The following is a 64612-nucleotide window of genomic DNA, read 5'->3' as shown; positions in this document are numbered from 1 at the left end:
TGGTGAATTCTCTCACCCTCCCGCGCTTCTGACTGTACCCAGTGCATGTATAAATAAATAAATAAATAAATAAATAAATCTTTAAAAAAAAAAAAAAAAAAAAAAGAATTACAAGATTTCAGGACATTTACTTTCTTGGGTAGTGACTAATCAGAAATACTAGGTACTTTTCATTTTACATTGATGACACTTATTGACCAATTTGTCATGGATGTTCTTGTGGCTAAGTATTGATTTTACAATATTTTAGTGGATGCTTGTAAATTGTGTCAAATCAGCAAAGCGTTTAAACGTTTTCCCAGCATGTTCTAGGATTCACTCCTCTTCCCCAGTTGTGTTACCAAAATATCTATTCATTACTTCTATTTAAATGTATCTCTTCCTTTGATGAATTGTTATTTTGTTTGAACTGAAAAAATGTAGAGCATTTGCAGACAGCTTTTTTTTTTTTTCTCTGAGATTAAGGGAAGGCTCGTTCTGTGACTCCTCCGTGTCACCTGGGACTCCAGCACCAGAGGGTGAGGAGTGTTCAGGGAAGCCATTCCCTCACTCCAGCAGGAACAGCGCTGCATGGAAGTGATGGTGAACCAGATGAACATACCTCAGTAATTGCAAACCAGACTATCCCCAACTGAACAGTATGTGTGGCCTGGAAATGGTGATGGCAGAAGGTCATTGTGATCAAGTCCTGTCCCTATTGAATCCTGAACACTATCACAATAAATGGCACATAGTAAGTGCTTAAGAAGATTCGCTTTTAGTGGTTCTCAGCCCTGGCAGCAAATCATAATCACAACACGTGCCTAAAAATACCAAGACTCAGGTCTTAGTGGGGACCAAGTTAGAACTATTTGGACGTATGGCCCAATGATTCATATTTTTTAAAGCTGCTCAGAGAATTCTGATGTGCTGCCAGGGTTGAGACCATTGTGTTAGACACAGGAGGGAATGAATGAATGCCTAATCATATTAGTCTGATTTTCTTTTCTTTATATAAATGAAAACGTTTTTGAAAATATTGGCTATATTTCTCCCAATCACTGAAAATGCAGATAAGTCCTTCATAAAAAATATAATTGGGTACTTTTCAGAAGAGACTCAAAGTGATCTAGCAACTGTTCTAGTGTCACTAGGTGTCTCTGTGGAAAATACATGTGGACTGAATGGGGTGATGTTTAAGAAATACCAAAACTACAAAGTAAGAGGGCTTTCTTGTTTTTGAATTCAGGTTCCCCAACTGCCTCTGGTTTTTTGTACTATTGATAAATGACCATCAGAGGGCGACATGCTCCTGAAAGTGTTGCTTCCCTGGTCTCCTCTCAGACCAGGCAAGCATGAATCAGGTGTTTTCAACAACACAGGGGGGTTCCTGCTGCAAAGCCTCTGAAGGAGAAAGCCACAGAATATCAGACCAGGAGCATTTATTAATCTACACACCAGAGTTAGATACATTTTGGTTCCCCAACAGTTTCAAACATTGAAACCACCAGGAAAAAAAAAAAAAATACATGTACACTTGAATTTGCAAAACTGAAGGGCAAATTGGAAGCCTAGCAGAATAATATTTTCCTCCAGCAAACAGTACGATCAGAAATTAAACACTCAAGCAAAACTTTCAGAAATAGATCTCTTTCCCTCTGTTAATTGCAAAGTAAATGTCTTTAGGTCTCTTGGAATTTCTGCAGTTACTAAGATAACAGCTGGGACCCAGGGAAGAAGAAAAGAGCTTGGCTCATCACTGTAATACACATTTGTTGTTTTTCTTTGCACTTGCCCACACATGCCAGAACCACAGAGATTTTCACACATATTTTAGATGAAGTAATGTATGTGACAGGAACATATAGAGTGCTTAGCCCCAATTAACCCTCTCTTTTCAAATATTAAGTAACTAATCATTGGTAAGGGAATACCTATGCAAAGGCTTAAGCACATGCTTGCTTTGAAAAGCCTTTAGAGGTGACTGGTGAGATGCAGGGTTCAGTCAGGAAAGCAGAATGACTGGGTTATGGGATAATGAATTTATTACATGTGTTGCACCTCACAAATTGTGGAAGGAGTTCAAGAAGTGAAGGTTTGGGAAGGGGTGATGGAGAATGAGATATTCTGAGGGCCACACATGACTTGGGTCCCACTGAAGTGGAAGCGCTAATGGGGAGCTCATGGTGAAATGTGTGCAGGCTTCTGCTACTGCTTCTGTGAGTCTGTCCCTAAGGACCTGGTGGTGGGCCTGGGGCTCTGTTGATCTGCAGGACCAGCAGGCAACAAGAAGAGCTGGGTGTACAGTAGAAGGGGCAGGACAGACTAGAAACTACCAGGCACCTTGCATTTGCTTGTCACTGTATCCAACTGCAGAAAGTTCTTTAAAAGGTAATGCTGCTCCCTGACTCTGTCTCACAGCTCTCGTATAAGGTCTCCTCTGGGCTAAATTCTAAACTGGAACCAAATAGGAGAGGGTGACTCTGGGAAACATAGTTATATGTTGATAACCAGGTTAATAAAAGAAAAAAAATCCAGTATACTTCTGGGCTCTTACAACTATTATACAGACAAGAAGACTAGGGTTATATAGTTATGTCATTTGCTGAAATGCACATTGCTAAGTAGAGGCAAAAGAAAGCTTAGAATTCAAGTTGGAGAAGTCATCTTCCACTCCAATATCATGCCTCTCATCCTTTGTGAAACTGAAACACTCAGAAACATTTCAAGAAAATTATAGAAAAATGTCATGCTTCACTTCTGAGTTCCCTTTTTAGACTGAATCTAGGGGTAGACTTGCCATAGCATAAATCCAGCTATCTTATTCCGAAATTTCTGGGCAACTGGGTATCAGAGCCTCTTTGGTAAGAAGTTGTGGCTGAGTCGACCAGATCACATCCTGGAATAACAAGACAGGAGTTATCAGGCAGTTGAAAGTAGTATCGTACTTGAGATATAGATTACACAAGAACTTGGATTCCAAAGTGTCCAAGAGATGAGTCCCCAAAGAGCACTGCTGCACATCATCCAAAAAGTCAAAAAAAAAAAACTTGCAAAGTTCATAAGAAATAAAAATGCTCACGTTTGGTCATGCACTTTCTACTTCGAAACAAGCACTAGAAACTCTGAAAGTCAGTAGATTTATAAATTTATAAATTTTCTCAGAAGTTAGCAAGAAAAGACAAGAAGGGAGTTGAGAAAAGTCCCCAACCTAGGCAAACCTTGCCTTTTCCTCATTCTTTTTTGGCCCTAAGTTCCCTTTCTAGTCCTTTGCTATTCCTGTTCCTTACAGACAAGACAATTCAGGGATCACTAAATCTGGGCAAAGCAGAAGAAGCTAAGGAAGGGTTCGCGCTTATCCCAAAGGCCCAGGATGTCTGCTTGGTCCAGATAATGAGCAGCTTAGAAGATTCCAGTAATCAAACTAGTTTAAATGGTTTACTTTAACCCTAGAGTGGAGCTTACCTCACCCTAGGGGCTCAAATTGAACAGAAATTTCAGGCTTAGAGGAATTTTAACTCTCACATGCTAGTTTCAAACTCCTGGTGATTGTTCACATAGAAGCAAACTACTCCTTTCCAGTCTAGAAACAACTCCCTGAAGTGAACTTTATCAGAACTTGCCTCAATTCTGCTCTCTACCTCTCAAAACACTGATTGTGTGGCTTCATTTTCACCTTTACAAAAGACGTGATGCCAAAGTTAGGGTAAAGCCCCAGGCTATTCTGCTGCAGCTATTTTATACAAATACAACTGGACTAATACACCTTTTGAATTTATACTCTGACCAACAAGAAAGGAAACATTTGACAAAAGGGTGATTCAAAATACAAACTGCTCTTAGCCTGTGCCTTCGTTCTAAGGTGAACAGAATGAGGGGGGAAAAAAATTTCTATTTTTTTTAAACCTGAAAAGAAGGCATGTCCATCTTCTGAGTTCATAAGATACATTACAAACAAGTGGTTAGTTGCATTTGTGTGTGTCTTCGTTTTGTTAACTATCCAGGAATAAAAAAAATCCTTAGTAAGGTAATTTGTAATCAGGTAGTAAGGCTTGAGGATTTTTCTATAGTCTATCATTTCGACAATCTATCAGTCTATCTTCATTGTGAACCAGCTACATTTTAATTTGGAAAAATGAAAAGAGAAATGAGGAAATGAAGCAGGAAAACGGGGGAAACCATCTATGACACAATCCATAGTTAATTGCCACAGATTAATATTTACATACATCACTGATGGAAATCCAGTTCCCTGCAAGAATTTTAGGCTTAACCACTTTGAAATCTATTTGTCAATACCTAAAAATAAGCTCTAATAAACAACCCTCCCATGTTCTTCTCTGACATGGTGCTGTCCACGATCTGAGGAGTAGACCCTACTCTCCCCTCTATGCAGATGGGGTGGACCTGGACTGACACCTCTGGAAAACTTGATGCTCCACTGGCTATTGTTAAGCAAAATCTGGGAATAATCCATAGCTCCTTAACTTTTGAAAAGAGCTTTTCTCCAAGTGGTTGACTTTTGCAACATAGATGCTTAGAACTGTCATCTCTTATGTTTATCACTTTTGTTCTGCTGAAAATCAAATTCTGAACTTTTCTGAACTGGGACTCAAATGCAGATTTATATCAACTCATCCTCTGCACACAAGACCCCTTACAATGGGGAGGAGCTCCCCAGAAATTCTGCAGGGACCAGTTTCCAGCGAGAATAAAAACACCCATATGCAAGGCAAAGCCAATTCACATTCAGCAGTTTCAGCCTGCTGCTCCACATGCCTCCACCCCAAACAACTTCTGCACCACAAAACCCATCAAATACATGCTCTTGTGGACAGATGGAAAACCCATTAGGAAGCACAGCCAAGTCTGTGTTCCCACATTTCCGGGACAGAAACCACATTCAGTGCAGGAAGGGTGCAAAATCACGAGGGTCAATGCCTTTAAATCATCTGACTTTCTAACCTCTGCCAAGATGTTCCACAAGCCAAGCCCATATGAGTAGCTGAAGGCCTCCTACAGAAAGGCACATGTGCCCTGGTTAAACCAAAGACCCAAGCCAACTAATGTATCAAGTGCTTTTCTATTGCTCTAATTTCTTTTATCTAGAAAATTGTTATGCAAGCAGTATAGATTTCATAAGAACACAACAAATAGCTAGAATAAAGCAACTTATAAGTGATGTCCAATACTACCTTAATAACATAGGAGGAAAGTACAATTTCAAGGTTTAAAAAACATTTTACAGGGATTATTGGTTAGCCATACTTTTTCTTGGTTTTTTTTTTTTTTTTAAAGATCTATTTGTTTTTGCATACAAGAACTAGGGTATAGGCCAGAGGTGTGGAGGGTGAGAGGATTCACCAGAGACAGAGTGGGGAACAGAAAAGGCAGACTGACTGAAATACACTGCTGAGGGGAGCAGCGGACGAGTCAGGAGAGGTCTGCTGCGCCATGTGGGTTGCTCCCTGGCCAGATCAAACTCGTGCTGCAATGGCTGCGGATAGCTTCATAGGTTGTGTCTTAACCCCTTGCGCTACCAGGGAGGCCCTGGTTAGCCATACTTTTTCTTTTTTTTTTTTTTTTTTTTTTAAAGATTTATTTATTTATTTATACAAGCACTGTGTACAGTCAGAAGCGCGGGAGGGTGAGAGAATTCACCAGAGCCAGAGCAGGGAGCAGAGCAGGCAGAAGGACCGAAGCACACTGCTGAGGGAAGCAGCAGGCGGCAGAGGAAGTCTGGGCGCCATGTGGGACCCTCCTCCAGTGGCCGGAGTGCAGCCGGGGATCGAACCGGCGCTGCAGAGGCTGTGGGCAGCTTTGCAACCTAGCGCTCAATCGCTGCGCCACCGGGGAGGCCCTAGCCATACTTTTTCTAAGTTGACTCATTACATCTTCTTTTTGGGTGACAAGAATCAGCAAAATGTACCTAAATTTTCTTGACTTTTTCTTCTGGGATCACTGCTGACAGGAATGATACTATCTTAATGAAGGAGGAAAGTATTTTCTACTCTATTTCCTACAGTCCTGAGTCCACAGAGACACGTTTAGCCAGCCTGGTGGCTGAAAAGCATGCGAGGAAGTTGAGTTGCCTCGATGGCCAGGTCTTCTGCATTCTAGGATCACTGTGGCCACTATTTTCCCACAAAGGCTTGGGACCTATTTGATCATGTTGCTCAGATTCATTTTGAGTGTTAATGTAAGGTCATTTCTAACTCACATGTTATCATCAAGTTTGCTTCCCAGTTGTCCATGGGGAAATGTGCATGCTGTAAGTTTGGTTGTAAGTAAAAACCAAGACTGAGACTTGGGGCCTAACCACAATTTAATTGATGCTTCCCCTTTTTCTCAATATTATTCTTGTGAAAATTTGAAACTCAAATGTGTTTGCCTATGGGCAGCATGCTTATGCCAGTTATTTTAGGAGTATGAACAGCAGTTAAAGCACATAACACATGTCTAAAGTGGAGAGAAGTGAAGTTGCTGAATGTGTGTATATCAGGAGAAAATCTGGTTGCTGGGGACCATTTTGGCAGGTACAAGACTAAAGGATAAGCTGGTCAGTTCCAAAGTCATGCCAGACCCCTTAGGAGTCACTGGAAAGATTTCCACATGGCCTACCTTTACAAAGGCCATGCACTGTCTGATGTCTTCTGTGCAGGGAGGCGGTGATATTGGAAGGTCCTGTCCCAGAAGCATCCCCAAAGAGTTAAGTCTTCACCAGTGATGGGGGCTCACTGGCCCTCTTCTCTCCAGGCCTGCAGCTGGGGAGGCCACCTGGCAGTTGAAACTCAGACTTTTTATCCATGCTAAAGTATTTTGATCTAAAAGTGGTTCAAAACCTTGGTCTCCTTCTAGATAAATTTAGGCCCAGAAATCCCACAAGGCTAATGGCTCCTTCTCTCATCTAGCTACTGAGGAATGTGTCTTTTTAGAAAGATAAGAATTTTATTTTCTACTATCCCAGCCCCTTTATTCTCACTGCATATACTGTGAAAAATACATCAGGACTTGCATTTTTCATCTCATATTGATCTGAGTATCTTGGGGGTAAAAAACCTAGCAAATACAATGCTCTGCTTTTGTGAACCTCAAGGATCAAACCACTCTTATATTGCGGGGTTCTGCAATCATGAATGTATCTCTGTTCCCTCTTCGCCTTATCTCCTATCTCCTTCCCTTAAACCTGTAATAGTGCAGGTTTGTTCATTTTTCCCAAACACTGCAGTGTATTTCCCACCAGTGTCTATCCATACCTTTAACCTGTGTGCCACCATGTCTACCTCTGTTTGGTTCTATTTTTTCCTCAAAATTCCTTTTTCCCCATAATCTTCCTGATCAGCCCCCTCCCACCCCTGCTTCCCTTTGACACATTTGTCCACATTGCAGGAAATGCTGTCTAGGATTACTTGTTCTTACTTATGAAGTTGAAACATGAAATTAACAATATTCAACCATTATTGACCCATCAAATGTCACTTACACACATTTGAACCTAATAATCATCTTCTCATCCTCAATATAAATTCTCTTTGCATTCCAAGTATAGATATTTACCTGTAAAAAGAAATAAACCTTGACTGTTCTTAAATAGGCAAAATAGTAGAGAAGATCCCATTCTAACCTAAAAATGCACATTAATATACTCACCATGCATGAATTGGGATGTTTGTGATAATCCCCTGCAAAAATTTCTTATTGCAGTAAAAAAAAATACAAATATAAAATTTTATAGCACTAGAAATTATGGCTAGAGGCAATGATTTATATATATTATAAGGCTTTAATAGAGTCTATACTTCAAAAAGATCACAGAATTTTCATCAGCAAATTCTATATTCACTAAAATATATTTCACATTTATTATATAATTAGTTACACTAACCCAGTTAAAAAATAGCTTTAGAAAATTACACTTTATCTAAGCACATTGTAAGGATTCTTCTGCACCTCTCCATTAATGCAACCTTAATGCTATACACAGTTACATCCACTATCACGATAAACTGAAACTGGGTAAGGAATCATTTTGAAAAGATTAAATATTTTAAAACTAAGAGACTTATAAAGTATTCAACATCAAGTGCAAGGCCCATTGTTTACCAAAATAAAACTATTCAAAATGCATGATGATTATTGAACTGAATTCAGTATTTGAAGGATAGAATACAATTATATCAATGGAGCAACAGAGAACTAGGCAGTCTGTTACTTTGAGTACATCCACATTGGTAGGCTCAGAGTTATGTAAAGAAACAAGACAGCATTTTACCACTTCCCTGCTCCAGAACTGCAGTGGGCCAGTGAAGTTCAGAGCTCCTTGTCAATTATTCCATTTCTTAGAACCACATTTTTCTCAGCTGGTGAGTCATGTCTTCAGAACTCAACTCCAAACACATTTATATTGTTTTATTCTAAGCCTTTCAATCATGTAATATCAGGACATATAAAAGACCCATGAAACCAGGTAAATATGTATTTTAGGGGAAAAAAAATACTAAGCTCCAATTAAGTTGATTTGGATTTGCCACTTGTCTTTTATGACTCATTAAAACAAAACTGTATAACTCTGGTTTTTATATTTTTTAAATGAGTTTATAATTCAGTAGTCTTGATTAATACGATCCATCTTAATGTCCAAAAAAGAGAAGGGGTCAAACTTCTTTCATTGATGGTAGGAAGCCCACTTTCAACCCCCAAGGTCTTTCACCGTCAAGATAGCTATAAAAGGCTTTGTAAAGAGTGAGATTTTCTCTTCAAAGGTCTTCTTCTTTAATGTTTCCAAAAACACAGTCAATTTTGGTTATCTTAATCTTGCTTTTTCTTGATAGAAAATTAGAATAGTCTTTCTGCAGTAAACAGAGAATTCAGAAATGCATATGAAAGGAAATCCGTAATAATTAAAAGGTTAAAATAATAAGAGGCAACTGAAAGGTTTTGTTTGTTAGAACAATGGTTATTTTAAATGGTTTTATCCTACAGGAACTTTATTTGAGGGTAGGTGCACATCTACTAGGGCTGAGCTTGCCCCCTGCTGTTATGCTGAGGTAGTGATACCCAGAGGGCCTTTCCTGGCACCAGGATGTCACCCGAACTCTGCCTCTGTTTCCCAAGACTTTCAATTTTTAACTTCACTCAAAATCTTTAGTACATACCCCACTCAAATACAAAATTTTAACAAGTATTATAATTAATTCAAAACATTTTAAGAGGCTTTGGTTTCTAGAAACTTTTAGGAAGTAAATAATTTAGTTGTCTTTTAGTATTTATGAAATCTCAAGGACAGGACCATGGAGAATGGGCTTTGGACTTGATGAAATAAATGTGAGGCACTTCAACAGGAAGGTCAGATAAGGGTTTTTTTCACTCTGAGGGTTATATCTTGATAGACAATCCCCATGGCAAAATGGTTAAAGCAACCAATAAATTTTATTTGTAAAGTCACAAATAAAGACTATTTGGGATCGGAAACTGGCTCCATCATTTCTAGCTGTGTAACCTTGGACAATTTAACCTTTCTATGTTTCAGTTCCCTCAGCCATTATTATCCTAGGTTTACTATGGATGAATTGATTTACACTTGAACCAAGGATAATAGCCAGGCTGTTATGAGTATTAATGAGCTATATATGGAAGGCAGTTATAATGGTATCTGGTTCAGAACAAGCTCTATATAAAGGTTTGTTAAATAAGTTGGAATTCAAGATAGTTGGACACCAGTCCCCTTTCTGACAGGTTGGTCCTGCTCAGCATGAAGCAGGTTTGCCTTTTACTATTGCTGCTCACTGGAGGGGATGATTGAATGAGCATTAACACTGACCACGTGCTGTGTTGTCTGTTGTTCTAGGATAGTGGCTCTCAAACTTGAACATGTATCAGATTCATCTGCGGGGTTTGCTGATTGGGTTTGCAGATGACTGGTCCCCATCCCCAGAGTTTCTGGCCCAGTAGGCTTGTGACCTCAGGATTTGAATTTCTAATAAGTTCCCGAGAGATGCTGATGCTGCTGGTCCAGAGACCACACTTTGGCAATCACTGTTCTAGGAGAATGATTCCACTCCTGCCTGTACACGAGACCACCTGGGGAGATTTTTAAAATTTTGTTGCCGGGCCCTAGCCATTAGTTTTTAGAGCTCCCTTGATAATTCTAATGTACAGCCAAGGTTGAGAACCACAGCTCTGTGCTGTCACCACACTGCTGAAATGGATACATTTAAATGATGGGGTGATTACCACCTACATTGTGCAGAAGAAGAAAATGAAGCTTGGTACTGTTTGGTACAGTTTCCCTTTGGGATGCTTGCAATAAATTCTGATTTTTAGAGTCCTTACCCCAGATCTACTAAACCAATCTTTAGGGTGAGGCTCAGGAATTTACATATTTATAAGCACATCAGGGATCCTATACACTCATTTAGATTTTTTGTCTATTTGAAGAAACATAGTGATGGGGTTGTCATTTTCTATCTCTGATCTAAGCGTTCAGAAATGCTGTTATTCTGAAAAAAAAGAAAGCTTTACATTTTGCCTACTTAAATTTTTTTTCTGAGCTTAAGAAAACACCTTATATGCTTACAGATTTATAACTACTGTACTTATGTATTATTTATCTTTACATATACTGCAGATCCTGGCACAGGAGCTAGACCAATACTAAATTCCATCCCAATGCTACTTAGAGATCACCTTTATACCATCCACCTACACTAGGCTTTGAACCTAGAAAGGAAGAGTATGGAAAGGTAGTTAAGGGTAAAGCTCCAGAGTCAGGCTACCTGTTTCTTTCCCCCAATACTTACTGTGCAACCTGGGACAAATTACCTAACCTTGCTGTGCTCTACCTTCTTCAACTGATTTATATGGTCATTGTGAGGGGGAAAACCCTAGTCCACATAGAAGTGCTCAGAAGGGTGCTTGGTAACAATGGGTGCCTACTAACTCTTTTCATTATAATTTTTAATGTTATTCACACAATGGTTGAAATGCTATTTTCAACTAGTTTTTTGAACTTAAATTTGCTTTCTATGGAGTATATGGCAGAAAATCAATGAAACTAAAATATATAAACTACAGAGAGGGTTACCCCCCCCCAAATGCACATGGAGAAGAAAATTATTAAAGAATTTTGTATTCTTCTTGGAAATTTTCTACATAAAAATTAAGGAAAAGATTTTTTCTAGCCCTACTGGGTATTACAACAAAAAATAGGATACTCCTCTGTGGTTTTCCAAATGGTCCAACCTACATGCAGGAGCTTCTGGGAAAAAGAAATCTCACATCCTTAAAAGTACAATGGCTGTTACTTAAAGTGGAAAACAAGCAGACTTATCGAAATTGTAATGTATTGATTATATAATTTTACACACAGACCTGGCTTTGTTGAAAGTATTTTTTACTTCTGCCTTGTTCTGGAACTTCAATCTGCTAAATAGATTAGTAAAATGTCAGTGAGCACAGCCCAGAGAAGCAAGCACACAATGTATTTAACTAGCTCTCTTCCCACAATAGTCCCCGAGAGTAATGTGCCCAAAGGCTGCCAGTCAGTGGGCACACCTGCTTATTATCTGCACAGGCCCTCTTCCTTTGAAAAGTGTCCAAATATTACAGAAATTTAGTCCCCAAAAGTTAAGTGAAGCTTCTGTTTAACATTGGTGGTTACCGATGGGCTTTGTGATCTAACACAGCTTTTAAAAGGGCTTCACACAAAATGAAATGTCCTCCTAAATCCTGAAATAACCCACGGAGCTTCAGGCTTTACACTGAATCAAAGCCAAATCGGCCTTTGATGAATCCAAAGACACCATCAACCAAATGAAAATCAAACTGAAGCTCAAGACACTTGGATATACTTCATGTACTTAAGGTGAAACTTAATAGAACAGCCAGGGTCCCTGCAGAAAACAGATGGTGCACCCCTGGGGTAACTGAGGTTTTCAAAAGGCTATTTCATGGAAGAGTGGGCAGGATTAAGGTGAATCAATGAAGGCATGTTGGAACCCCCAAAGGCAAGAGTAAGGGGCTGGGAGGGTGCGATGGCCATTCTTATCACCTCTGGGCCTGAAAGGGCAAGGGGAGCAGCTGCTACTGAGACAAGGGCAGCTGCAGGTACAAAGAAGAGAAGCCCCCTGCTAAGGGCCATGACAACCATAGAAACCTAGCAGAGACAGAGTTAGAAAAATAAACCCAATCTCAATTTTCTCTCATCCTTCAATCTCACCAAGTATCCTCATGGGTGACCCCAGGCAGAGGTCAGAGGGCAAGTTCACAACACACAGAGGTCAGTCTCCAGGGCAAAGACCAGGGTAAAGGAAAGTGATCTGGAGGTGCACAGCCTGGCACAGTCAGTAAACATAATCTAACTGGATCTGGGAGAAGAGTTCTTTGACTCCTCTTATAGAAAAAGTAGAGCACTACTCCTAAACAGCTAGACATTATGTGCATGTCTCGATTTATCACTATAATTGTAAATGCCTTTTACTAATTGCCTTTCTCCTCCAACAAATGAGCTCCTTAACACTGGATCCTCGGCTTGTAGTCATTGCATGGTAAATACAGGGATTCATAAATGAAAGAATGAAAGGGTGAATTAGGTTGTTTATAATTCCTGAATAGTCCTGAGAGTACAGAGTGGGACATTTCAAAGTAAGGGAATAACTAATATGACACTGTATTAAAGCATTATCTCCTAACTTGAGTTAACTTAATTTGTCATAAAATATATACAGCTTTAAAGGATGCAAATCTATATATATGTATAGAATTTATAGGATCCTATAGGATTTATAGGATTTTCTAGGTTAGATTTCTTAAAATAAATAGTTCATATACTTGAAGACTCTCTCTCTTTCTCTCTCTCTCTCTATATATATATATATATAAATTTTAAAAATCAGGCAAGTCTTGATAAATGAGATACTAATGCTCTTTGTCCAATGTGCTTTGCTATTTTTTTAAATGACATTTCAATATAGTTTTTATGCAGTCTTTACAATGAAGTACAAAAGTTAGGGGAAAACTGGAAATTTTTCTCCTTCCCCACCCCTTCCCTATACAGAAATGAATAAAACAGAACCCACGATAAATGTTAAACAACTTCTTATACTATATGTTTGCTTGCCTTATTTTCAATAGGACTTTAAATATTTTATATACTAGAGACAATAAAATTAGGGGAAAAGCTAATCCCTTTTCATAATGCAGTATTTCTACACTCTCTCATCAGTGGAATAGTTTCTGTTACTTATATAACCACCTATTCCTGCACAGTAATTTCCCTCTGGCTCTCTAGAGTTCTGTCATCCTGCTCTGCTCAGACTATTCTCATGATGGATATGTTATGTCTGTACTTATTCTGTTTTCTAGACTGGATCAGCTATTCAAAAGCTGGCATTCCCAGGACATCAGAGAGCACTGCCCTTGGTGTGTCTCCTCAGCACATAATAGAAACACACTTCAAAGCATCCATCTCTGAGTCCAGTGGCATTTTACATAGTCTGATCTTGTCCAGAATGAAAGAGGAGCAGAGTGTGAATCTATATCCCCAAATCATACACAGTGTGGTTAACTCAATGAAAAATTATACAAGAAAAAGAAATAATGAGAATGTTTTAGTAAGAAAAATGAACACATATTAAAGCAGCTGATTAAAACTGGAAAAAAAAAGAGGTGTGGAAAGAAAGATTTATGGGGAGAGGGAGTTGGGGACAGGGGCGATAGCTATGAGGTAGACTGGGATGAGAGGGTGTCTTGTTGACCATTTTTCAGAAAAACAAATTAGAAATTTGGGCCCACTTTTAAGTAAACCTAAGGGAAAAACAAACCAATGAATAAAATAATAATTTTTTGACATTAAAATATAAACGTTTTCAATTCATTAAATTAAACACTAGCAAATTCCTGATATCTCTTCATGTGTTCAGATAATGGTTCAACAAAGTGGTGATTATACACTTTCAGAAACTCCTTAAGTGTACATCTACTGCATGCAACACATCTGCATTCTTTTCTTGGTGTCTTTCAATTTTTTTACATGGCAGAGATTGCTGGTATACTACTTCATTATCCATTCTGCTTTCTTTCCTAGTAATAACACCCAATTTTATTTAGAGAGATAACATACCCTGCAAGAAACTAAATTTATCAAAATCCCTTGCAGGTAGGTGTGGGCCTGTGGTATAACTCTTGGTTGATGAATTGTCAGCATAAATTCTTTCTGAAACTTGAGACTCCTCCTTGAAGAGAAGAGAAAAATGAATTCCATCTTTACAGTTTTTCTCTCTCTTTCCCTAGAATGTAGATGCAACAACTTGCACTCTGGCAGCCATCTTGGGGAAAAGCCACGAAGAAGATTGGCAGAAGAGAGTTCTCTGAGGTCACAATGCAGCTGCCCTCCCAGCCCTGGCCTGTCTGCCCGTGGGCTTCTTTGAGATGAGAGAAAAACTTTAAGACACTTGTTTTGTCTTTTGTTATATGCTGCCAAATCTACTAATACATTTTACTTTCAAATTAAATATTCCATTCAATTGTGTTCTAATTAAAATTAGCAAATATTAACAAAACTGACTCAGGCATTTGTATAGGTGCACCGCTCTAAGAAAGGTACACTTCCCCTCTGGTTTGCAGCTGATACCGCCTTGAGAATTTAACATGATTTTGTTGCTGTTGTGTGTTCACATTTTTCTTTAGTGAATTTGTTTGAACTCCAGGTTTAATTATCTCTTTATAAATGGTTTAAGCTTTACTTTGAAAGTATTGCCTAAAGCCAACTTAGCTCATTAACTTTTAAGTTAGCACTAAATTTATTTTTATTCTTTTACTCCTTTCTCAACAGGATAAAACAATACTATTTAATCTGCTTTCAGGGAGTATCTGTTTTATTTATGGGGCTCATTTGGTTAGTGTTTTCAGTCTCTCTTTCCCTCCCCAGATTCTTTAAATTATCAAAATCTTAGAATCTGTTCTGTCTTGCAAAACAGAGACCTTTGTATCTTAGTCCAAATAAGCCACTATAAGCGATGAGTTCAGACTTCATATGTCTATCTAGAAAATTAGTGAATGTCACAGTCACACATTGATATGGCTACTTTCAGCTCCAAATAATGACTTGTTGTAGTCATCTGCACTTTAAGAAAAGGCCCAGAGCTCAGTGTAAGTTCAAACAGCTGATCTGTCGATATTTTTTTCCACCAATTTTAATAATATCCAGGGATATGTAGATAAAATTCCAGACTAAAATGGATGGTCCCTCTAGCATCCTCTTGAAAATTCAGTTTTCCAAACAAAGAGTATTATCTTTTCTTTCAGGAACCTAAGTAAGTAAAGAAAAAAAGAGTTTGTGGAAATAAATTTGTCGATATTCGATTAAAGCAATATAAATATTGACTGATGTACTTATGTTGCTATCAGCCACAGGGATAAAGTATAGATTTCAATTTGTGTGTAAATCTAAGGAATGTAGTAGTATCATTTTTCTTGAAAGCTTTAAATAGGTCACTACCTTCTCTGATTGAGTTAACACTGCAGCTATTCACTGCGCAAGTATGTCCTATACCTATAGCTTATATTCTATTCAACCATACTTGAGAGAACTTCTTTGTGTTAATGGGGCCACTTTAGTTAATAACTTTATAGATATATACAAAAAAATGGAGCTTAAGTTGCACTCATCCTGTCTAAGAGGTTGGATTTTATCGCTCTTTTGAAAAAGCATCCTGAATCTTCATTGCTTTGATTTGCTACTCTCTAGTACACTTTGAATTGTTTGAATACCAAGGGACAGTGAATTCTGTTTTCCCTGGGAAAATATTTTCAGTTCTAGAGGAAAGAGAAAAAAGTATAAAATGCAAGTATTTTCACAGGAAAAAGAAGCTACAAAGTTAAGCAAAGATTAATGTTAAACTAAATCTGTTATCTATCTTTTCATAAAGGACTTCATGAATTTAAAGGAAAACATTGGAGAAAGTTTCTGAATATTTTCTATTATATTTTTAAAGATCAGTATAATATTCTGCAAAAAAAAAAGTTTATAAATGTCAACCAAGCATTAGTATGTAATCGTTTTTTAAAAAAATCAAACTTTTCTGTGTTATTTGGTGTCATGAAGGTAACCAGTCAAGTTGAAAAGCTTAAAATCTCAGTTAACTCTTTTCACAACCTGCCACTAACCCTTTCAATGGCCTTTATTAAAGAGATGAAGATTAGAAAATACAAAGTTTAATTTTACATGGAGAAAAATCAATAGCCTTTGGAGATCCTTTTACACAATGGCTTCTCCCAACTGGTAAAGGGAGTTGACACAATAGAAATATCAAGAGAAATCTGTAGAGTTTATTCAAGACCCTTCTTTATTGAAGACCTCTCAATGATGTCAGTGATTTTATGATGCAGTTTCTTTCTTCTGGATGAATCTGGAATCTTCCATTTGGGGGAAGGCAGAAATGTAAGAATGACAGAGAAGAGAGTTAAAGAGTTCTCAGCAATCTAAGGATAATTTTTCATTGGAAAAAATTCCATTGAATTCTAAGGACTGATCTCCCAGAGGGCTGAGGAGCTCACTCAGGGGCAAGTTGAATTCTTTCCTCAAGGTCTGACTTCTTGGGCCCCAGAATTCATCAGTGTATTTCCCACCAGATGGTGGGAACTTAAAAGTGAAAAATATACACAAATAAGAGCACTTACCATTTCTGGGTTCTCTGCAGCCAACTTTACTGTCTTTTCTGAGATCATCTTTTTCAAGCAGCTACTCAGTAAAAAAGCCTAAGAAATCCAAATATAAAGAACTTTTTCATGTGAAGACATCATTCTTTTCCTTGCCTCCATACACCAAAAGGCCGATTCTTGAGTTCTTCCCTTCCTTAGCATGCTTTTAAGAACTTAGATTTCTTCAACTTCCATAAACTTACATAAGATATAGTTAGCAAGTAACTATAAATTCTCTCAATTATATGGATATATTTATAGCAAATTTTAAAATAAGATGGAAAATACGTAGGATCTCATCACAAATCATTTTCCCTCTAGAAACGCCCCCTTCACATCCATTTTTATCTATAACTGCAAATAGTTTATGTTTTAGGAGCAAAAAATAGTAAAAACTGCTCATAATTATAATCAAGTCAACTGATGATGGTCAATCATATTTAATTATATTCATAGTTATTAAGGGAGCTATTATTAGTTGTGCATATGACCTGTCTGATTAAAATATTATTTTACAATCTTATTGTTTTTACTTAGCTAAAAATTAGTTCTTTTTAAAGGTCAAGAAAAATTGAAAACTAGCAAGCTGACCATTTAGTAATGGAGGGGGAAGATGGAAGGATCAAAACAGGGAGGAAATATGGTGATGGTTCACAGGTGATATGCTGCCAGGAGAACTATGGAGATGACAACAATGAAAGAAAAAAATTAATAAAAAAGAAAAAATACTTTCTTCACTTTATTTTTCTAGTATCTTTAATCATTCACTTTTAGAACTGGACAATTGCCCCGTATGTCACTTGTGGCTTATTGCTGACTCATCATTATGTGTGCCAAGACCCATGTAGCCACACATCTTGCTACACCACAACTAGGGCTTCCTCGTTCCAGGATTTTCACCACTATCAAATATGAGGTTCCCCACTAATTCCCCATTTGTTCCTTTCCCACTAATCCTTTTTCTCTCGTCCTACTATTAATTCTTGGCTTGTTCATTTCTCTTTTGGCCTTACTAAGGTTTGAAAAATCTACAGTTCAACTTGAGGCAATAGGATCTTGGTTTAAGTCTGCACTCAAGAATGGTCACTGCACTAGGGGCAATGATGGAAGGGAGGGGAGAAATAGAGAAAATGAGGTTGGCATGGTAGCTAAAGTAGAAAACTCTTGGAGGATAGGACATAGAAAGTAGAGTTTGTGAGAGAGTGGGCTACATATAGGTAACATCTCAAAGTCTTCCAGACTAAGATCATGATAGGAATTCATTTTATGGGGAGGGAAAGGAACATAAAGAAAGGAGCTACCACCAATAAGGAAAAGAGTAAGATTTATGATTTATATACAAAGACAAATTTTGACTTTCTGTTTTTGCTAAGAACTACTCCTGTTCATCTATGCATAGGTATAACCTACCTAAAAGTAGGGTGTGAGATAGTTAAACAGCAATATCCTGAACTGATGGAATTAGGAGGGATATTTAATAGTATCCCACAAGGTGTGACGGAGTCCATATTCCCAAACAATGTCAGGACTCCACTATAAACTGGATTTGTTAAATATAAAGAGACTCAGTTTTTGTTTAAAGTCCTAGAGAAGATTAAGAGATTTGGGCCCGTATTTGAATTTGCAAGTTACACAAGTCACATTTCTGCCTTTTGTAGAAGCAGCTCTTAGGTAAATATCAATAAACCCACAACCCAAAGGAAATAAAACCTTACTTGGAACCCTTTAAAAGATTGTTTATGGCACCTGTCTATCGTGGTTTAAACTCATTTGCCACAGACTAGATTAAAAGACCATAATAAAATTTAACTGCTGCACTTAGCATGAAGGGGGGGGAGGTCGTGGTTTCACAAAATCTCTTCGTGTGACCAAGAGATTGCAAATCTTGCCTCCACAAACCATCCTCATTTCTCTAAGGATGTTTCATATTAATGGTAAACCCAAGGATCCATTTCTTTAGCCGAGTATTTTGGTTTTATACTTGATTTTTTTTAGAGAAATTTGATATCTATTGTCTCATGATCATAACTGTACTAGACGTAGAGAGTTGAAAGGGGACTTTGACTAACTGGTACCAAATTACTCCATCAAACCTAGTAATTAGTGTGATCACCAAGGACTCAAGTTGAGTAGAATGCTGATGCAAAGATTTCTTTGATATTTTGGTTTGATTTTAGAATGCTCATAGTTTTAAAATTGCTAAATAGTTCAGTAAATACAATTTTTCAATTGGATTTTGTGTTCAGAAAATTAAGCCTTTTAAAGGATTTTTAATTAAATTTAAATTTTAATAACAAGCCTGTACTGGAAACGAACAGCTCCTATCCAACAACCATTGCCCCTTCTTCCCTCCTAAAAGAACCCTGCTTTTGTTTGGGATAATAAAGAGCCCAGTTCCAGGCAATGATGCATGCTTATTCTAAGTAGATTGTGTATCATTTTCTTCTTTGCTAAGAAGAAAACCTTCTCTCCAGGTAGTTTGTATTGCCTTGGAATAGATGAAGAGCACAATAGGGATGCCAATCACTTACCTCCAGGATTCTTACCAATATAAAAATTTGTTGTCCTCTAAGCCTGGGGTTAGCAAACAAAACAAGCCCCCTGACCTGTTTTTGTAAATAAAGCTTATTGGAAGATTGTTTATTGGAACATTGCCATATCCATTTGTTATTGTCTAAGGTTGTTTTTGTGCTACAACAATAAAGTAGTCACAACAAAGACCACCAGGACCTCAAAACCTAAAACACATACCATCTGGCCCCTCAAGAAAAAGTTGACTAGTCTCTGGTTAGCCACTGCTACATAGTAACTAAATTCATTTCTAACTGATATGAAGTCCATGGGAACTAGTAAAACAAAGTAAGAAACAAAGAAAAACAAAACAGAGTACATAGCACACTCTAATACTCTGCTCAATCTGCATTAGTCTCATGTGCTTGGTCAAGCCTAGCAAGCAAGAGAACATTGCAGCAGGGAAGGTTTTCATGCTTTGCCCAAAGACTTACCTGTTTGGTATAAAAAACAAACCATGGCCGGTGACTGTCCTCACTATACTGAAACCTGAGCTCTAAGTTCTGGTTGAGAGTTCGCTGGGGCCCATCCACATCCAACAGCGTACCCTGCAGAGGAAAAGATATTATTTGATATTCAGTTGAAATTTCAGTGACTAATAAGTGCTGGGCAAAATGTCAAAACAAGTGAGACCACCCCTATGAGCAGTCTATGAGCAGCCATGAGGGCAAAACACCACAGTTTGATATAATAAGTGTTATAATGGAAACAAGCACAAGTCTGTGAAAACAACAAAAATGGGCACCTAATCAAGAACAGGAGGGTAAAGGCAGGCTCCCTGGAAGGGGCAGGTGTTCTGAGAAGAAATAGGAACTATCGAAGTTTATTGTTATGTGTGGGTAGTTTTTCTTTGGGAGTGGGGGCGATTGCAAAGTACAGGATGGTGATGGTAGTGATAGCAGTGGTGACAGCGGTAGCAGAAGAGGCTTATGGAGGCACGGTGGGGCCAGATCCTGAAAGCCTAGTAGGAGGCTCCTGTGATTTTCACTATACTATACCCCTCTTTCTCCTAGAAATAGAGTCTCAGATATTCTTGGGGAAACCCTCCCTTTCTACTGTGGCTATCTAGGTAAAGGGCATCACGGAACTCTGCCCTGCTGAAGCGGCATATGACCAAGCTCAGGTCAAATGTACACACACGACCTGTGGCCCTAATTTGATTCCGGAGCAGAAAGACCTAACCTGCAGATCCGAATAAAGATTTGTATCGTAGAAACCTCCAATTCCTCTGGATCCTAATTTTACTAAGTCTCTGCTTCAGCTTTTCCTTTTAACCAGTGGGTTATTCTATTTCCCTCCAATAAACCACTTTTTTCCCCACTAAGCCAGAAGCATCGGTTTCTATTGATTATCACCAGCAAACCCTGTTATAGGTTTTATATGCTAAGTGAAAGAGTCTGGACTTTATCTTGAGGGCAATAGGCATTCATGAAAAGATTTTAAAAACTGGATAATAACACACACAATTAGTACTAAAATACCGGTCTGACAGCATTGATAAAAAAAAAATGAACTGGGAAACAGCTGCTTTCAAACATTGAACAATAGATAATGCAGACTGTCAACTCAGAGAGAAGCAAAACAGATGAGGTGAGTCCTACAATTTCTCAGCTTACTGCTTGGAGGAGTTTCTAGGATATATTTCAGGGAGGGGGAACCCAAACAGAGCCAGAGGTCTTGCTGAGTTGAGGAGAAAGAGATAAAAATTTGAAGAAGCCGAGGAGCAGAAGGTCAAAAATGAGGGCTTTACACAGAGAAAGAGCTCCAGGAATTCCTTTCCAGTCTTTGGCTGAATTAAGGCCTGTGCACGTGGGGATGGCGGATGTGCACAGACTGGGGAAAGGACCACTGAAAAGCAGTAGGTTAAACAATCCCAGGAGCTCACAAACCAGACTGAAAAGTTTGTGTTTCTATCAACCAAAGTGGAAACCACAGTAAATAATAGATTGGATGTGTCCTAGGAATAGCCGCTAATGAGTAAAGAGCTGAATTAGCTCTACTCACTGCTCTAGACCTGTCTTAGGAAAGTGTCAGAGCAAGCCTACAATACAATGAAATGAAATAAAATAAAATAAAAGCCAATCCTAAGTAACTGAATGGATGCCAGAACAGGCTGCTACTCTTCAAAGGAATACCAAAAAATCTAGTATCTAACAATGTAAAATCATAATGTTCAGCACACCATAAAAAAAATTAGCTGATATAAAAAATAGGAAAGATGCTCTGTAAACAGGAGAAATCAATCAATAGAAATATCCAGAAATCATGGAGCGGATGTAATTAGTAGACAATAGCATTAAAACTATTATTTTAAATATGCTATATACACTCAGAAATTTAGAGACCATATAGCATAAGGTAAGAAATGGAAAATATAAAAAAAGAATCAAATGGAACTTCTAGAGATGAAAAATATAATATTAGAAGTTAAAATATCTGGATGGGGAGAACATTAAACATTTCAGAAGAAAAGATCAATGATCTTGAGCCTGTAACAACAGAAATTTCCCAAAATGAAGTGCAGGGAGGAAAAAGTCAGAACTAAATAAAACTACAGTGAGATTCTATTACCTTATACACACTAGGATGGTTAAAATTAAAAATTCAGATAATTACAAGTGTTGACAAGGATTTGGAGAAACTGGCACTCTTAAAAACTGCTGGTGGAGAAATAAAATGGAGTAGACACTTTCTAAAACAGTTTGGAATTTCCTCAAAAGTTAATACAAAGTTACCACTACAGATTCCATACCTTGGTATATACCCAAGAGAAATGAAAACATATGCCCACACAAATATTATTTGAGCATAATTCACAGAGTCACAAAGTAGAAGCAACTCAAATGTCCACCACTGGATGAATGGCTAAACAAAATTTGGTATATCCTCACAATGAAATAAAAAGGGATGAAGTACTGATAATGCTACAACAATGATGGACCTTGGACACGTGTTAAGTACAAGAAGCCAATCATAATCATGAACACATGATTTCATTAATATGAAATGTTTAGATGAGGCAACTGTATAGAGACAGAAAGGGATCAGAGGTTCCTTAGGAGTGGCGGGGATGGAGAGACAGTAAGGAGACAGCTAAGGAGCATAGGAATTCTTCACAGGGTAATAAGAAGTTCTAAAACTGGTGGTGATGGTTGCACAATTCTGTGTATATTCTAAATACCATTGAATTGTTTGCTTTATGTGTGTGAATTGTATTGGCATCAAATTATAATTGATAAACCTGTTACAAAGAAAGAGAATGAATGCATAGTATTTGTGTGTGCAGGGTGAATATATAGATCAGTAGAACAAGAAAGAGAATCAAAAAACAGATCCAGACAAATTTGTCCAACTGATTTTTGATAAAGGTGCTAAAACACAAATGGGCTGTAGCAACTGGGCTTCAACAAGCAAAACAGAACCTTATTCTAAGTTTTACACCCTACACCCTAACCTCAAATGGACCCAACTTAAAACACTATAAAACTTTTAGACACCTAAAAAATCTCCAGGATTTAGGGATTTACAAAGAGTTCTGGACTTGACACTGAGAGCACAACCTGCAAAGGGAAAAACAGTGACTTAGACTTCATCAAAATAAAAAAATTTTGCTTTGTTAAGAGGACAAAAAAACTACCGAGGGAAAGTATTTGAAACCACAGATTCAACAGAGGAGTACTATCTAAAAAATATTAAGTACTCCCAAAACTCAACAGTAAAAAGAAAAATACAATTAGAAATTTTCAGATATTTTGCCAAAGATATACAGACAGTAAATAAGCACATGAAAAGATATTCAATATCATTAGTCTTGAGGGAAGTGCAAATTAAAATCACAATGAAATACCATTACACACTTATCAAAATGACTAAAATAAAAAGTGGTGACAATGCCAAATGCTGATTAGGAGCCAGGGAAACGAGATTAATTAATAGCTGTTGGGAATGTAAATTGGTCCAGCCACCCTTGAAAACAGTTTGGCAGTTTCTTGAAGAACTAAACATGCAAGTTTCTTATGAATACTCAATTGCACTTCTGGGCAATTTTCCTAGAGAAATGAAGACTTGTGCTCAAACAAAATTTATACCTAAATATTTACAGAAGCTTTTATCATAATACCTAAAAACTGGAAACAACCAGATATCTTTTATTGGGTGAATAGTTAAGCACATTTTAGCCATTCCATACCAGTAATAAAACAAAACTATTGATACAACAGGCTGGATGAATTTCCAAAGAATTATGCTGAGTAAAGAAAAGGCAATTCTAAAAGTCTACATACCATATGATTCCATTTATGTAACATTCTTTTTTTTAAAGGTAATCAATTCCTTGGTTTATTTATATTTTTACTTCCTAAAAATAGTCAATTGAGATTATTCACAGTATCATTGTAAATTAATGAATCACTGAATCGCTGCCCCAAGGGAATACAGGGTGAGGTTCTTGTGAACATCTGGTCACATTTTCATCAACTGCTCATGTATCACTTTGTTTTATGTGTGTTTCTACTTCTTTTTATTTTTTTTACACTTTTAAAAAATTATTTATTTATTCATACAAGAACTAGGGTACAGGTCAGAAGTGTGGGAGGTGAGAGGATACACCAGAGACAGAGTGGGGAACAGAACAGGCAGATTGACTGAAATATACTGCTGAGGGGAACAGCGGGCGAGACAGGAGAGGTCTGCTACACCATGTGGGTAGCAACCTGGCTGACCAGGGATCGAACTTGTGCTGCAGTGGCTGTGGATAGCTTCATAGGTTGTGTCTTAACCCCTTGCACCACCAGAGAGGCCCTACTTCTTTTCAAGAAAAGTTTTATTAAGATATGACTGACATATAAGAAACCTACATATTTAATATATATAATTTGATAAATTTGGACATATGCATGTCTGTGAAATCAACATCACATCAAGGTAATAAATATATCCACTATCTCTAAAAGTTTTACATCATATTCTTGAAATGACACAATTACAGAAATGACAAACATATTAGTGGTAGCAAGGGGTTCAGGGGGTGGGGGTGGGAGAAAGGCCAATATGAGCGGTCTCTGTGGTGATGGAAATGTTCTGGTTCCTGACTCTCTCAGTGTCAATATCTGAGATGTTGATAGTGTACTATAGTTTGGCAAGATGTAAATAAGCAGATAAAAGTAGATAAAGAGTATATAGGACCTTCGCACCACTTCTTACAACTGCATATAAGTCTATAATTATTTCAAAAATAAAAGCTTTAACTAAAAAAAAGTTAACAAATAATGAATCACAGATATACATTAAAGACTCTAAAGTAACCATGAATAAATTGGAACGGTACAGCTAAAAAAATCCAGTAACACAAACAAATGACATCATAAAATATTGAGCTACAAGAAGGTAGAATAAGAGTGGAGAGAAACTGATAAAATTTAAAGAAATAGGCAAATCCACAACTGTATTTAAAGGTTTTCACAATCTTCTCAAAAACTGAGAGAAAAAGAGGAGAGAAAAGGTACAAGGATATAAGAGATTTGAACATTATCAACTGCTTGACATAATTCATTTATAGAATATTCCACTCATTACCATTAGAAAACACATTCTTCTCAAGTGCACAAGGAACATTTACCAAGATAGACCCAATGTTGGGCCACAAGACAAGTTCCAAAGCTTTAAAGGGACTGGGGCAGAGAGGAGGGTTAGGGTGATCCCTCCAGGTAGGAAAGGCTGAGACCAAGCTATGAGGACAAAGGAGGGAGAGTAGTTAGTTCTCCATTAGCAACTAAATGTGTAGGGTAAGAGAGATAGAAGTTAAAGGTAACTGCAAGGCTGCTGGCTTCACAACAAGGGTGGTGGTGGTGTTATCCAATATAGGCCATGGGTAGGGCGAGCCCCAAGATGGGCATGAGAGAGATTCTGGGTGATTCTGGTTTGGGGGAAGGTTGAATTTGAGATGTCTTCACCAAGAAACACCTGGTAAAGATGACCAGAAGGCAGGAGGAAAAACCAAACCTTTTGACAGGGACCTGTGTTATTGATTTCAGAGGAGAGGTAGAGGAAAGATACTCACAAGAGTGAGCACAGGGAGAACAGCCCACAAAAATAGAGAAAGAAGAGGGAGTTTTTAGAAAAAAGAAATGGTTGACAGTATCAAATGCCACAGAGAGGTCTAGCACTGAGCCAGTTAAAACCCCTCAGGATTCTGAGCATTTAGCTAGGGGGGGTCATGATTGCTTTGATGACACTTTTCCTCTACTAGCTAACCTGTGTAAAGGGGATAATCGCACTTAGCTCACTGAGTTGTCAGAAGTTAATTAAATAATAGATGTGGGCTTCCCTAGTGGCGCAAGGGGTTAAGCACCACACTATGAAGAAATCCACAGCCTCTGCAGCATGAGTTTATCCCCAGCTGGCCAGGGAGAAATCCACATGGTGCAGCAAACCTCTCCTGTCACGCACGCTGCTCCCCTCCACAGTGTATTTCAGTCATTCTGCCTGTTCTGTTCCCCACTCTGTCTCTGGTGAATCCTCTCACCCATCACACTTCTGGCCTGTACCCTAACTCTTGTATGCATAAATAAATAAATCTTTAAAAAAAAAGCTGAAGTAAAATTGAAAAAAATTAAAAAGAAAATAATAGATGTGGCAGTGCCTAGCACAGCACCTGGTACAAAGAAGGTAATCAAAACATCTGATAATAAGGGTGTTTCTTGGGAGGGATGGCAATGTAGGTAAGGAGTTAGGGATCCTTAAGAATAGCTTTGCTGGTTGGCATCCAGTTTTGATGGGTAGCAATCTTGCCAGTTCTGAGTATATGTTAAGTGCTCGGTAATTGGTAGCTGTTACTGCTATAAGCTGTTATCACCCTAGCCACCCTTCTAACAGTAGAGAAGCTCCTTGTTGGAAGGTGGGAAGATTGGTTTCTCATTGCTACAGGTGGTGCTTTTGTACCAGACAATGGGCTTGGACCTTAGATGATAATGTGCTGACATGTCAGTCCATTCAAGGTACCGATTCATACAGCAGAACTGTCTCCCTCAGGCCAACATTGTCATCCAAGAACAATAAGATTTTCAATCACAGGAGACTTTAAATCATGGGTTAGGCAAAGTGCCAAGATACTCACAAGGAAGGTGACTTGCCAACACTTCACTCTGTTCATCTGGAAAGTGACATCCTGGGTCTGGTTATCTGGCAGGGTTATGCAGCAGCTGATCTCATTATTGCCAACAGAAAGGACAGTCCCACAGCCAGGTTCTGGGTAGTCACATGTACAAGGGTCCAGCTGCATATAGCCGTAGTGTCGTACCTCCTGGGACAGCTCCAAAAACTGCTCCAAAAAAGCAGGGGTGGAGTGGGGAGTAGGAAGGAGGAAGCAAAAGACCACTTGAAAAAGAAGAAAACCACATGTCAGAAGTTACTGCCATACTATTAGAACACAGAGTTGAGCCATAGTGAAAGCAGTTTTCTCTTCCAGACATTATGAAGCAAGATAATGCCCCCTTTGCTCTCTGACAGTAAGGGCAAGGGAAGTTCAGGCGTGTCCTTCTCACCATTGTGTCCCTGCTCCAGTTATGGCACTTGGCACTTAGTGGGTGAATCAATGAAATTAGTAAATGTGATTCTATCTTAAGAGATAACAATGAGATAAGCCCCCCAAAAATGTACATTTAAAATGTCATCTTTTAAAAAAATTAAGAGATCTGTGTAGGAGGAAAGCTGTTCATTTACAGGCAGCTGTATGGTGATATTGTCAGTTATACATAAGAGCATGCACCAGTTCCCAAAGTGCCAAGGAAACACCTCAAGGTATAGCCTTTCCCTCTGCTTCTGACACAACTTGAGAACAGCTGGAAGCTACAGTCCACAACATGGTCCAAGCATCCTGTCCTCACATTCAACTAGGACTTTTAATTTTTTCAGTGTCATGATTAACAATTGCATTCAAAGGAGTTGATCTCAGTTTGGGGACCTCTGCTTTGTTCTTCCAGCTTTCACCGCAGTCCTGGCTGATAGTGTGCAGACATGTGTGTCTGACAGGACACACCTGAACTTCTCAGTGTAACACAGAGTTAAGTCAAAAGGAAGACCAAAGTGACAAACTGGTCTTTCTAGACCCTCTCAAGGATGCCGTGAAATGTTGTCCGATCAAGTGAAACAAGTGGACATATAGGCAGTGAGGTACAGCCATCCCAGCACAAAGAGGGGGAGATATTTGAGGCTAAGTTCTTCCCCAGCCACGTGTCATACCAGTTGGTTTGCTGAAGCCCATGCATTCAGCGTAGAGGTGCAGACAGCTGGTGGATTCAGATGCATAAAGTTGGGTCAGTGGGAATTATAAGGAAAAAACAGGTTGTGAGTAGATGCCCGTGTGTAGGGCAGGGGTAGGACAGAGTAATCTCACCACAGAGCATACAGAGAAGTGTCATGCTATTCCTACAAGTTTCTTAATTATTATAAGGGGAAAATAATTGTTTATTTTATTCTTTTATAATACTTAGAAATATAATATGTTCTTGGCTGTCATACTCTTAAACAAGAGATAAAAGTGTTTAATTAGAGATTAAGCTCCAGACCCTCCCTGGTGGTGCAGGCGGTTGAGCGCAGTGCTGTGAAGCTGTGTACAGCCTCTGCAGTGCCAGTTTGATCCCTGACGGCCGTGGAGATACCCATATGGAGCAGCAGCCCTCTCCTGTCTCACCCGCTGCTCCCCTCAGCAGTGTATTTCAGTCGGTCTGCCTGGTCTGTTCCCAGCTCTGTCTCTGGTGAATCCACTCACCCTCCCACACATATGGCCTGTACTCCAGTTCTTGTGTAAATAATAAATAAATTTTTTAAAAAAGAATCTTAGAGGTGTATTTTTTTAAAAAAAGAAATTAAACTCCATTTTCCAGGAAAGTTGATGAATAATTAACTTGCTCAAAACACTTATTGGCATTTGCCATTCATAAGGGGGATATTAGTAATACTATGAAAACTAGAGGACAAAAATCTGCAAGGATTATCCATTTGAAAATTAGTTTTTTAAGAAGACTGGACCTGAAAAAGATAATTTAATATGTGTAAATGTAGAAGTTACGTTTACATATTTTTGTTTTGATCAGGGGTCAGAAAACATCTCTCTTAAGAATCATGTAAATATTTTCAGTTTTTCGGATATATGGTCTTTATTACAATCACCTCTACTCCTCTAGAACAAAAGCTGCCTTAGGCAATACTGTCAGAGAATAACTGCAACTGTGTGGCAATAAAACTTTATTTTCATTGGCTCTAGTGAGATATCTTTGATTCAGGCCAAATGCCTGCACCTTTAAATTAATGTCACACTGGGCCTCCCTGGTGGCGCAGCGGTTGAGCGCTGGGTTGTGAAGCTGCCCGCAGCCTCTGCAGCGCCGGTTCGATCCCCGGCTGCTCCCCAGCCACCGGAGGAGGGTTCCACATGGCGCGCAGACCTCTCCTGCCGCCTGCTGCTCCCCTCAGCAGTATACTTCGGTCCTTCTGCCTGTTCTGCTCCCCGCTCTGGCTCTGGTGGATTCTCTCACCCTCCCGCGCTTCTGACTGTGCACTGGTGCTTGTATAAATAAATAAATAAATCTTAAAAAAGTAAAATAAAATAAAATGTATAAAAAAAATAATGTCACACATAAGACCTGAAACCATAAAATATATAGAAGAAAATATAGTTAAAACACTACAAGACATACATACATCACAATAAGATCTTTAAAGACTCATCACCCAAAGCAAAGAAAGTCAAGGAAAAGATAAACACCCGGGATTACATCAAACTGAAAAGCTTCTGCACAGCAAAAGAGACATTAACCAAAACAGAGAGACACCCCACTGATTGGGAAAAAATCTTTGCACTCCAGTCAACTGATATGGGACTGATCACGACTCAACAAAAACAAAATAAACAATCCGGTTAAGAAATGGGCAGAAGAACTTAAAAGACATTTATCCAAAGAGGAAATGCAAATGCCAACAGGCATATGAAAAAATGTTCAACATCCCTTATCATCAGGGAAATGCAAATCAAAACCACATTGCGATACCACCTTACACCAGCGAGAATGGCACATTTCAAAAAAACTAGCAACAACAAATGTTGGTGAGGATGTGGTGAAAAAGGAACTCTCCAACATTGTTGGTGGGAATGCAAACTGGTCCAAGCTGTCTGGAGGGAAGCTGTCTGGAGGTTCTTCAGTCTACTAAAAATGGAGCTACCATACGACCCGGCAATTTCACTCCTAGGGATCTACCCAAAGGACACAAAAACATTGATTCAAAAGAGCACCTGTACACCTATGTTTATTGCAGCACTATTTCTAATAGGTAAAACCTGGAAACAACCCAAATGCCCAAAAGTAGATGACTAGATCAAGAAGATGTGGCATATATACACAATGGAATATTATTCAGCAATCAAAAAAGATAAACTTATGCCATTTGCAGCAACATGGATGGAGCTAGAAGGAATTATGCTCAGTGAAATAAGCCAGAAGGAAAAAGAAAAGTATCGTATGGTTCCACTTATAGCAAGAATACAGGGGAACCAAATAAGACATCAGTGTAAAAAAAAAACAAAAAAACAATAGTATGAAACACAACAAAGCAAAAATGGACAATTATAAATCAGAGACATACTGCAGGGGAGGAGGAGGGAGAGGGATCAGAGGGAGGGAGGGAGGAGCACAGGGGACTGAGGTGATGGTGCACGGGTGCATTGGTGAAGGAAACTCAATGGGGACTCCACCTGAGGGGGTGGGGGGAAGCAAATATTGTTTAAAAATGAACAATGATGTAAAAAATTAAAAATAATAATAAATAAATAAATAAATTGATGCCACACATTCCAAGTTTTCTTTCACACACATAAAGAAAAGTAATGTTGTTAATGTGTCACCTCCAGTAGCAGGAAAAAAAACTTCATAAGCAAATTATGCTATCAATACTCTCAGGTGTTTCAAGAAAAAATATCAGCTTTCAGGTGTTTCAAGAAAAAATATCAGCTAATTTAAATAATCATTCAATTTTTTTATCATCTCATTTATGCACTCAAAGTTTCTTTAAGATTAAAGTATGGTAAGACCTGGTAAACACTCATCACAGAAAATAAAACTGTTTTGTGGCAAAAAAAAAAATTATGAATTTTGGTCGAGCATAGCAGAATGGTAAAGAGTATCCTTACTAAATTAAGAAGTTCATAGAGCAGAAATGCACTTAGAGTTTGTAATTATATCCAAAGTAGCAGCAATGGTTATGTTAGTCAAATGTTAATCTTGACTAATACATAAAGAACTTAAACTCAGTTCTGTGACAAAGCTATGGTGGAATACCAAAGTAGGAGGGTAGGGGGGCGGTCAATGTTTACACCGTGGCAATGAGCTCACATTCTCTCTTCCTTTCATCTTCCTCCCTCCACTATCCACTTCTCTCTTGCCCATTGATTAAAACTATCAAAATGTCAAGAATTACTTTCTATATCAACCTAACTATAAATGAGTCTTCTCATTTGCTTGCATTTTGTTCAAAATCGTTAACACTGGCAAAGTCTAAAGAATTAAAAAAAAAAAAAGACAAAACAATGAATCAGAGGCCAGTTCTTCTGTTTCAATATGTCTCGTTTGTCGGACTCACATATACTGCTTGGAGACAGGAGATGTGGGAGTTGGCACCCCTTTACAGAAGCTTTAAAATGGACATTTAGAAATAGATCCTATGGAATAATAGAACACACAAAGACAGGATGCTGGCAGCTGTGTTCAGGGACCTTCAGCCAGGGACCACACAGGTGCTGGGAATACACAGGGTATGTACAAATTAGACACAGTCCTGGGCCTTGTGGAGCTCCCTGCCAAAGTGATTTATAGTAGCAGAAGCTGGAAACAACCTCACTTCTAATAATAGGAAATTGGTTAGATAAATGCTAACATGACCATAAAATGGGGTACTCTGTGGTCATTAAAAATAATGTTAATGGTCTATATTGACTTGACAGAGGACTTAACTATATTGCTGTTTTGAGAATTGTATTTAATAAGCCTTTATTTTATAATCAGAAAAATGAATAAAAGTATTCTCATTTTTTAAAAGAATCCCATTTTAAGTGCTTGTCAGGTTTATAAATTATAGAAGCAGCTCAATTCCAATATGCTATCTTAATCCCCTTCCAAGGGATTTCTCTTGGTGCAATATTTGATTCACCTTTGTTTGGTTGTCTTCCTTCTGGAGAGTCTCTAATTTCTGCCTCTGCGCCTGTGTGGGTTTGGCCCATTCTTTTTCAATGTCTTGTAATGCCTTAAAAAAGCATAAGTCATAAAATTAGCAAACTTCGCAGAAATGAATCAATCTGACAAAAACATATTTGTATATGAGAGGCTAGAAATACAGGCGCAAGTGGACATATGTAAGAATTTAGCATGTTATAAAGATTATTTTTAAAATTAGTGGGTGTAGAAAGAGATTGTTCAATGTTTGGGACAATTGCAGCACTTGGAAAAGAAAACAAAGTTACCTCTTTTCCCACACCACCTGATCCAATAAATCCAGATAAATGAAAGATTTTTAAAAATATTAAACAATAAATAAATAAACCAGAAGAAAAGACAGGAAAATTTTTTATTTTACTTTGAGGTAGGAAATATAGAAGATACAAAGACAAAATATAATAAAGGAATATATAGTTATATAAAAATATAAAACTTCTATACACAATACCACCAAGAACAAAACTAAGAAGAAATGACAAACCAGGGAAAATGATTGCATCATATGTAGCAAAGAGTTAATGCTATTTATATAAAGCAATAGGAAAAAATATGAACAACCCTAATAGGCAAATGGACAAAGATGATGTATCAGCAACTGACAAAAAGGAACTCTAGCGACAAGAATATATTCAGCCTCACTAGCAAAGAAGTTTTTTGCCTCTCAAACTGGCAAACACAAGTACACATGTTACATATATAATATTCAGAGTTGAAAAGGGTTTGGGGAAACAGGAATTTTCATAGAGAACGTATGGGCTTTAAATTGGTACAACTTTATGGAAGGAATTTGGCAACACAAATCTAAAACCACTTATAGGAATGATAGTCAATAGAAGTGAAGGATATGTGTTAACAAGGCTGCTACTACTGCTGGTACTGTTGAAAAATTTCAACTCTTTAAGAGAGGCAAACATGCATGTAGTGCTTACTATGTGTCAGGCTTGCACTAAATCAAAAGCCAGTCCCTCCAGCCACCCTATGAAGTAGGTGCTATTGTGAATTGCCCCAAACAGGTGATTTGGTGCAACCAAATAATAGGTGATGCTATCATTAAAAAATATATAGAATACTTAAGAGCATGGGAAAAGTCTGTGGTGAAAAGAACGTTAAGTTACAGAATTAGGGCATAATAGTAGATACTGATTATTTTAACACTGATAAATATATTTTAAAAATCTTGTATACTGAGTTATGAGTCAAGCCAATGGATGTGCATATAAATGAAATAAATACAGAATAAACACCAAAAATATTAAGAGTTTAAATGCATGATTAAGATTTGGAGTGACATTTACTTTTGTATTTGAGCTTTGTCCTATTTGTAACTTTTTTCTAAGATGAAAACAAATTTGACAATTAAAAAAAAAGTGAATACATCGCTGGGCCCCATTTGCTGAACTTTGGGTAACCGCCACCAGCAAATGCTCCTAAGCACAAATCTCTATTAGGTTTCTCACTTCTATTTCCTAAACCACACTGGAGGTTTAAGCAGAGAAATGCTGGGCTCAAAAGCAGGACTCTGGAACCAGGAAAAACACTAACTATAACAAAGAAAAAATCAAAATCAACAATCAACTATAAACCAAAGCAATACTACGGGGCAGGAAGAGGAAGGATTAGGGTCAAAATAAGGGGGGTGCAATTGTATGGGGAATATAACCAAAATAAAAATGCATATATTGTGCAAAAATGAAAAATGATGTAAGAATTATATAAAATAACCCGGCCACTGGGCGAGGGTCCCACATGGCGCGCAGACCTCTTCTGCCGCCCGCTGCTCCCCTCAGCAGTGTACTTCGTCCATCTGCCTGTTCTGATCCCTGCTCTGGCTCTGGTGAATTCTCTCACCCTCTTGCGCTTCTGACTGTACCCAGTGCTTGTATAAAAAAATAAATAAATCTTTTTTTTTAATTATATAAAATAAAATATTAAAAAAAAAAAAGGACTCTCCTGAAGAGACTGTTCCCTTGATCATTCTTCAGAACTTCTAGGCTCCTTTCACCTCTGTCACTGACCTCCCTTCCCCTTTATCCAGCCTGGTCCTGAGGAGGTTCTGATATTAGCTGTTCATCTCATTAGCTATATATGCTTAGCCTATACTATGAAGGCTTTTTTCATTGGTCTTCACATAGATTGTTAATCTCTTAAGGGAAGACCTGTGTATCCTATCCAGTGTGTTACATACAGCAAACACTCAATAATCTTTGCCAGTTATCAGGAGGCTCTGATGTTGTACACCTTAGTCTCAATGTAAGACTGTGTGTTACATCCCTCAGTTATATTGGCAGGTGGCGCCTCATCTCCAAGAGAAGAATGAAAGGCTGAGTAAATTGCTGACACTGCTATTTAGCTTGGGGAGGAAAGGAAATGAGTTTTAAGAGAAGATGATATTTGTTGAGAACCCTTTTTTTTTTTTAAGATTTATTTATTTATACAAGTACTGGGTACAGACAGAAACGTGGGAGGGTGAGAGAATTCACCAGAGCAGGGAACAGAACAGACAGACTGACAAAATACACTGCTGAGGGGAGCAGTGGGCATGGCAGGAGAGGTCTGTGCACCAGCTGGGACCCTTGCCTGTGGCCGGGGATCAAACTGGCACTGCAGAGGCTGCGGGCAGCTTTGCAGCCCAGCGCTCAACCGCTGCGCCACCAGGGGAGGCCCGAGAACCCATTTTTACATAGGTTTTCTCACTGGCATTGCCATACTATGTAGTCTGTGGGATAGGGCCATTAGCCCCATTTTTATAGATGGGTAAACTAAGGCCCAGAGAGGTTACAACTTTCAAGACAATGCAACAAATAAGTGGGAAGACTTGGACTGGAATTCCACCAAGCCCCGCTACTCCTGCTTAAGCCATGGTAAGAATTCAGTTATTCATTGTCATCACGTTGGCAGCAACCCCCAAGGCTTTCTTCTTGTAGTCAAATAGTATCAAAACTGAACCTAGACGCCATCCCAGAGTGGAATTAACATGGGTATGAAAAAATAATGTCCTTTCTTGGATTTTAGCAAGGACTATTAGCCCAGGACAATGATGCCAAAGGGAAAGCATGTCTCCCTGCAGGTCAGCATTGATGGTGGCAGAGGCTATCACAGATACGGCAGGTGTTTGTAGGGTCCCCAGGGCTCTCAGACACAGAGACTTGTATGTCCTGCAGCGGAGGTAATATATTTTTTGTTTCACTATGTTTGAAAACATTTGACCCTGATTGTGGGTTCACAAGTCATCACTCACACACATTATATACAGTACCTCACTCCAGACAAAGACTGAATCAATTTTAGACAGATGTCTCTACTCAGTTATATGGTTCCCTGAGGAGTGGCCAATGGAGACTTAAACAGAAGTTAACTTTTAAAATCAAGTGAAAACACAAGCCATGGTTTTCATGAGCTTCAATCACACATACTTCATTGCCCTCTGTAGAGAGCATGGTGGTGAGAAATGAAGAGCATGGACCCCTTTCAGCAAGGCTAAGATTCTCAGTTCTGGCTCACTGAGGCAGGACAGAACAAGGCCAGGGGCATGTAAGCAGCTAGGCCCTGTACAAGGACTCAACCATGGCGATATTGGAGGATAGGATCAGCCCATGCTCCCCCTACCAAGCCACAAGCTCTGACATGGGGCCAGGCCCATCTGGAGGAAGTGGCACCAAGTTGCCTTAGGGCTCAGTGGTTGCCCTGGCCAAAACACAGACCCAAAATTGAGGGAACCATAATTATTTTTTTTTTAAAATCTAAAAATGATCTAATGTCCCATTTTATTAATGTCACTAATGTATTTCAAAAGAGCAAGAAAGAAAACATATTGTAAGAGTCTAGTTGGTTCCTGGAATATCATTGGGCACTAGAAAAATCTGCATTAGAAATATCAAAACGGTATCCCTTAATAGTTAATTATGATGGTACCTTTATATCAGAAGAACTCAAGTACTTTTTACATTAGCTTTTTTAAAGGGCGATTGCTTCTCACTCAAGCACATATCCTAGGTACCCAGTGTGTGGTCTCTGGCCTTGGCCATTGAGTCTGGTTAGGGATACAGATATGAACAGTATTAACCATGTTGGGAGAAGAGCCTTCCCCACTCCAGGGGATTGAAAGGAGGCCAAACCCAAAATGTACTTGTCTGGGGGTTGGAGATTAGGGTAGGCTGGACCAAGTACAGATTTACTGGGCCTAGCACAGTATGAAACATGTAGATAATTTATCCAAAAATTATTGAAAATTTCAAAAAGGCCATAGCAGAGCATGAAATAAGCCTGCAGGTCTTTTAAGTCTGTGAAGCTGGCCCTGGGGACAGGTGTGCTACTTGCTGCCACAGGGAAAAAGAAGATAATATTACAGTGAAATTTAGGAAGCACATGTACTTTAAATCATGAAGAATAATTTAGCCTTTCTAGGGTAATGTAAATTAGCCAAGATGATGGAACTCCTTGTAAATTCAGAGAGTGATAGTAAAAAGGAATTTTTTGTCTCTTAAATCCTTTACTTCATTCTTATTTAGTTATTTTTATTGTGGTAAAATATGTATAACATTTGTCATTTTAACCATTGGTAAGTGAACAATTCAGTGGCATTAAAAACATGGATAGCATTGGTCCACCATCAGCACTCTCTACACCTAAAACCTTTCCATCATCCCCAGCAAATGTTTTGTCCCCATGAGCAGCAACTTGTCCCCTTCCCTGACCCCCTGCTAACCTCTCATGTACTTCTGTCTCTATGAATTTGCCTATTCTGGGCATGGGGGTAGAATTCTTAATTACTGCACATCTTTTTCAAGGATGTCAAACCCAAAAATGTGGTCGTCTGACAGCTCTTGATTACCCTCACCTGCATGTAGATCAGATCCACGGCGGCTCTGCAGTCCATCAGCACAACGTCGAGGGATGGATCCAAGTACCTGCATAATTCAGGGTGTTAACTCCTGACAGAGCTCATGGGCATGCCTGGGAGCAAGTGTCCCTGCACTTGGAGCCTGATGGGCTCAGGGTAAAATGCAAAAAAAATAAAGGTTTAGGGGGAACGGTCTGCAGGCTCGTTCACCAAGCCCTGTGTGCCCATTCCCAGAATACCTGAATATTTGCCTGCACCCAGGCTGCCTCCATCACCTGCCTGAACCACTCCAGTAAACTTTTCACCCGGCATTCTGCCCCCATGAGCTTCCCTCCACTTTCCAGCCAGGGTGGTCTTTCCAGAGTAACCACTCCGGCTCCCACAGCCCCATTTGTCCTGCTTGCTTCCAAGGCCCTTCATGGGACCACCTCTGCTTTCATGGCCAGCTCTCTCTTAGCCTGCCCTTCCCCCACATCCTCCCTTCCAACCACGTGGAAGGTTGGAGCTCAAGTGAGGTATGACAAGGTTAAGAAAACTACTATTCCTAGATTTCAAACTGCCTTTCTTTAAAGCTGCTGAGCTCAGATTACAGAATAATTGGGCAGGGAGAGAGTTCAACAGATGAATCACACCTGCTTGTCCCTACAACAAATCCCTTCAATTAAAACAGGAATCCATTCCAAAGCGAACCCACAGCCAGCAATTCCTCCCTAACACCTGTCTAAATCCCCACCCCCAGTCCCGTTTTTTCAAGCCTTCCCTTCATGACTACCGGCCTGGTGATAATACCTCTCAAGTACTTACTTGAGACCAGTAAGAGCCATCCTCAGCATCCTATTCCTCAACAAATGGTTAGGACCAAAATGTCTGGTTAGGACAAAAATTCTCCTCTTCCCAACCCCCCATCCTCACTGCTTTTCTCTTAATCTCCCCTGGCTCCTGAACCCTCGCCAGCTGTCGGGCTATGAGTGGGACATGAGAGACCAACAAGTTCTGTTCAGTGATCATAAGAGCTCTTGAAATACCTGCCGTCACGGTAGGAAGTCACTCACCACTTTCTGAGTCCAACCTGGCAGTTTTCTACTTCAGAACTTCGAAGGCTGACATAGGGGAGTTCGAAGTCTGCCAATTTTTTCATGACTAGAGAAATGGGAAAGGAAGTCTTGCTGTTTAAAGCACAGCAAACAATCTGCAGAGACTTTAAAATGAGAAAAGAAAGCATAGCGATTGGAAAGATTAAAATCCCAATAATATTATTCTCATGCACTTGTATATAATTTTTTTAATTTCTGAAATTCATTTTTAAAAAAGCATTTGTTCCTCATGAAAGACCAGTGTTCGAGCAGGGGGTCCGACACTGGGATACAGATGAAGGATCCGTGGGTCCAGAGAGGCCAGGGCCATTGTCATTTCACTCTGCTTCAGTGGCCAACCTGACATCAAACCGCCAACTCAGAGCTCCTCCCACAGCTTCATGAGCATATATACAAAGCTCTTGGTGATGACAGACCCATTTTACAACTGAAGAACATGTACTATCTAGAGAGTCACTCTAGAGAAAGGCAAACACATGAATTGTCCATTGTTTCATTATCTTACACACTTTTTTAAAAATTCTCTAAGAACTTCTTTATAACATCCGCATTTTATAGCAAATAAACTATAACAAGAGAGACCTTGCTGTGGAGGGTCCTGATGCAGGTAGTCCAGGACTCTACTCACAGGGAACTGTGCATGGTTGGTGATCAGCAGCCAGGGTGCAAGTATAAAAGTGGGTACATGTCAAGACTGGGGCAGGGAGGTACAGTTACTGGAGAGCCCTGCTTCCTTGTTCCTGCCCATGCACATCACATCTCTAGGGTGCTCATCTGCAGTTCTCCCTGGACACAGACACACACAACATCCACCCCAGGGACTTTTGATTTGGGGGCAGAGAAAAATCGTAAGGATAACACACTGGAGAGCTGCCTCATGGGTGACACCCCCTCAGCTGTTCTCCTGCCTCTCCTGGGCAGAGTCCCTGTCCACATCTGCCCACTCCACTCCTGGCTGTCCTGTATTCCTCTTCTTACCAGAGAGCTTGCCCTCCTTGCAAAACTGAATGAGAAATAGGCCGAAGTAGTCCAGGAGCTCCCGACACAGTCCAATTTTGTGTGATACCACCTTGAATCAAAGACAAAAGAAAGAGATGGGGCAGGGGAGGGAGTCAGGGGTGTCCAGCAGCCTCACTGTGATGTGCAGAGTGTGATACTGCCTGTAAACATCAATAAATGTCTTAGACATCAAAATCAGACATTAAAAGAAATCACTTCTGAACCTTAAAATGACACATATTCATCTCAGACATTTTAGAAATTAGAAAAAAATGAAAATCGACACCCGTGGCGCTGTGTCCTATGTGAGCTGTGCATGCTTCTCCCAGCTCGTTAAGGTCTGTATTGTCCACTGGAGGGCAGCCGGCATTCTCCACTGCGTCTGCCTGTGACGTCTGCCCCTGGGTCCACACACCAGCTTCCCTTCCTGTGGGCTGGTTGATCAGACGTCGGGAAAAGGAAGGTCCCCATTGCTTGGCTGGCATATAAAAGTGACTGAGCTGCTGCCCACCTTGGACAGCCAGCCCTGCTTCTAGCTGATGTTTCCTGTGAAGGTCAATTTTAATTGACTGGGGCGTTTACTCAATGAACCCTCAGCTCACAGGCACGGCTGCCTCATATCAGACTCCTCTTTGACCTTCACATCAAATGGCTTTCATTTCCACCTCAGTGGTTTTGTTTTTACCACCAGGTCCCTGAGGCTGGAACCTCATGACACTGCGCATCCATCCCCTCCCCTCAGCAGGAACTTCCACACTACCGGGGGTTCGGCCTCTCCACCCATCCAGCCAAGCCCTCTCTAAGCCAGGGCTCCTGGGTGGTCTCTTTGCACACCGACTGAATCCGTTCCATCACTTCTGCACCACGGGTGCATTTGCCTTTCCAGCACTGTGCTGAGCTGATGCTTTAACCACGGCTCCCAGTTCTCAGGGTGGCAGCTGTACAAATACCAGGCTCAAAGGGGTACTTTTCCTGTCAGAGATCTAGAAATTACTGCATGAGGCAATCTCAAAAGGTAGCTAGTATGAGTGGGTGTTCTCAGAATAGCTTTGAGGAAAAAAATGAGTAATCTGGGAACTTTTCATGACTTTTACTCAACTTATCCCTGCTCCCCTTTCTTCCTCACGCTCTTCCCCACACTCTTGCAAAAAACCCCAAAGCCAATACACAAGGTATGTGCATGCGTGCTTGTGCTGTCAGGTAGCAGGCTCTGAAGACATCTATTTCTAGAGTAAATATGACCTACGTCCACTCAAATTAGATTTCTCTCTTTTCTGGCTCATTTAGTGCAAATGGCAAGCTTACATGGCAAAGCAGGTAGGAGAGTGGGCAAAGGAGAACAGAAAAAGCTGTTTCTAATGTCTAAGGACAAATCCAAACACCTTCATTTGAGAGGAATAAGCGTCAACAAAAAATAGAGCATTATTTTCTCTTAGTAAATGTTAAGATGTTTCAAATGACAACCATCACAGCAAAAAAAAATACATATATATATATATACTATATTAATTCAAGGGCATAGACAGGCAGAGATTCTAGTTTGTACTGGTCTTTAAAGAGCCCAGCAGAATGGAGATTAAGGCAGATGGGAGAAGCAAAGTGAGAGTGGCTGCAAGCAGGCTAGAGAAAATACAGGCAATGGTTCTTAATTATAACATTTAAATGACGTGTTCATGCGAGCAAGAGAATTTCCCAATCTGCAGGAGAGAATTCACAATTCTGTCTGAATGAGTCCTCACTTTACCTTCCCTGGAATCTATCACTTTGAGGTAGAACCTCCAGTTAGCTAGTTACCCGATGCTAAGGATGTCAGCACTATGGCTCTGAATTTTCACAAGCCAGTGTGATTGGAAAAGAGAAAGTGCACGTTTCTGGGATCACAAATATATACTATTAGTTCTTAGGAGAAATGGACAATAGATGAGATTGTTGAGACCGAGACTTACTAAGAAATGACCACAACCACTATTGATGGACCATGAGCTATTTCTACAATTATTTAGACATTTTCTGGAAAGGGGAACTTACAGAAGTGCACATAGCTACAATGTGAAAGTGCCAAAATTTGAATCCAGGACTTGCCTTAATACACATCGAGGCGATCACAAGCTCCCTCCAGCAGCCAGCTTCAGCTGCAGATCAGTCTAGCCTGACCAGCAGTCCATTGGGTGAAAAACGCGTCAATGATGATGACCTCAGGCAGGGCAAGTGCTTTCTAGTTCTCCACAACCATTTCCTAATGACCTTAAATCCTCTGGTTGTACCCCCACGTTACCTGTAAGCCCCAGAGGCATCAGGTTTGTGGCTCTCACCCTCTCTGTTACTCCTCCATCAGTGGGTCTGTTACCAATGTCTTAAATCAGGAGGGCAATTTAGGGAACTGCATTTTGTTTTGGGAGTGTTTGTTTTTTTTTTAATTTGTTTTTTGCATTAAGCACCTTCAAGCATTAAGCATCAAGGGACTTTGATGCTTTTTAGAAGGATCATTTGGGAAATCGGTACAGAAGATTAGCAAGGCTAGAAGCCAGGAGTCAAGTTTGGGAAATGTGATAGAAATCCAGCTCACAGGGGGCCTCCCGTGGTGTAGCGGATTGAGCACCATGCTGTGAAGCTGTCTGCAGCCTCAGCAGGTCAGGTTCGATCCCCACCGGTCAGTGAGAATCCCACATGGTGTGGCAGACCTCTCCTGTGGCGCCCGCTGCTCCCCTCAGCAGTGTGTTTCGGTCCTTCTGCCTGTTCTGCTCCCCGCTCTGTCTCTAGTGAATCCTCTCACCCTCCCACGCCTCTGGCCTGTACCCCAGCTCTTGTATTAAAATAAATAAATATTTAAAAAAAAGAAAAGAAATCCAGCTCAGAAATGATGACCCTGAAACAAGGGAGGTAGGGGGAGAGAAGAGAACGGGAAGATGGGTGCCTAGGAGAGGGAGTAGGGATACGGTGTCAATGTGGGGGTGAAGGAGGAAGAGGAGCCCAATGTAACTCTCAGTGGATGGTCTCAGCAACTAAGTGGCTGCCGATGCCATTCAACCTGGTCAGCAATAAACAGGAACGTAATAAAGCTTGGGGCAAGGTGTGGGCAGTCACTTTCATGGAGGAAAGGTGCATAAGAGTCATTCTTGGGTAGGGCCAAGATCTAGAGAGGGGTATTGTCTAATTCAGGGACATAAACTGCTCTTCCAGGACAAGGAGGGCACAGGCAGGTTGGTGTGTCCAGGCTGGAGAGATGAGCATGACTCAGGCAGGAAGCCGCCATGATCTCAGGTAAACGTGGGCTTCAGAACTATGAGCCCAACAGGGACCCTTTCACTTGCATCCCCCTCAGAAGGTGAAAGGTACACAATCCCCATTTTCTGTCCAGAAAGGTCCTAGAAACTTTGTCTTCCCCCTGTTGATAATTTTTTATTCTCCCTTATATATTTCCAGGGAGTATTAGAACGAAAGCCCTGTAAAGGGAAAAGGCCTGGGGCCCCACCCTCAGGAGCAGTTGTGGGTGTCCCTTCCACAGCCCAGGCAGAGGGAGGGAAGGCCAGAGAGGCAAAGCTGGTAATGGTCAAGATGAAGAAGGAGAGGATGCTTTCTGCGTCTCATCCTTGGAGTCTTCAGAGAACAACTAAAACTCAGGTCTGGATGCTGGGCCCAGTGTTAGACCTGCCTGGTTTCAGGGATCTTGGAGCCTTGGGGAAATAAGCTGTCACTATCTGCCTGCCACCAGCCACCAGGGTCTGTTCAAGGGGGCTCCACCTCCTTCCTGCTCCCAAGCAGAGCGCATCCCTTCACAAAGCAGTCTGCATATTCCCAGGGCACATCCAGGGGGGGTTGCAGGGAAATCATACAACCACAGGCTAGACCTAAGAGATCTCTGGAAAGTGGAGGACCACAAGGATAGTAAAACCTGGATGGTGCCACCATGCCCACAGAGACAACATCCAGAGCAATGACAGTCAGACACCCGCAGAAGGCAACCATCTCCTAGTTCCTGGCTTTGAAAAGAATCCTGATCTCCATTTTGGACCCTGAGTTAAGACCTAGTTTACCTCTAGAACTCTCTCAGCAGTATCTGATGTTAGAACTTCAACTTTGATGCTCTTTCCATCAGGCAGGAATATATCCAGAGAGGCTTTCTTGGTAGTGATGCTAAAGGTGTCCTGTAAGGAAAGAAAAGCACAGTAAGCTTCCACTCTCAGTGGGTTTCCTTCCTCCAGAACACAGGCCCTGAGCACCCCTCATACAACCCCAGGCCACACTTTCCTCACGCCTTCACTGCTACCCTTCCAGGGGAATTTTGGAAGGTTTTCTGGTTCCCATGCAGTCATAATAACTGACTGGGGCAAACCGCAGCAGAGCCCCCAAGATAACACACTGAAGTAAGACACAGGCAGTCAGAGGTAGGGTTTCTCTAGTACAGTTGTTATGACTAGTTCCTTACTAGGAGCTTTTCCTAGAACTTTGACTTAGGACACCTTTGCCTAGAACTTGGAATCTTCAATGTTTTTGGCCTGAACTCACAAACATCTCTAATCTCAGGGGGGAAAAAAAAAACTACCACAAAATAAATGGGAAAAACATTGCTTCTGAATAAGATTCTAATTTGTTACCTCAATGCAACTCCTACTGAAATATATAGCAGACTAGTTATCTAAATTACGTAAACAGTCAAAATGATATAAACGCTATCTCTATTAAATTCTTCTGCAAAAAGAAGGGGTGGGAGAAAGCAGATTGGATTGATAGAATGGCTGAGTTTACAGATAGCCCTGAAATCAGACACTTGAGGATTTTATTAAAAAGGCAAAGGGCAGCCATGTGTTTCTGGATCAGGGAAATGGGTGGATGAAAATGCCATTATAGGAAGGTTTCTCTGGTGATGCAGTAAAAATGGCCTAGAAGAGACACTCTAGTGTTGGGAGACATGAGCAAGGGTGTGGTAAAGTGCTCATGAGGTACATAGGGACAGGTGTGGTTAAGAAACAGAGTTCAGAGAGCAGACTGCTGGGTCCATCATGTGTGACCTGTGTAAGCCTGGTTTCCCTCTACACCTCATGTGTGACCTGTGTAAGAGGTTTCCCTCTAAACCTCACTCCTTCAGTTCTAGAAGAAAGGCAGTAATCATGCCCATCTCAGAGGCCTGTGGGGAGGGTTTAAGGTGGGTGCACACGTGGGATGTGGGACAGCCCTCACTTCAAACACAAAATCGGCTTTATAGTTTGGTTATTACTAACTGTAGGAATGGGAAGAAGTTTTCTATGTTTAATTTGACTTGGTGGGAAAAGATAAAAATAAAGGAATCAACAGAAGATTCAGGAAGATGTTTTCAACACACTCATACCTAATCAAGTTCTGAGTCCTGCATATTTAACCTGTCAAACTATCTCCAGAATCTACCTACCTCTCTATTTCCAATTCGAGCATCTCAGACCCAACTGGAATCCCTCTCCTTACCAGTCTCCTTGCTTCCCTTCTCCCCACTCCCACTGAAACCCTGCAAAGCAGCAATCAGAAATAAATTTTAAATGCACACCTAAAAATGTCCTTCTCTTGCTTGAAACCCTCTAAGGCCCTTACATTGCTCATGAGGTGCTTAAGGGAATTCTCCAAACAATCTTCTGATTGATCATTTAGACCTTCCCTCCTATAACCTGATACCAGGATGCAAATATTTCAGTCACTACAAAGAGATAACCTCCCCACCCCCAATTCTATTAGTAATTAGTAGACTCAGAAGTTATGAGATGATTCTGTTAGAATCCTTCTTAACACTGTTTTATTTTAGAATTGAGAGTAGATTTCTTTACAACTATGAGATAATTTACTTTGTTTAAAAAAATAAATATTTTTAGGATATGGTAGGGGAAAAATCAGGGACTTGAAAAATCTCCATGAGATAAAACCAGCACACAACAGAAAAAACATTCTAGGTTTAGAGTGGTGATCAAGGAGGCACTGGGCTCTATTTTTGACACTTAAATCACAGTAGAATGTAAATAATTAACAAAATGTAAAAGCAATATAAAAACATTAGAGGATTAGAAGAAAAAAATACAGAAAAGCATTGGAAATACAATTGGTACGGGGTGAAGGGTGGGGTGGGATGTCAACTTGGTAGCGTTGGAGTATAGAAAAATAAAACCTTAAGTAAGCTGTCACCTTGATCTAGGGCAGACCAGGAATCACAACACACAATTCATACCAGAAATGAAATGCACTTATCTTTAAAAAACTTCTAAATTCTCCAATAGCATGAGCTGCCTTAACACATTTTAAAATACGTGTTAATTCTGTTTAAGTTAAATTTAACAACCTGAGAAATTCTTTAATTTCTCCAGGAAGATCAATCAGAGTGCTTTATTGATATTCTGCTCTGAAGCAGAGGCAAAGCTGACAGCCACTGGTTGCTGATTACTGAGGTTTCTTTGTCAAGAAAATCCATACTTGGACCCATCGAGCTCAAATCCCCATCACAGTTAAGAAGAGGTCCTGATCAGTTCTCTACAAGGAAATGGTATCACTTCCCAGAGACCCACATGTGGCTCTAAGTTGCCTCTATGCCCCCTACCCCACGCAGGTTCACAAAAGCCACTCAAAATACCTTTTCAGTTATCTTTTTCTCACATTCTCATGAGGACCTAGGACACTCCCACTGAATAGCCAGGAACATAAAATGGTCTCTAGTCCAAAGATATTTGTTTTACCTCTTCAAAAATTCCTTCATAGCAAAGGTAATCACAGGGCAAAAGTCTAGATCATAATAAATCAAGGGGGTCTAGACACACAAAACAAGGGGGGACTGGTGGGCGACAGGGCTGAGTGGGTTACCAGAACCACAGCACCCATGGTATAGAGGCTCTGGACCCAGGGTGCCTGGATTGGGACCCAGCTCTTCTGCATTCCAGCTACATAAACTTAAACAAGCTAATTAATCTGAGAAAAAGGATACTACTAGCATCTCCTCTAGCAAGTTGTAAAGAGTAGATGAGATTCTTCAGGTAAAGCAGCAGGCGCAGCACAGATGAAATGCCCAGTTGGAGGGAACTCCCTCTTGTTACTGCAACTTGCCTACACTTTCCCTTGATAGAGGCTTTCCTCCAAAGGGGTCCTGGAAGGCCCCATGCACTCATGCATCTAACACTGTATGTTCTTGCCCAGAGACAGGGATATATTCTTGTACCACTTGAGTGCTGGGGAGCCAGGACTGTGCACATGTGATTATTTGGCAATAACAACTTAGAAACTGCAGGCCAAGTGCTTATGAGTGGCAGTGAAAATATCCAGGTGGGGACTGTACAATACTGAGTCATAGACACGGCCTAGTCCCTGTCCCTAGGGCTCCCTGTGGGTTCTGGAGAATCCACACATCACTGCTGCTGCCCGGGCCCCACCAGCCCTCCAGAAGCTATCTTGCTGTAAGCTCGGTCAGCCGATTCTCTCCTATACTGACTGTGCCCGTTTATTGCCAAAAAATCACTCTGGAAGGCAGCAGACATCTAGAAGGTGGTGGATGGAAGCATCACTGGCAGTTGGAGTAGACTCGCCCCCGGTAAAAAGTAGTTACCACTTCCCTTTCACTAATATCAGTCCTGAGTATCCCAGATTCCATGCATTATGTGGTTTGTTGTTTTTCTCCCTCAGTGGGAAGGAAAAGCCAATGTATAATCGTCCCTCCCTATCCACCCTGAAAAATTTCAAATATCATCTAGATGCCACTTCATGTAGAAGGTGCGTAGACCGAGGACCCTCTACCACGGCCTTCAGACACACACTCTTTATGTGGCACTCCCTCCCTTTCTCACCAGGTCACACAGAGAAAATGGTAATATTTAACTGCACACTGGGCAGGTGGGCCCAGATGCATCATCTTTGTAAAACCCAATCTCAGAGAGGAAAGGGACTGGCCTCCATCTATCACAGCGATAAATGTTTCAATAAATGCCGTGGACCACATGACACTGAAGTGCTTTAAAAGCAATGCCTCGTTTAACCCTCAAAACCGTACTGTGGGGCAGGAGCTACTCTCTCCATTTTACAGATGGGGAAAGTGAGACTCAAAGAGGCTAACATTGACTGAAGCCATGCAGCTTGAGAGTGGAACAGCCAGTCTTGTTGCCTGGTCTTCTCCTTGCCAGAGCTGCCTTGTAATTGCTAAACCAGGCCAGAGGCTATTGATCTCACAGGGGTGTAAAGTGCTAGATCGCAGCCAGGGGATCTGTGGCTTATGGCTTCACTGCAAACACACTGGAGGGGTCTTCAGCAGAGCACTAGTGAGAAAGTGTTGAGAAACCAGAGGCAAGATCCAGAAGCACAACGGACAGACTCGAGTGACTCAGCGCCTAGCACTATCTGCTGCTGGCTCACAAAGCACAGCCCCTTCAAAGTTGGGTGATTTGCTGCCAGGAACTGGCAAGGGACTTATGCAAAAATTCTGCAAGAAAGGAGGAAGAAATGGAAGCAATGAAGGGTGAAATGTACATACCTGAGTCATGACGCCACTAAGCAGATGAAAACAACGAATGCATTAATAAAAATATGGGTTCTCTGAACCAAGACCTCAAAGATTAGACAAAGGTGTCAAAAAAGAAGAAAGATCACAAAAACATACACGAGTAAACTGGTAAAGCTCATGAAAAAAAAAAATGGAGTGAAAAATGAAGACATTCCAAAATAAAAGATACCATCAGATGAAGCAAATGGAGACCCTGTAAGATGCCGCGGGCATAAGGCTTTTGTACAAAGTCAGGAAGGCTTTCGCATCTCAATTATAAAGAACTAAGAATATATAATAAGGAAAAAGCTTTCAAATTATTTAAAAAAAAGACACTCAAAGCTCTAAAATATTGTTACCCTATGAATTCTGTTTAAAAGGCATCAAAGACAAAAACTACAATGAGCCCAAAAAGGTGACAGGACAAAGGCCAAAAGTAGCTCTGTAAGTACTGATAAGGAATGATTAGCAAGAAGTCAGGCTGGGAAAAAAAAAAGCAGGGTCAGGAAATGGGTAGAACATGTGCTTATTTGTAAGACACAAAGGAAAGGCAGGCATGTGAACACTTACATATGCACAGAACTGTGTAGAAAACTATAACTATTTGGACACAAGTGTGTGGTTTCTGAGGAGGGGGACTGGAGGTCAGTGGTGGGAGCAGAACTTACTTTTATCATAGACATACAAACATTTTTGTTGTTTGAATGTTACTACCATTACCATCTCCACAACAAACGTCTCAAAGAAAGTATAGATGTATACACCACCAAGTGAACATGTGACTGTCCCCCCAGTGGCAGACTAGGATCATTTCTTAGATTGACTGAACCGGTGTGTATATGAACACAAATGAACCAATGAATCAATGCAATTTGTTTGCCTCCCCCCGCTTTCATAAAAATCTGATTAAAGTATTACTCCCCAAACTAGGGATTCAGTTCAGTAACAACATAATCTTTCGCAACTTGAGTCCTTTCAAAGCTTTTCCATTCAGTCAAGAACATACAAGCATGAAAATGTTCACACATGTACAACTAGCATGGTGATGAGCTAAATACCACTTAGCAAAGTTCTAGCCTCTAAGGGACAAAGGTCACAGCTCTTATAGCCAACACAGGGAAGGGAGTTGCTGTATGTCATTCTGTTCACACTAAATTTTCTCCCTGATCCATTTACAACAAAGTTGATAATCTACAAGTAATAGCAGGCATACTATTCCTGCAATCCTGATGTCTCAATGTGTTAGCACATCTGGAAATCCCAGCTACAGAAGTAGGGTTCTGGAATTGTCGAAGGCAGTCTTAATGATAAAAGGCTTTCTTCTTCATGGCCAGTTTTGAGTATATGACTACAGAAAAGAGGTATCAATTTCATTAAAAAAGCCAAAGGTCAACTGACACATTTAATTTTCCATCTAGAATCTAGACCTCCAAAAGGACAGAATAGAACCATCATCCAATCTATTCCAAATGAATATATTTTACCTGAGTCCAAGCTGTGTGGGGCTGAGGACCAGAAATTTACACTTGGTTAACTCAGAGACACATACTGCCATGAAATAATAACCTTAGTAAAGAAGAGCAAGCTTCTGGGAACAACCCAAGTGCCGAAGGACAGAGGAGAGGATTAGGAAGATGTGGTATATATACAGAATGGAATACTATTCAGTGATAAAAAAAGATAAACTCTTGCCATTTGCAACAACAGGGTGGAACTGGAGGGGATTATGCTAAGTAAAATAAGTCAGAAGGAGAAAGACAATTACTGGATGGTGTCACTTATATGTGGAATCCAGAAAAATAAAGCAAATGGTGAGATAAAACCAAATCAATAAGAAACCTTAAAATCTCACTGTAGAATTAAGGCCACCAGAGGGAGAGGGGGAAAGCAAAGTCAGGAGGAGGTACAATGGAAAACAGTGGCAGATTTTCAGTGCCTTGGCGGAGGGTGTGGTGTGGTAACATGCATTGAAGGGGGCCATCTTATTAGATCTAAGTCATATAAAATGTTGTGAACAATTGCTACCTGAATAAAGAAAATCAATAAATGAAATATAAAGAATAGTTACTATTTATCCTAGGATGGGAAATAATGGCCATCAAGGATATGCAAGTAAATAAAGTTTATCATCAATTGACTTTAAAAAAATAGCAAGCTTACCAGCTGTACCAGTTTTAAAAAATCAATGAAGACATCACTTCTCAACACGTTTGGGTCCATGGTGACTGAAAAACATGGACAGAGTCAGGTCAGTATGGGGCTGGGTTGATTTCTCTATTAAGTTACTGTGCCCTCCAGGCCTTGTTAGCCCATCACTGCCTCCCTGAAGGCAGTGGAGCTTGTGACCTCTCAAATACATGAAAATCCACAAAGCTAGCCTCCTCCAAGCAGTCTCAATGACATGAAGCCATCTCATGTCAATACTAAGTGATTGTGTCCAGGAATCTTGCTTCACCCACATATACCATGTTGCTCAAATCACCTTGCTTCCCAGACAGGATTGTGATGAAGTTAACATGAAGAAATGAAAAGATCTTATAACTTAAACTCCCATTTTGGCAAGACACTTGGTCATTTGAAAACTTAAATCATCCCAGAAACATTGATTTGAGGATACCTCTTTTAACGATGGAGTTCCCAGGAGGAATTAAAAAGAAGGATGACAAGACTGTGAAAGAGTATAAAGCATTTCATTCATACTTACAGAGTATGTTTTTTTCTTCCTCAGCATTAAAGCTCTAGATATCCACACCCAAGTGCTATGGCCAAATCAGATAGGCAGACAGTTGGCCCTGAGAACTCGAAACTCAGGGCCTAAAAACTGAAGCACTTCCCAGCTATGCCTGCCTTTCTGGTCTTCCTGCCCACTAATTCTCCACTGGGCCCTGCACATTAGCTGAACTGTATACTTACTAAACCTGCATTAACTTTCTTTTTTCTTTCCATTGCTGTTTTACTGATTTCATCAAGTAACTTCTACTAGTACTCAATACAAATATTCACTAAGGTCATGTCAGGTTGTACCTTTCCTAAAACTGTCGTGTTTTTCCAAATAAAGTAATGAAGCATCTCTGTAACATGAGGAACTTTTTTTTCATAAAAGGCATCCTCTCTTTTCTGAGGAGATAATTTCAGAGGGAAAAATCTCTTGTCTTATATTTCTGGAATATTTGGTACATAACTTCATGATAGCATGGATTCTTGGGGGATGATGGGGAAAGCTTCTGAAAAGTGTTCACTCAACTAGCATCTACTGAATAGAATGACAGCTAAGTACCAGGCACTATACTAAGCACTTTGTATATTTTAACTCATTTAACCTCCACAGCAAAACCTAAGGTAAATATAATCTCCAGCTGAAGACACTAAAGAAGGAAAAGAGACAGGATCAGAGGAGGTAAGTGCGTTACCCAAGGTCACACAGCTAGTGAGGTGTAAACCTGGGATTTGACCCAGTTTAGGCTCTAGAGCTTGTGTTCTTTGTCACAACACCAATCTGTGCAGTGTCTTGCTTTATCTTGCCAAAGAGGATGCATAAGACATTCTGCATAAGACAAATGCATGACATTCTCATGACGTGACCAAAGACCAGGCCTGGAAAAGCAACCCCATAAGCACTATGATTGCTTGTGAAAAGGCCAGTTGTTAAAAAGAATATTTTGTTAAGATGTGAGAAAACAAGCCAAGAGAAAATACAGATTCAAAAGACAGTACATTTTGAGATTGAAAATTCTTTTTGCACAGGTCTAAGAAGAGGTTTATGCTCATTACAAAAGAAGAATAGGGAATAGATGACTTCTAGAATTTTTATTTTCTGGTTTTTAAAAAAAATAGGCCACCATGAAAAATGAGGTAAATCAAATGAGGTAAATTGCTGATCTAGAATCACCTAAAAGGTATATAAATAGGAAAAAAATCAACATAGAAGATAAAACATTTTTTTCTTTTGCAGTGAGGAACATCAACAGGGATAATTGGTAAACTTTGAATAAGGTCTCTGGATATTGTACCACTGTCAATTATCTGATTTTGATAACTATACTATGGTTATATAAGAAACTGTACTTGATCTATATAGGAAACACACACAGGTGCATTTAAGGGTGAAGTGACTTATACATGTAACACAAGCATTTATATATATATAATTGTATATATATATATGATATGTATATCATATGTCCCAAAAGTCCATTATAACACACATTCATAACACACATTCATAACACATAGATGCACAATAGTGGGAAAAAATAATAAAACAAATGTAAAATGTTGACATTGGGGAATCAAAGTAAAACACATAGACATTGCATTATTTATGCAAATTTTCTGTATATCAGAAATTCTTTCAAAATAAAAAGTTTTAATAATCAGACACAGAAGAGTAAAGTAAGTGTCCATTTGTGTTCAACAGGGGTGTACATACACAATAGCAGACACACTGATAATTTCTGAAGACTACACAAGCTGCTTCAGAAAAACAATTACCTAGGTCAATGAAAAATTTTCTCCAAAAAAACCCAAAACAAGACTGATGTTGGTGATGCACATGGTGTGCCTATTTGTATAAACCCAGCAAATATACTGGAAACCACTGATTTGTAAGCCTAAATGGGTGAATTTTACCTGTGTAATCTATACTTCAAGAAATCTATAAAAAATCCAGTCCATACCATTTTGCAAATACTGTTCCAGCCGCTCCCTCCTCTCATCAGCCATAGATGTAGTCATTGCTAGATAGTACTTTGGTGGGAAGGGTGGCAGGCCATTTCCAAAGACCCGCTTCAGCTGAAAGAGTAAGCAGACACACAGTTAAGGCAAAAAATCCCTCCAGTTCAAGGTGGATGAGATACCAAAACTTCCTCTAGGGCAAGTCCCCTTCCAGCATGTTATTTAATATGAATCCTTCCTGGTGGCCAAAAGGAGATGAGGATACTTTTGAGTTTTCTTATGGAGGAACTCACTGCAGTCTGTTTCTAGAGATACCATTAGATACAGACAAAGTCACAATTCCAGTCTAGTTTGGTAGATCTGAGGGACATTTTTCATTTTTCATTTGTTTTTACAAGACTTCGTGCCACTCACATCAGACAATATTTTTTTAATTTCCCATAGCATCTATGGTATCAGCGATGACAGGAATTTATTCCTCAACCCTGGCCCACCCCCAAGTCATTTGAACCTACCAGCAGAAGTGAACAGCTAGGCTACTTAATACATTAGCTACCAGCCACCAAACTAGCACTGGAAGTGAGACCAGAACAATCTGAGCAGTGACATACAGTATTGAGCTATAACCCAAAGGAAGAAGTAAATCTAGGCATCTATACATGTATGAAAAAACAGGAGAGAATGGCTAAATCTCCCATGCAAAAGAATCCCAAGTGACAAATATAAGTACTGTAATGGCAGAAAGGGCACAGAGCAGGATCTCTACAATCCTCTGCAGATGGATAAAGGAAATTCCTGGAGCCCTCGGTTGCTTTTCAGGCCTCTAGTGGGATTTTACCAGGTACACAGCAGGCAGGGGTGCTGGGGGGCCGGGAGGCTGGCAGGCCTCTTTCTTCCTTTTCTGGTTCTCTCCTCCTGGTTCTGTTCCGTGATGCTGCCCTTAAAAGCCCAGTCTCGCTGAGCATATTTCGCTGAGCGAAATAAGCCAGAAAGAAAAAGAAAAATACTGGATGGTCTCACTCATAGCAGGAATCTGGAAAACTTAAATAAGGGACCAGGAAAATGAATAACTATAAGAAAGTGAAAATCAAAATCAACAAAAAACTATGAACCAGAGACACTTTTTGGGGGGGGGGGCGGGAGGGGAGGGATTGGGTCAGAATGGGGGGTTGCAATTGTATGGGGAATATAAAAATAAAATTTATTATTTAAAAAAAAAAAAAAGCCCAGTCTCAGCCCAGGTGCCCACCTATGTATGCCCACACCCTATTCCAGGTGTCCACCAGCAGGCATGCATTCAGGACTGCAGGGATCCATCATCAATGTTAATGGTGGGAGGGCAGTAAAGCCTGACAAACATTTACCCTACAAGTACGCATCACTCGTGCCAGGAGATGAGCATAAACCCCATTCTTTAAGCATCAACTGCAACTAACGACCTGACAAACAAGACCTCAGCCAGGTCATCAAGGTGAAAAGTCACACTGATGGCATGTGATTAAATGGCACTTGACCTCAGGTCTTCCTCCCCAAAATCCATAACCCCAGTCTGATCATGTGAAAAACATCAGATTTATTGAACAGTACTCTCAAAACAGTCAAAATCATTTAGAACAAGGAAAATTCTGGGATGGTCAAGAAGAGCCTGAGGAGATGTAACAACCAAGTGTGATATGGGATCCTGGATGGGATCCTGGAATAGAAATTAGGTAAACATTCAAGAAGTCTGAATAAGGTATGGACTATAGCTAATAACACCACTTCATTAGCAACTACAGCAATCCTGCTTCATTAACAGTAGTAGATCCACCACATTAAAGGAAAACAACAGAGGAAATTGGGTGCAGCTCATTTTTTAGTGCAGGGTCCTATTGTCAAATAGGACAAAGAGCTCTTTGCAATTTTTCTGTAAATGTAAAATTGGTCTCCAAAAATAAAGGTTTTTCTTTAAAAAGCTGATGTTCTTACTTCTCTTGAAAAATGAGTCTAGAGTCCCCTTCAGAGACCTAAGAGGTTCCCATCACTCCCCACTGCTTCTCACCTGATCCACAACTGCCACCAGTTATCTGCCTGATCCCTTTAGCCATTTAAGTTTGCAACCTTTCCTCTAAATCTGGTAGCATAAACAATTACAGCAATAATTCTGTTTCTTTTAAATGCAAGGAAATGTTTGTGCCTTGCCAGAGACTGTCAAAGGCACCCCAGCTGCAGCATCATCCCAGACAGGCAACTCAAACAGTGAGGATTTATGTCCCCATCTCTACTTACTCTATTAAATAGAAGAGATTTGTCTTCTCCACATGCAATTATTTCTTGATTAACTGATTAAGTGATCTTTAAAAAGCAATTCTCTTCTTTGGCATATGTTCATAAACCTCACAGATGCTCCCGAATTGGTTTTAATCACAGAAAGGCTGGCCGGATTATCCACCTGCAGGACAGCATCTTTGGGAAGTCCCTACCTAAGGCCAATGATCTGGGGGAGAAAGTAAACAAGGATGAAGGTTCTAATACCAATCACAGAGCAAAAACTCTCCCAGCAGGTTTTACAACCTTAGCTGATGTCTCAAGGAATCTTTCTCCTCCTTCGCTAATGCTGGTGAAAGGGAGAGGACAAACATAAAATGAGTAGTTAAATGTGCCAAAAGTCAATCATCAACTCTGCAAGTTCATCTACTTTATCAAAAGAGAGACCTTTTTTACTGGTCTCAGGACATATTTTAGCTATTCATACCTCTCATATACTGAGAATTACTTGGTTTTAGAGTTTAAGCTCCATCATTCTTTCAAGAAACTGAAGAAATCAAAAGGAAAATACATCTCTTCTATTTTTGTGAGTTTTTTTTTTTTTGGGGGGGGGCACATGGAAAGGCCATCTCTAGGTGTCTCTAAGACCAAACTCCAGCAAGGGAAATTTGGCTTGCCCACACCAACAGCAATGACAGACTTTAGCAGGGTATCCAAGAATTCAACTCAATTCTGACATTTATGTGGAGTCAGATTCCACAGGTAAAACACTCAGCCTCCTAAGACCACCCTCCACTTCATACAAAGGCTGTTAAAACCTGAACACATCAACTGGAGCATAAAGTAACTGCTTAGTTGTTACTGTTTTGAGTTAATAATAAAGGCCAACAATCACTTAAGATGTAAACAATTTCTTTAAAATAAAGTTGTTTCTACCAATAGAGCAGAAAGGGCTTATACTAAGTGAAATAAGTCAGAAGGAGAAAGATAAATACCGGATGGTGTCCCTCAGATGTGGAATATAGAAAAATAAAACAAAGGGTCAGACAAATCCAAACTTGAAAACCAAGCCTTGAAAACTGACCATTGATCTTAGGCTTTCGGGGGGGTGGGGTAGGAGTGAAAACAGAGGGATGAAGGGGAAGGATGGACTGTGACGGAGGACTACAGGTGGTGGGAGGGCTATGGTGACTATACCTGGGGTCAGGGAATCCTATAGTACCAAAAAACTAAGAAGGATGTAAAACAACCGTACTTCAATAACAATTTAAAAAAATTAACAACTAAAAAAATTGTTTTGAAAAGCAAAGCATGACATACTAAAAGAAAAACGAAGTTGTTCCTACAAAAAGGGAATATATTGATAAGTGCAGAATGTAAAGTAGTTTGAAACTAGATAAATCTCCACTTTAGGATTTTGAAAAACCTGGGACAAATATGAAAATATATAGTCATTAATATGTATTTTATGCCCTGCAGAGGGCACTGGGCTGTGGCAATTCAATATCTAAGGGTCCACAGCAGTGAAGAATAGTTTTTGTCTAAAATAGAAGATCAAGAATAAGTTTTTTTCCTTTATGTCTCTACTTCGGGTTTTGCTAGATGAGTTTGTTTGAAAACAGGCATTTTTCTGAGTCTGCTGGTTAAGGAGGGCCAGGAATCCTTCAAAGGACTGAGTCAGTTAGTGTTTACTGAGCATGTACTATGTGCCAAGCTCTGTGAAAAACTGACCCCCTAGTCTTCACATGTACCCTCTGAAGCTGACATCCATAATCACCTATTTGCTTATTATTTCTGATAAGAAAATTGGATGTCAAAGAAGAGGTGGAATGAACAGCCAGGAAGTTGTCAATTTCCTGTTCTCCCTGCTCCTCACCTCTATTTCCTTCTCTTCACTCCATGGTGGCTGCCTCCCCAATTGCATCACAGGAAGACTGATGCCAAAAACACCTTTACTTTCTCTCCTTGGAGATGCCCACCCACATACCTCTGTGGTCCTCCCAACTCCCCAAACTATTTGTCAGAAGTAGTAACTCATCTTTCAGAAGTTAGAAACCATGTGCTTTCTCATTCAGTCCTCTGCAAGGATACCTGAGAACCTACCAGGGCTCAGGCATTGTACCCTGTTTGCAATTCAAAGACAGCCACACAAATTAACTAACACATTGTTGACACCAAAGACACAAATCATACCTTGAAAACGGACTTTTCCAACGCACTATAGTGTGGGAGCAAGAAGACTTGCTTCAGTGATCCTTTCAATAGTGGAAGAATGAAACAGCTGTCCATTAACAGAAGATGGTTCAAGGAAGGTGGGGAATATTCACTTGAACCAGAGATTGTCTGAAAGGATTCTCCCAGAGGTGTTAATAGCTGTTGCCTGGGCAAGTTCTCTCTTTCCCTCTCTCTCCCTCCTTTATGCACAGACTTTTTATAGGACCAATTCTTAAAAAACAAAGAAAGAAACAAAAAGCTGCACAGGGATGGGGGGTGATGAGGTTTATTTCAAAATTTCATTTACTCCTTGTAGGGTAAGGAAAAATGTCAGGCTTTTCTGCCCTCCCGCCATCAGGATAGATGATGGATCCTTGAGGTCCTGAATGCATGCCTGATGGCGGGCACCTGGTGTAGGGTGTGTGCGCATAGGTAGATGAGATCCACCTGGGCTAAGACTGTACTTTTAAGGGCTGCGTCCCGGGGACACCAGTAGAAGCCAAGAAGCCAAGAGAGAAGCAAAGAAGCAGAAGCAGAGAATGCCAGAGAGCCCAGAGAGAGTGTGGATTTGCTGGGGGCTGGGAGGCCTGCCAGCCTCCCGGCCCCCCAGCACCCCTGCCTGCCATGTACCTGATAATCCCAATAAAAACCTGCAAAAACCACTGAGGCTTCTGACTCCTCCTTTACCCGGTCTGCATGGGATCAGTAAACCTGCACTGTGTCCATTCCTGACCCTTACACTCCTCTAACCCATTTCGAAGACTTGCAAAACATCCTTAGCAGTAAAATAAAACCCATTAGAGTAGGCTAATAAATCAGTCTGCCTCTTGGGGAAAAAATGCCAGCAGCACATCAGAGTGAGAAACCACAGGGCAATAGCCTCTGTCTTGACAGGTCATCTGTTTCCTGGGTTCTCAGGCTGCCAGGACTTGAAGTCTATGAATGAGGTCGGTGGCTTGAAAACAAAACTAGAGACACACCTTCTCAAAGGGTACCTAGGTAAGCTGAAGAAGCTCTAGAGAGAAAGGAGCTTTAAAAAAATACCCATGTGCAAGATTCCTAGAGTCCACCGTGGTCTAGATTGCACATTTGAATGGAGACACTGTTCCGGGAACAGCTAGCACTGACCCGGGGGCTACCACAGCCCTGCACCGTGCCAGGTGCTACTGGGGGATCACCACTCTGGATAGGGATTGGGAGAATCACGGACGCTCGCGTCTGCTACTCACAGCTGTAGAAGATTACGAACAGCAACAAACATTGATTGAGCGGAGGCCCAGCCGCTCAGTTAACCTTAGCAAGGCCGGGCTGCACAGGTTAGGCGCCTGCAGCCCTCAAAAGTCCCGGCGTCTCGCTAGAGTCGCTCGCCCGGAGCCCACTGGACGCCTCGCACCCACTTACCTGTTCGTTCCAACGGTGCAGCTGGCTGTAGCGCACCCTGCAGAAGAGGAGCCCGTCCAGATACACCGAGTACAGCTGCAAACACACAAGCGTCCCGGATCAGCGGAGCGCAGGTGAGCCGCGTCCCTGCGCGTCCGCGGTCCCCCTCCCGCCGTCTCCGGCCCCGGCCCCGCGCACCACGTAGCGGCCCCCCAGCGCGTCGGGGCGCGGCTGGGACACCGGGATGCAGAAGTGCGTCTTCATGGCTCCGGCGGCTGCAAGATTTTCCAACGCCCTTTAATGTGGGAGCGAGGCACCGGGGCTAGCTCGGGCACCGGGGTGTGGGCGCAGGCACCGGGGCTGGCTCGGGACTCCCGGGAGCTTGCCCTGGGACGGCCGCAGCGGCGTGGGCCGCGAGTTCGAGCTCCGCTGGCCACCCGATGCCCGACCCGCGGCGCTGGCGCCGTCCGCCGGTTCCCGCTCCGCAAGCACCCCGGGGCCCGCCGCGGCCGCGCGCTCCAGGGCTTTGAGGCCCGGGCAGTGGGCGCAGCTAGGCTGGCCACGCCGCCCCGGGCGGGGCCCGGCTCTCGCACGCCCTTGCCGAGGGCGGGGACCCGAGACCCGAGACCCGGTCGCGCAGCCCCGGGCGGTCACCCCGCGGCGGTGCTCTGACCCCGGGGCGGGCCGGGGCGGGGCGCGGCGGCGGGTAAGGACCCCGCCAGCAGCCAGCCTGCGCGAGGCTGTGCGCTGGAGGAGGAATTCAGGATAAAAAGAACCCCAGAGAGAGACAGAGACCCAGAGGATCCTTGTGGTCAAAAATGGCGGGGCGGGGAGAGGGGAGATGAGATGAAAGTGTCCTGGGAGAAGGTCTGGGTTTCCATCAGATTTTCTAGGCGGTCCTTGAACCTACAAAAGTTAAGAGTCGTTGCTCGAGGTGCGTAGAGGTCCATACACTTGCCAAAGGTGTCATCAGCGACTCCCCACCTGCCCCACGATCTCAGGGTCAGGCTACTTGGAGATGGAGCGGGGGAGTGATGGGGGCGTGGGGTTTCGCACAGCAGAGGAGAAACCAGCCTTTTCCAGGCGTCCACTCCTGGTCCACATTGGGCCCTGTGCCTTCCAGTGGCTCTTCATGAGGAGAGAGGGCGCAGTCAGACCCACCCTCAGACAGGGTTGAAAAAAGTTTTCTCTCCCTTTCCTGAGGACACTGCCTGCAGTGTACTATGAATTAAAATTTTACGAAAATATATAAATCTAGTAACTATCATATGACAAGACAGTTCAGCTTTGTGTTAACAGTCATTAAGTGCAAAACTTAAGGTATGCGGGGCCTCCCGGGTGGCGCAGCAGCTGAGCGCTTGGTTGCGAAGCTGCCCGCAGCCTCTGCAGCGCCGGTTTGATCCCCGGCTGCTCCCCGGCCACCAGAGGAGGGTCCCACGTGGCGCACAGACCTCCCCTGCCGCCCGCTGCTCCCCTCAGCAGTGTACTTCGGTCCTTCTGTCTGCTCCTTCTGTCTGCTCTGCTCCCCGCTCTGGCTCTGGTGAATTCTCTCACCCTCCAGTGCTTCTGACTGTACCTAGTGCTTGTATAAATAAACAAATCTTTAAAAAAAATGAAAAAATGTTTAAAAAAAAACCTTAAGGTATGCCATGTTCATAGCTGCTTTAGTGTTTTTTTCTAAATTCTAAAGTTTTTTAAATATACCTTTTCCTTAAGGTGTCAAAATTTTTTTTCATGACTGCACCAGAAATTTCAATGTGAGTGACCTGGGCCTCTCTTGCTCCCCCAAGAAGCCTTGGTTTCAAATAGGTGCCAGTGGCCAGGTAGTTGAGTTCATATAAACTTTGTTCTCAGCACAAACCATCCCAAGTACTTTCAACAGTGGTTTTTTAGTAGCTGTGTAAAGTAAGCCTAATTCTCCTATTCTAGTTAAGACGGGATAGAATCCTTTCACAGTGCCATGGCCGCTGTGGTAAAGGCAAGGAGAAGCCACATATGTGCCTATTCTAAGGCTGGCCTTCAAGTGACTCCATGCTTCCTCCCATAATGCTTCCAATTCTTAAATATTAAAAGCAACATCCTACCAATGACAGGACAGGCCTAGAGTGTAGAGTAACTTTTCTAAGGCCACAGGTCATCTTTCTCATAAATCTGAGTAGTGTATTCTAGGATTTAATTGGAGTAATTGAAAATCCTTTAAAGGCATCACTGAGGAAAGAGTTGAGTATGTAAAATGGGAATCGGAGACTTTGGGGAGGGGAACCAGCATTGCTGAATGCTCCCTGTTTCCTGTGTGCTTACTGTGTGCGAGGCCCTGATGTACACTACGTTACTGAATTTTTCCAGTGACCTTCAGCTAGATCTGATTGTTGAGAAAAGGAATTAGATCTGTGAAGTTAGGGAGGCAGGATGATATAGTGGCAAGAGAAAGGCAACAGGAACTCATATCCCAGTTGAGGGGCATCTGGTGGAAGGACACTATGCTCTTAAACTTGATGCTCTGTGAAATTGTGATAACTATACTCACTTCCGGGGGGCTCCATTCCAGAGGAGATGGGACCTTAGGTTTTCACCCTGCTTGTGGGCCATGATCTGCATGGCTACCTCACACCAAGACCAGGGCTGTCCCTAAGTGTCTCCAGTGTCCCCAGGAACAGAGGTTGATTAGGCAGGCTCTAGGATCTAGTGCAGTCTTGTATGACTGTACTTGTAAGGCATCAAAGTGGATTATTCTGGTCAGGTCCATCCTCCTGGGGAATTTCACCTGTGAATACCCTGGTCCCTGGCTCTGCCCGATAGTAATATTCAAATAGGGACACTTCCTTCTTTTCACTAATGTTTGCCCTGAAGCTAAACAGGAGTAGGACCAGCCTCTGTCTCTGTTCACCATCCCCCACCTCTGCTCCTGCCAGGTTTTTTCTCTGATGTTACTATGAGGCTTGCATAGAATATCCTGACAGCAGCTGGTTGGTAGCATGCTTAAGAAGGGGCTGCCACAATATTCGCCTTTGCCCAACCCTGCCTTTGGCTTCATACAGAGTGTTCTAATTGAGAGCAGGGCTGGTATTCTCTGACAGGATGTTTTTTTCCTAAAAGTCTAAGGAAAACAAGGCACACTGCCCAGGGATCTTCCAAACCAAGCACCTTTCCAACAGGTGAGAGACTACCATGGAATTTTGACATCTTAAGGCCCCCTACCTGAGCCTTGCCCCCAATCTTGTAAGTTCAGTAATAACTGCTTTTATCTTTAAATATGAGCATACATTAGCCACCACCTGTGATCCATTACTACTAGGAAAACACTTAACCCCCCATGATATTGGTTTAGGTTGAAGCAACACTTCTCAGCCTTCACTGCATGAGGGAGTCATCTAGGGAGATTTTTAAAGCACAACCGGTGCCAGGTCCCACCTTCATGGATCCTGATTTAATTGGTTTGGGGTTCAGCCTGCTCATTAGGTTTTCAGACACCCCAGGTGTGAAAGCTACTGAAAAGTGAATAAAGTCCATCATGGTGAGAAACACTTACAGCTCTTAGAAGGCTGAGATTTTTGGCTCCAGCTTGCTCAGTAAGAAATGAGGTCTAGTCTTGGAAAAATGCCTCCCACAAAAGCTGCATTAAGATCGTCATACAAACAGCTTGCTGAAACAAAACTGAAGTCTGAAACACCACTTGGGGGCTTTAGTCAAGTCTTTCATCTATTTGTAGAATGATCTGTTTTCACGTGCTGTTAGGAAACAGTGGCAGAGCCATGACTGGCTAATCAAAAGCTGAGCAGAGGTGTTGACCAGTAATAAAAGTAGTTAAATGGAGTGGGGACTTAGTAAACACTGGGCACTACTGTGAACACTTTGCAGTATTAATTCACTGACTCCTCATAAGAACCCTATGAAGTACCTACAAACTGTGCCTATTTTACTAATAAGGAAACTGGGATGCAAGGTTGCACAACTGGTAATTCCATAGCCAGAAAAGGAAATTCAGTGCAATGTAGGAAAAAAAGGACACTAAGGACTTCATGAGACAATAGGGCAGTGGTGGGGCCTGGCCAGAGTGGACTTTGTGTGAGTGCATGGGAGGTGCTTCTGGGAAACCACCATACTTGTTAAGAGGTTTTTTTGTAGTGGGTTCAGATCTTGGTTGAGCAAGCAAAGCCATGAACCACTGGCAGCTGTTTCATCGTTCTTGGCAGAAACTGCACTGGCCCCACTGGCTAATAGGCTTGGGGGAATTCAGGTTATAATACAATTTGTTTCATGCTAATTCAAAAAGAATTTAGGTTCATGTATAAATTACAGAGCAAGATTTAATGTTTAAAGAATTGTAGGGTAAATGAATTAATCAGGCTTTTTACACCACTAGCTTCTGTGGCTATCACCTGGAGCCTTGATGGTATTGATGCAGAAGGTGGTACTTGGGAGTGTGAGTGTGGGGTATGCGTGCCTGATTGTGGACACCTGGAGTATGGTGTGGCTATGCATAAGTGTGCACATCTGAGCCTAGGGCTGTTAAGGTGGCGTCTCTGAGTTGACAGCTACAAAAGGATGAGCTGTGTGACCACGGACGAGGTGAGACCATGAGAGAATGCCAGAGAAATAGAGTGTAAAGATTTGGGGGTTGGGAGAGGGTGAGGCCTTCAAGTTGCAGTCTCCCTACTGGCTTGTTTCCCCTGCTAACTGTTAAAACCTGTGAGGATGATGCCAAGGGCTCCTAAATTCTCTCATACTGTTAGAACCGATGGTGAACCTACCAGGCCTGGGGTGATTGCACAAGAATATAGGAGACTTTTCATTTGGATGTCAAGGGGCAAAGCAGAACCTTCCTGAAACTACCCTGTACACACTGCCTGAGCCAGCAGATTGTATGGAGACATGAGGGCATTTTAATTTTTCAGTTTGTTTACAACTGATCACTATCTTTATTGCCTAGAGATAACACAGGTGTACCTTGCTTTTCTGAACAAAGGTAGCAATTCCATACCAGAAATACTTTGGTTTTGGGTTTCCCTTTTAAGTTTTCTTTCTGTAAAAGCCATATTCACAACATTCATTCATTGTGAAAAATACAGAAAAGCCACAAGGAGAAAAGTAAAAAGTGTCTCGAACCCCAACACTGAAAGGAACTGTTAATATTTTGGTTTTATACCATTTGCCATGCTTTTGGTACAAATTCAGTTTTTACCTTTCTAGTTCAATAGGTTTATAAACTCCCTCTCCCCCTGCACCCCAATGAGATCTTCTCAATATATACTGTTTCCTGCAAATATCTCTAAGGGTTTGCTATCGAGAGTGATGCTCCACCAACTCAGAAGCAGGTTCTTATTCATCAAGTGGTAGGGGTCCCCGGACAGAAGGAAGATTGTCTAGGAGACTGACTCCCCACCTGGGATGTCTTGTACATGTCCATCCTGCTAACAAGGCCAGGCCTCTCCAAGTGGCTGGACCTGGGTCTCTTACGCTCTGGTACCTCTGAGCCCCTCTGAGCCTCTCTTTCCCATAGACCCTAATGATGAGGGTCAAAACACCTTTGAAGTGACAAAGGTGTTTACATAAAAATCAAAAATCCAAATAATATATATTTGTAAAAGAGTTGCTTTCCCAGATACTTAATTTCAAGTTCTGACTGACCAAGGCAAACGCATCAAATATTTACAAACACCTCCCATGTTGCCCCTGTATATTTGCCTGATAAAGCAGTGTTGAGCATTTTGACATTTCTACCATGGACCCTTATGACACCCCAAAAAGGCAGGAAGATACTGTAAATTCCATGTTATTGATGAGAAACACTGAGGTTCAGTGATTTGTCTGAGGTCAGAGGACTTCTAAATATAGAATCCTCACAAGCAGGAGAGAAATAAAGATTTCCCTAAACCTGGACTAAACAATGAGATTAGAATTGAATGTTGATTCCAATCCAAGCCTCAGTGACCACATAGGGCTCTGTGTTAACAAGAATGGGGTAAGCAGGAAATAGTAATGGCTAATAATTCTTTTATTAAAGATAATTTTATTAGAATGCAATTGATATGCAACAAATCACATATATTTAAAGTGATCGATCTGGTAAGTCTGACATGTGTACACTGGTGAAACCATCACTGCAATATAGTAAACTTATTCATTATACCCCCAAAAGTTTCCTCATGATCCTTAAAATTCTCCCCTACTCCCTCAATCTACCTTCCCCCTATTCTCATGGACTCACTGATGAGCTTTCTCTCACCATAAATTAGTTTTGATTTTCAAGAGTTCCATGTAAATGGAATCGTGCATTATATACTTTTTGGGTCCAGTTTCTTTTACTCAATGTGGTTAGAGATGCAGCCAGGTGGTTGGGTGTGTGTGATAATACTTTTTAAAATATTTTTAAAGATTTATTTAGGCATACAAGAACTGGGGTACAGGCCAGAAGTGTTGGGGGGGTGAAAGGGCTCACCAGAGACAGAATGGGGAATAGAACAGGCAGACTGACTGAAACACACTGCTGAGGGGAGCAGCGGGTGGGACAATAGCAAAGAAACAGTTCTTACCTGTTTGTCACCCCAGGGTCCAGTGCAGATGGACATGCCCATTTACCAGTCTTTCATTAAAAGTATATTTGCCGGGGCCTCCCCGGTGGCGCAGCGGTTGAGCGCTGGGTTGCGAAGCTGCGCGCGGCCTCTGCGGCGCCGGTTCGATCCCCGGCTGCTCCCCGGCCACCAGAGGAGGGTCCCACATGGCGCGCAGACCTCTCCTGCCGCCCGCTGCTCCCCTCAGCAGTGTGCTTCGGTCCTTCTGCCTGCTCTGCTCCCCGCTCTGGCTCTGGTGAATTCTCTCGCCCTCCCGCGCTTCTGACTGTACCCAGTGCATGTATAAACAAAACAAACAAACAAACCAGCAAACAAATAAATAAAGCATGCCTCTATAAAAAAAAAAAAAATAAATAAAAAAAAAAAAAAAGTATATTTGCCAACTTTAAAAGCTGCTGCCTGAAAATTTGCCTTTCATTCAGCCTGAATTTTGTGGTGACTGAGCCCCTCCACTTTAGGTAACTGAGAGGGAGGCAGGGAGAAGCAGGTCAGAGCACCTGGGTCTCTTCATCAAAGAGGCTACACTACTCAAAGCTGAGATTGAGATATTCGAAACACTTGTTTACCCCCACCCCTGGGCTAAAGCCAGGGGTCTGCTGTGCCTTGTG

At 41.1% G+C, this 64612-nt stretch overlaps 1 protein-coding gene across 1 annotated transcript; it reads right to left on the bottom strand.

Moving 5' to 3' along the window:
- Positions 1–8718: 8718 nt before the first annotated feature.
- SNX31 (sorting nexin 31) lies at positions 8719–57766 on the bottom strand. The gene is made up of 14 exons (XM_037501758.1): positions 57631–57766; positions 57454–57528; positions 51594–51708; positions 49078–49142; positions 42476–42586; positions 38421–38511; positions 37401–37488; positions 36346–36415; positions 31444–31536; positions 26363–26566; positions 19683–19796; positions 16657–16734; positions 11350–11403; positions 8719–8828 (listed from the first exon to the last, which is right to left on the bottom strand). The coding sequence occupies exons 1-14, from the start codon at positions 57694–57696 to the stop codon at positions 8736–8738; spliced, it is 1317 nt and encodes a 438-aa protein (XP_037357655.1). The 5' UTR covers positions 57697–57766; the 3' UTR covers positions 8719–8735.
- Between the last annotated feature and the right edge of the window lie 6846 nt (positions 57767–64612).

The sequence above is a fragment of the Talpa occidentalis genome, unplaced genomic scaffold (assembly GCF_014898055.3).
Source record: "Talpa occidentalis isolate TD23 unplaced genomic scaffold, MPIMG_talOcc4v2.1, whole genome shotgun sequence".
NCBI lineage: Eukaryota > Metazoa > Chordata > Mammalia > Eulipotyphla > Talpidae > Talpa > Talpa occidentalis.
The sequence above is the reverse complement of the archived record's forward strand: the minus strand, read 5'-3'. Positions and strand labels throughout refer to the sequence as shown.

Coding starts and splice junctions, on each gene's coding strand:
- SNX31 (XM_037501758.1), bottom strand. CDS start 57,696: ATGAAGACGCACTTCTGCATCCCGGTGTCCCAGCCGCGCCCCGACGCG. Junction 37,489..38,420: donor CAAGGAGGGCAAGCTCTCTG/GTAAGAAGAGGA, acceptor CCATTTCTCTAG/TCATGAAAAAATTGGCAGAC. Junction 31,537..36,345: donor TGGATCTGATCTACATGCAG/GTGAGGGTAATC, acceptor TGCTTTTTTAAG/GCATTACAAGACATTGAAAA.